The sequence below is a fragment of the Mercenaria mercenaria genome, chromosome 11, assembly GCF_021730395.1.
Source record: "Mercenaria mercenaria strain notata chromosome 11, MADL_Memer_1, whole genome shotgun sequence".
Lineage (NCBI taxonomy): Eukaryota > Metazoa > Mollusca > Bivalvia > Venerida > Veneridae > Mercenaria > Mercenaria mercenaria.
Window position 1 is genome coordinate 64392008 of NC_069371.1, and position 52866 is coordinate 64444873.

At 36.9% G+C, this 52866-nt stretch overlaps 3 protein-coding genes across 3 annotated transcripts; all 3 read right to left on the bottom strand.

Annotated features, from left to right (window-relative positions):
• Positions 1-2838: 2838 nt before the first annotated feature.
• Positions 2839-11121, bottom strand: LOC123532828 (tubulin alpha-1A chain-like). The gene is made up of 5 exons (XM_045314412.2): positions 10964-11121; positions 6278-6500; positions 4809-5638; positions 4071-4234; positions 2839-3281 (listed from the first exon to the last, which is right to left on the bottom strand). Exons 1-5 carry the CDS (start codon positions 10964-10966, stop codon positions 3146-3148), a joined length of 1356 nt encoding a protein of 451 aa, XP_045170347.1. The 5' UTR covers positions 10967-11121; the 3' UTR covers positions 2839-3145.
• An 11826-nt stretch (positions 11122-22947) lies between these two features.
• Positions 22948-35316, bottom strand: LOC123532831 (tubulin alpha-1A chain). Its single transcript, XM_045314414.2, has 5 exons — positions 35159-35316; positions 28475-28697; positions 26577-27406; positions 24437-24600; positions 22948-23419 (listed from the first exon to the last, which is right to left on the bottom strand). Exons 1-5 carry the CDS (start codon positions 35159-35161, stop codon positions 23284-23286), a joined length of 1356 nt encoding a protein of 451 aa, XP_045170349.1. The 5' UTR covers positions 35162-35316; the 3' UTR covers positions 22948-23283.
• Positions 35317-40752: 5436 nt separating this feature from the next.
• LOC123532830 (tubulin alpha-1 chain-like) lies at positions 40753-44568 on the bottom strand. Its single transcript, XM_045314413.2, has 4 exons — positions 44410-44568; positions 42921-43143; positions 41614-42607; positions 40753-41090 (listed from the first exon to the last, which is right to left on the bottom strand). Exons 1-4 carry the CDS (start codon positions 44410-44412, stop codon positions 40955-40957), a joined length of 1356 nt encoding a protein of 451 aa, XP_045170348.1. The 5' UTR covers positions 44413-44568; the 3' UTR covers positions 40753-40954.
• Between the last annotated feature and the right edge of the window lie 8298 nt (positions 44569-52866).

Genomic DNA, 52866 nt, shown 5'->3' on the forward strand with positions numbered 1-52866 from the left:
TTTTTTTATTATTTGACCTACTGACCTAGTTATTGACGGCACGTGACCCAGTTTCGAACCTGACCTAGACATCATCAAGGTGAACATTCTGACCAATTTTCATGAAGATCCATTCAAAAGTATGACCTCTAGAGAGGTCACAAAGTTTTTCTATTTTTAGACCTATTGACCTAGTTTTTGACCGCAGCTGACCCAGTTTCGAACCTGACCTAGACATCATCAAGATGAACATTCAGACCAACTTTCATACAGATCCCATGAAAAATATGGCCACTAGAGAGGTCACAAGGTTTTTCTATTATTTGACCTACTGACCTAGTTTTTAATGGCACGTGACCCAGTTTCGAACTTGACCTAGATATCATCAAGGTGAACATTCAGACCAAATTTCATACAGATCCCATGAAAAATATGGCCTCTAGAGAGGTCACAAGGTTTTTCTATTATTTGACCTACTGACCTAGTTTTTGAAGGCATGTAACCCAGTTTCGAACTTGACCTAGATATCATCAAGGTGAACATTCTGACCAATTTTCATGAAGATCTTGTGAAAAATATGGCCTTTAGAGAGGTCACAAGGTTTTTCTATTTTTAGACCTACTGACCTAGTTTTTGACCACACGTGACCCAGTTTCGAACTTGACCTAGATATCATAAAGATGAACATTCTGACCAACTTTCATAAAGATCCCATGAAAAATGTGACCTCTAGAGGTCACAAGCAAAAGTTTACGCACGGACGGACGACGGACGCTGCGCGATCACAAAAGCTCACACTGTCATTTTGTGACATGTGAGCTAAAAACAAGAAAGTACGTCAGTAGGTCAAGGTCACAGTCAAGTGACCCCTAATCGCTTAGGGTCATCAGTTAATTATAATTAAACAGTCTAGGAAATACGATCTGATAATATTTGAAGTATTTATTCCTATACAACTCGTATAACAAGTGACCCCCGGAGGGGGGCCTCTTTCCACCCCAGGGGCACAATTTGAACAATCTTCATAGAGGACCATTAGATGTCACATGCCAGACAGTAAGGCTCTATGCCATGCGGTTTTGGAAAAGAAGATTTTGAAAGTTTTTCTGCATGGTATTCAATTCTTTGAACAATTTTGAAAGGGGGCCACCTAAGGATCATTCTTGTGAAGTTTGGTGTAATTCTGCCCAGTGGTTTTCAACAATGTTTTTTTAGAAAATGTTGACCGACGGACAACCGACTACTGACATTGAGCAGTCACAAAAGCTCACCATGAGCCTTTGGCTCTGGTGAGCCAACAAGAGTTGCCCACAAGACAGCCAATGACTATTCGAATTATTGTCGAGAAGCAAGAATATTACCCTAAATGTTAAAATATCTATAGTTTCAATCCAGTATCTGCATTAAAGTTTTGGAGATAGGAACTTTCATGCAAAACTTTAACCGAAAGTTTTTCAAAAGGGGACATAATTTGACCAAAATGCATGTCAGAGTTATGGGACTTGATGCAATCAATTAGTTTTATAACCCCATGACACGTGAAGCTTCAATTTAATATCTGCATTTGGTCCGCAGATAGCAACTTGCATGCAAAACTTTTACCAGAATTTTCCAAGTCCCAAAAGGTGGCATAATTTGCCCAAAGTACATGTCAAGAGTTATGGGACTTGACCCAGTGAGGTTGGTAATGGACATAGAAAAAGGAAAAATAAGTTTCAAAGCTATACACCTTTAAATGATAGCCCCATTTACTTGCATGCAAAACTTTAACCAAGGTGCGACACCGACACCAGATGAGTAGCATAGCTAGACTATAGAATAGCTAAAAATACAGAACAGAAATGACACAAAGTACATTAATGTAATGAATTTTGCAAACGCACGAAAAACAGGGATGCATTCCAGGCCTGGAATTCAGGCAGAAATCAAAGCCTGAAAATCTACATTCTCAAGCCTGAAATCCCCATTTTCAATAGAGTTGTATTATAAAGGGAAATTCTGGCAACCAAAAGCCTGAAAGTGAAATCGGGACCGGTCCTAAAAATCCCAGGCCTGGCATTCACAAGTGCACATCCTTTGAACTGGCTTGTGTTCAGATACGTCGTTTGAAGGAAGTCACGGGTACTAAACAGTGCCTGTGGTATTGCCGAGGAATGAAGGCACTTTGGGAGATCGACAAGCGATTTTTGTCACTGCATGGAGCAATTTTTCAAAAATCTGGGAATGTAGCGGGGTGTAGATGTATCTTATGTACATATCCATGCTAAATTTTGTGGTAAATGATCAATTTCCAAGAAATGCAAGGACAAGTAAGTTGGGAATGATACGTGAATTTTTTCACATCAGTGACTGTTCAGACTAGTTTCTTTTAGCTGATCTCGCTTGATTTGTAAGCATTGGCAAAGTACCTGCGGTACCCGAAGCAAAGTGCTTTTATTCCTCGTTGGCACAGGTTTGTCTGCAGGCACTGTTTAGTACCCGTGGAAGTGCAGTCTGACGAGATCATAACAGCTCACCCCAAGCACTGTGTTCATGTGACCTAGATATATCTTTTCTTGGCGAGATACCTATGTTTGTAAAGATCTTCTTCCCACAAACATGAAATTTTGTATTTTTACAATTCTAGGATTTGTGAAAGATAGAAAGTGGCTATCAATTGAATAGATATAAATTATCATTAAATCTGGCATGTTACCAACAACATATTACTTCTTTTTTTTTTAAATCAGTACATGTCCAAGTGTAATCTTAAATGGGGAGAGCAAAACTATCCAAGTCATATCTTGTATATACATTTTTGGGTACCAGCAACCTGAGACACATGTCCTTCATATCTAGAACAATATAAACAATTCTTCAGCAATTTAGAAAGAAATTTATTGGTCCACAATGAATAGTAAACAAAGAGTACAATGTTTAACAGAAGCGAAAATAAAGATGAACACAGGGTAGAAATCACAATACTTTGCTGTCTTTTATCCGGTAGTAATTTAGCTGTTGAAATTTGATTTACCATTTTCAGTTACAGAAAGTTTTACAGGATTTTAACACTTGTTGACATATTAGTTCTTTTTCTTGGTTTCTATCAAACAAAAGCAGAGTAACAAATAATAACAAATGTTGAGATTCATGTTTGTTTATCCAAAGTTCTGTCAGCATGATGTATCTAATATTCCTCGCCTTCCTCCTCACCCTCGCCCTCTACAGAATCCACTCCTACTTCTTCGTAATCCTTCTCGAGGGCAGCAAGATCTTCACGAGCCTCGGAGAATTCTCCTTCCTCCATACCCTCTCCAACGTACCTGAAATATTTATCAGCTCATTTAGTCAAATACTACATAGGGCCTTCAGATTAACAAATTTAAGTGCAAAAACTTAAGATTATCAACACAGAGACCGTGACCAAATTTAAATCATATACTGACCAGACAATACAAGGTCTGGCCACAAATGACTGGCGGGAGATTCAGTCAAAAATCCAAAGCCAGAAAATTTACTTTTCAAAGCCTGAAATATCCGGTCATCCCTGGCCTGAAATGACCCAATCGTGGGTTTGAATACTAAATAGTCTATCACAAGGCAAACAAATCAGGTATCCTGGATTCTGTACCAGCACTCACCTGTTCTTTACAAGTACCCAACAAATGCCCAACATGAACCTAAACAGAGGGTGAAATTAATGTTCAAACATATCATCTATGAAAAAATTATTGTTGAAAGCACACACATGAGGATGCTACAGACCAGTTTGGTGTATTCTGAGCAGTAGTTCCAGGAGGTTTAAGTAAAAATATTGAAGCAGGATGACCCACCTACTGCAATGAGCTCAGCTTAAAGATGTTTAGAAATCATCAAATTTCTATTTTTTTATATTACAGTCTGTAACAGAAGTTCGGACCAATGTTCGTTTTGGTTTGGTTTTTTAAATTGTACCAAAAACTGAGGTTGTACGACCGATTTACAGTACGTGGAAAATGGCCTGAAGGTACCAATATATAACCAAAAACTATTTTTTACCTTCAACCAGTTGAATGGATTCTGACCCTCATTTGGCACAAACTTAGTGACCCCTTTAAAATATTTAGACTTACCAGTGGACAAAAGCTCTCTTGGCATACATCAGATCAAACTTGTGGTCGAGACGAGCCCAAGCCTCGGCGATGGCAGTGGTGTTGCTCAACATGCACACGGCACGCTGGACCTTGGCAAGATCTCCACCTGGCACAACTGTTGGTGGCTGGTAGTTGATTCCGACCTGGAGTATATCAATAACAAGTGCTAAAATAAAACTTCATATACATCAAAAAATTGTAAGAACATGAGATACATTAAAATCTTTTATGTCGCCATTTGTAAGTCTATAGGCTATTTAATTAACTGTTTTAACAGAGGTAGACTTGAACACATACTTTATGAATGTACATGTTACAATACTTGTGCCCAATGTCTGACAAGTACTAATTGTATGCCAAAATAACTGGATAATCAAGAAACTGAAGGTTATACTTTTCATCATTATTTCCAAAATGAAACTAAGACTGCACACACAGCTCTTAAAGCCCTGCTCCCGTCCTACCTTTTAACCTTGAATTGTCATTGAAAAAGCATGGAAATCCTGACATCGAACAGTGACGCCTGTCAAAATAGAGTCAAACTTATTTAGAATTCTATATGAAAAATGTGTGTTTTTTGTGCTAAAGTGTGACACGTGGCCGATAACTTTTACCTATTGTAATCATGGGTTGCATACACACAAAAGAATTTGAATAGCCACGGAGCAGGGCTTTAAAGACTTTTGACACTAAAATTATGTGGGATCAACTAATTACCTTGAACCCAGTTGGACACCAGTCAACAAACTGGATGGTTCTCTTGGTTTTGATGGTGGCAATGGCAGCGTTGACGTCCTTTGGAACAACATCACCACGGTACAACATGCAGCAAGCCATGTACTTGCCGTGACGTGGGTCACATTTCACCATCTGGTTGGCGGGTTCAAAACAGGCATTGGTGATCTCGGCAACAGTAAGCTGCTCATGATAGGCCTTCTCAGCAGAGATGACTGGAGCGTAGGTAGCCAGAGGGAAGTGGATACGTGGGTAAGGTACCAAGTTGGTCTGGAATTCAGTCAAGTCTACATTGAGGGCACCATCAAATCTCAGAGAGGCAGTGATAGAGGAGACAATCTGGCCAATCAGTCTGTTCAAGTTGGTGTAGGTGGGTCTCTCGATATCCAGGTTGCGGCGACAGATGTCATAGATAGCCTCATTGTCAACCATAAAGGCACAGTCAGAGTGCTCCAAGGTGGTGTGTGTGGTCAAGATGGAGTTGTATGGTTCAACAACGGCAGTGGCTACCTGCGGGGCTGGGTAGATGGAGAATTCCAGCTTGGATTTCTTTCCGTAGTCAACAGACAGACGTTCCATCAAAAGGGAGGTAAATCCAGAGCCAGTGCCACCACCGAAGGAGTGGAAGATCAGGAATCCTTGAAGTCCTGTACACTGGTCAGCTAGTTTGCGGATTCTGTCCAAGACCAGGTCTACAATTTCTTTTCCGATGGTGTAGTGACCACGAGCATAGTTGTTGGCGGCATCTTCTTTGCCGGTAATGAGTTGTTCAGGGTGGAACAGTTGACGGTATGTTCCTGTGCGTACCTCATCTAGAAAGAACGATAACATTTTTAGAGTGCATTTTAAAATATGCATGTTACTTCAGTCCAACATTGATTTAGCAAGTGTCAATTTTACACTCAATTCTGGATATAACTGCTCATCCATAAACAAACCGGAGCCATTTCATGCATGATTACTTAAAAACAAGAGCTGTCACTAATGCCCCCGCAGCACCTTGACCTTTGACCTGGTGACACCAGTCAATAGGGGTTGTGTACTCAGTAAGTACTATCAGCATGTGAAGTTTGCAGGTCCTGGGTGCAGTGGTTCGCGAGTAAAGTGCCTTCATGCAAAAAGTTAACATTGGCCCCTGTGACCTTGACCTTTGACCCCAAAGTCAGTAGGGGTCGTGTACTCAATAAGTACTATCAGCATGTGAAGTTTCCAAGGTGCAGTGGTTCGCGAGCAAAGTACCTTCATGCAAAAAGTTAACATTGTGACGAACTAACGAACGGATGGACAGTTGAAAACTAATATGCCTCCCTTAGGGGGGCATAAAAATTATAAGAGCTCAAAACTGATCTTCCATGACTTAGACTTTTTTACACATAAAACGAAACTTTCTGCTTACTTTATTATCATAAAAATTCCTTTAATTTCCATTTATTAAATTCAAATATGCATACCAACAACAGTGGGCTCTAGATCCACAAAGACCGCCCTGGGCACATGTTTTCCAGCACCAGTCTCACTGAAGAAGGTGTTGAAGGAGTCATCACCACCTCCGATAGTCTTGTCACTGGGCATCTGACCATCAGGCTGGATCCCATGCTCCAAACAGTACAGTTCCCAGCAGGCATTGCCCATCTGGACTCCAGCTTGACCAACATGGATAGAGATACATTCACGCTGTAAAGAAACAATTAAACTACTATCACTTTGTCTGATGGGCTTAAAACCATTTTTCAAAGGTGTTTTCGTTTTACGCAATGCAAATCAGTTAAAACCTAATCAGTGTTCTTGGGTTCCATTACAGGAAGAATTAAACTACTAATTCATTTTCTTTGAATTGGAATGCATCCAAGTCTGTTAACTATCCCCTATACCCTTAAGCACTGCATTTACTGAATAAAGTTGCTTACAACATCTCTGCAAAACTGACCTGGAAGAGGAACTACTTCAGATAATCTGTCTTCTGTTAACTTGCAGTCTATCATTTGTGCTTAATACACAAGACCTTAATCTCAAACAAAGTCCTAGCTTTCACTGGGCAAGACCAAACAGCCACATGACTACCAAAGTCAACAAGAGCTGTCAGAGGACAGCAATGCTCAACTACTCAACAGCCTTGTCAATTGAATGTATGCAAGTGGAACAAGACCTCTGCAAAGTGGGGCAATATACTTCCAAAGGGTAATAGAGGAGGGGTTGCAGGGCCGGACTGCATTGTAGACTGTTGCAGTCTGCATATATTCAAAGTTTCAAGTAGATACCTTAAATAGTTTTCAAGTTAGGCTCTGGGCATGAATTAAGATGGACAGATTTTACCTTGCTGTGACCTTGACCTTTGGCCTACCACACTGGTTCATATGCACTTTGCATATCACCACATCATAACCTACCTACATCTAAAGTTTAAAGCCAATACCTTGAATAGTGAACAAGTTATGCTCCAGACACTAAATAAAACGGACAAATTTGAGAGCTCAATTTGTGACCTTGACCTTTGACCTACAGACCCTGATCACGTGCTCTGCACATCGTCTCATCGCCACCTACCTAAAAGCCAAGTTTGAAGTCAATACTTTGCGCCATGGTTATTTAGTTATACTCTGGACATCAATTATGATGGCCAATTTAGATCTTTTAGCTCAATTTGTAGAGATAGTACCTAAGTTTTTCAAATCATAGGTTTGAAGTTAAAAAGCTTTGAAATGAAGACAAATGTCCATATATTTCTCAAAAACAGAAATATAGACAATATTTTAACCAGAAGAGCGGACTTATGAGCATTTAATATTTTCATGTTAACGAAAATTTTGTGATCAAGGAAATGTCACTCTTCTTGAGCATGGAGAGCATAAACATCAAAGGGACATAATATAGTCAATATTTTCTAATTGGGTGCATTTGATTTAACATTCAACTTCGATCTGGATTGCTAAATAATGATCCATGATACTGTGTGCTAAAAATTTAGAACATCTGGAACAGTCTATTAACAGCAAAACTATGCTTTAGCAGAATCTAAATAGTTAAGCTCTAACTGGGACTCGAACCCAGGACCTCTCACACCTAAGGCAGACACTCTACCACTTCCCTATAACAGCAGTAGCTAATAGCTATGCAGTTTAATTGCTGGATTACATTGCGTGAACTGGAACAATAATCGGTGAACTCCGGATTATCGGCGTACTCGCTTTGTTACCTTACGGCAATTTTTGTGTAAAGAAAAAATATAATCTAAAGCTGCCAACGTCATAATCGGTCAAATCTGCCCAAATTTCTCTGACGTGTTGTTCAGAGTACGAACTTACTAACTGGTAGTACCAGTGAAATATTACTTACACTGAATCTTTTATATGTGCCCTTTTTGCAGCTGTCGAACGGCAAAGACGGTGAGTTTTGTCCAAATATAAGTAATTATTTTACCAGTTTTGAGAGGATTTCAATTGATGAGAAATTACAGTTACAAACTAAATACCTTTCTGCAACACATGGAGTCATTAGCATTCACTGTCAATCAGTATTATGACTAAGATCGACTGTCATTCATTCATTTCAAAGTTTCATATAGACAGAGTCCGTTGTTTACATTTTTATCGTAACCGGTGCACTTGTAAAAATCACTTTAGTTTGAAAAATCAAAGTATGCGAAGAGCTATGGTACGGTCTCTACAATTTGTGACCTTTGACCTACAGAGCCAGTTCAAGTGCTCTGCACATCACCTCATTGCCAACCACCTATATGCCAAGTTTACAGTCAATACCTTGAATAGTTACAAAAGTTTTTAGACACAAATTACAACGGACAAGACTAGCCGCACACCAGTTGTCACATAATATATCATGTTTTTCTGAAACAAGTGCATAAAAGGGGAACAATTTTGTAAAAATGCAAAACAGTTATGGAACCTGTACTACAATGTATGCCACTCCATCGCAGTGAACAAGCGTCCATTCCTATTAGTGGATACTGGGATACGAGCTTACATACAAAAACTTAACCCAATCCGGGGCATGAACGCTGCCGCATAGGCAAGTCCAATAGCTCTACCTATTCTTTGAAACAGTCAAGCTGAAAGTAAGTACTGAAGAGGGTATTCTATCATTTCTCAGAACAATAACAGTGCAACTCCCTTGCAGCTTTATTACGTCTTGGCATTATTTCAGGCTCAATGCCAGGAAATAACCATTACTCAGGAGACTGTGATTTCAATAGAAGTGTATTCCATTCCAGAAAGTCATCAAGTATTGATTTATCTGCAAAACTTGACTACAATGAAACAAAGTGCTATAAATACTTCTTTGAATGAAATCGATGGAAGCAGTGAGGTAATCATAAAAACATTTTGTTGCATTGTGTTGCTGCTGGCAATTATACAAAGTTCCCCTTTTCACATTTCATTCGAGAGCCAGTAAATAGTGTGCTTTATGGTATAGAGGAAGTCCTAAATAAAAGACCTGATGTGAGTAATATAACTTTATGTGTTCATTGTAACTAATATTTTCATTTTTTTGTTTTCCATAATACAGTTATCAAAAATACACTATAAAGCATTTAAAAGCAGATGTTCTTTATAAACTTCAGGTTCAGGCCTTCTATTTTCTCTACTATAGTATTCATAAACTCTATTTATACTGCCACTACTAGAGTGGTGGAACCTATGCTCGCGGTATTTTGTACATATATAATCTTTTTAAGAAGCAAGAAAAAATTATGAATTCGTTTTGCCTATGCAAAAACTTAAAGTTATCCTCCTTTTAGCGAAACATATTGCTGATGTGCGTCATCACGTGACTTAGTCGTCTCGTGTGCTATCGACACGGCATACGTAAAAAGGTGAAAATTCGCCCTGAAGGGAACCTATGCTGGCGTTATGTAATATCGATTAAACTAAGGACGAAAAAAAAATTCAGCAGGCTAAAATGAACAAACAAGCATATGCGAATATAATATTTAGAACATTACCATTTATTATGTGAAAAACAAAATAAATGGGGATAAAATTTAGTATGTGCCTCTATGTGTATATTTCCCTTACAGAAATGGAGTCACTATTAGAACAAAGCTTAAAAACGTATAATAATGTTGTTTAAAAACAGAATGTTCAAGTATTAAAGATTCAAACAACGACAGTGATTAACTCGCTAATGTTTTCTACACTTCTTTTGTGTGTAGGAAATTTACTCCTCCCTACATCTCAGGAAGAACCATTTGGACTTTGTCAAAATACTAAGATCTTTTCATGGTTCGAAAGGCACTCGTAGTGTAGCCAGGCGCCAAATTCATCACTTCTTGCTCTTAAATGTATCTTATATCTGAATGTAATGCATGATTTATAAAAAAAAACTAACTTTAGTTGAGTGATTTTGACATATTTGTGTGAGATTTGTGCGACGGATACAGATTGCGTAAAATGTATCGGCTGCTGTATACGTCACGTGAGCGGCACGCGCGGCTATCGCTACGTTTGTTGTAAAGGCATTTCACCACTGGTCGGTGTTGAATATAGCATGATGAAATATTTTTATCAGTGCTTCTGCAGCGAGCATATTTATCGAAATACCGCGAGCATAGGAATACCGCGAGCATAGGTTCCACCACTCTAGACTATACTGTCACGCCCTCTTTCCATATAGATTTTTTACAAGTAATAAATAAATGGTGCTGCTGACAACTAAATATATGCAGCCGTAAGACAGTCCATTCAATGACAATGTTATCAACTTTTTTTTCAGAAACAGAAATGCGGCCACTCCGTTTATTTTATTTTTTAAAGCCGCAAACTGACACAGTACACATACTACGCCCCTGACGGAAAAAATATCGGGAGCGGCCGCCAGACTATGACTCAGCGAAACATATTTAATAATTCAGTACACACACCTGTTGTTTCTTATTTGCCAAGACTTAGTAAAAATTTTCAACATCAACGATGAAATTTTCATGTCATTGCTTTCACCTTAAATTTCTAAACGAAACTGAAACACGTGTTCATGAATATCGAGTTTTATGGCGGCACTTTCATCTCCGCACATAATTTTAATTGACAATACAGACTGTACAGTACCGTTTTATTACAAAAATAGAAACATACATAGCAACAAAAATAATCTATCTAAAATAGTAAGATGAAAATTTGACTTACCATTTTGAACACTTGACTTTTATTCCACGTAGAACAGAAAATCAGAAACTCACAATCGACTTGATGTGTCTAGATGAGCAATTCTGTGCGATGTCTGGCCGCCCGCCGGTATTTATACTCCCGTTTCACCCGCCTGCATAACTAATTGGCAAATGAAGTTTCTGATTGGCTAGCATCTTTACGTACGCTTCTAAACATAGAACAATATTTTAAATTCATTGGACGATCGATATAATTTTACGCACCGGCGTAGCTCTATGGTAACTATTATTATTCATAGAAGTAATTTGATTTTTTACCACTTTTCCCATTAGTACTATGGCACTTAAATTCTGTCTTTCATGTAAATATTCCTATTTACTAAAACGTACTTAGTCCTGTTTGTATTTATCTATCTACAGACCCAGATAAGGGCCAGTCCGAGGGGACACGTGCCCCCGCCCCCCCTCCCCCAAACACACACACACACCCAGTCCTAGTATTGTACTCATCAAAGTTGCACATAACTGTTTTGACAAAAGAGTAATATTTTCTCAAAATCTAGACACAAAAAAATGCACCAGAGGCCAATATTTCATACCTGTATTTTAAAAAAAAATCAATGGGGAGACCACCGTGACTCCGCTAATGAAGGGAGGGACTCCCTCCCATACCTACCCCTCTTGGTGCTATGAGCCTCACCGGTTATGCCATCGTTCTAGACTTCTGCCCCCCTCCGCCCCTGATCCAAATCCCGAACCGGGCCTGATCTATCTCTCTCTTCCCTTTACAGGCACGTAGACACTCGTGCGCGTCGTTAGTCGAAAATAAAAGAAAATCGGGAGTGCTTTAAAAGATAAAAACAGGGGCGAAGAGCAAGTTTATGATGAAATGTGTTGCAAACAGCGGTTTTGAACTGCTCAATGGTTTGAAAGAAGGGAATGTCAGGTAGAAGATTAGTCCATGTGAAAAAAAGTCAGTGGTTGCAAATGATTAACATGTAAGACAGCGGATGATAATGGCGTAACTGCCTTGTTATGGGGAGGAGATAATCTTCCATAGATATTGCAGCATTTATACATAAGACAGAGTCGGGAGTCAATGTGCCGGAGATCTAGCTTGCGCCATTTTAGACGTGATACTGGAGGTGCGGCCAAAGTTGGACATAGCCCGAAACGCGCTGCCCTTGTTTGGGCCGCTTCTATTTGGGTTTGTATGTATGGAAACCAGACTTCGGAGCTATGTTCCAACTATGGTCTGACGAGGGTCCGATATGCCTTTGACTTAAGGGGGTTTGGAGCTGACCTTTATATTCCTGCGGAATAAAGCTAGAAAATTTTATGACCTGTTTATGTGTGCGCCCCACGAGAGATCGTTTGAGATATCCGCGCCAGGTGACAGATTCTAGTAGTGGATTATGCACACTTGAAGGGACTGAATTCCATATCTCAGCCCAACTCCTACTTTTCTAGTGTTTGAAGAACGTTTTGGAGGGCATTTGATTGTCTGACAGAGGTAATTTTACGTGACAAGTATATTGCAGTGTAATCTGCAAATAGATGCACTTTAAACTGTATATTTTGTGGTAGTTCATTTATGTATGCAAGGAAGAACAGGGGCACAACCACTGACCCCTGCGGAACTCCAGAAGAGACAGGTTCGAGATCTGAGCTTGTACCGACGGTTTAGAAATCGTATACACCGAGTCTCAACGTAAGCGGTGACCGGTGCACGGCATAATGCGTGCGAGGGCTGTTTTTACCAGTCAAGGTAATGTTTTCCGGCGCAGTTTTTTCATTTTCAAAGCTTTGTTATGGGGAATTGGCCGAGGATGACCTACAATGAAGGCGCCTTGATGGTAGATGTATTGAAATTTTCATATCATTTGTATTTTTTTCTAACCGTGATTCAGGAAATACAAATGTATTCAATAAAAAACACGTATTTGTCTACCGCCCCGTAATTTTCTGGTTGTAAATGGATAAATTATTGTTAAAATGTCTCGTATTTCCAGCATACCTGTACCAACTTTAACAGATCTGTCACCGTTGTATGCAGTTTCAAAAATACTTAGCCCGACAAAAACGGCCGTCGTCAAAGATGTTTTCTTAGTCCGAGTCGGTAGTACACCAAAATATAAAAGCATATGTACGAGCGGGTGGAATTTATGAAAAACGTTATTTTCGACTTTTCAGGATCCGACAGCGGACATTTCTTTATTTTGCACAGTCATTTTAACGTATTTAGCAGGTTCTTTTATGACCGAATAGTAATGTATTCCTTCGCGAACGCCTGACAATTGTTAATTCTAGATATTCACTTACAGTTCCACAGATAGCCCTAAAAGGCTATTAGGTTTAATATGTGTAAATATTGTTATGGCACACGATAGCTTGTTGAATAAACTATCTTTTAGGAGGGAAGTTTTATAAGACCTCGTCGAAGGAGCTATAAAATAATATATTTTATTCTTCTTTGCCTCGTCTAATTATTTGCTTTGGATAGCATTTTATTACATGTAGATTCTATGTGTATAAAAAATGTAATTGTAGATATTTTGGAATAAATATGTTTAAACTAACTATCTTTGAACAGTCGAGGATTAACAGAGAATCAAATAACTTTCTCACCAACCGTTTGTTCGAAGACTCGGTTTTATTGAATATGTTCGTCTGATCTCTGATGTCTAAAATAATCTGACGCCCCAAGTCCCGGGTTGAAAAGAACGCATCGTTTTGGCGAAAAAGAAGTTATATATATGACCCAAAATCAAATAAATACACTGAAGTCCTACATCTGAGAAGTGTGTGCAGTTTAAGTAGATCTATGCACATATGCAGTCTTATTTACAGACTTTGAGAACCGTCCTGGCTAGATCTAGATCTAATAGATTCTATTTGATTGTGCAATTTAAATTTCATTTAGCCTACTGTAGTAAAATGATTTCAACTAGAGTAACATTGCCTAAATCCGACACATTCCAAATACCAACACCACTACGCTTTTTCATAATTACTTAATTTCTGAGCTAATTCACTTCAAACAGTGGTTGCTTTTTCATACTGTAACTGTATGTCAAATAACTGCATTTTTCTGAAATCTACAGAGCTATTTCAGTTTTCTCAAAAAATGTTGTTTTAATTATTCTTCCTGATATCAACACTTTAATGGCCAGATGAAATATTTTAAAAGTCTACGATAAAACAAAGTACAATTATAAAAACTTAGTTTTTAATAACAAAACAAATACCATACGTACTTTAAATGGCATCCAGCTCAGCAATACCGCTGGAGGAAAACATGATTCTTTCAAGCTTAGATAATGGTAATGAAATATACAGCAGTGGTTACAAATGCAGCTGGCTTTTATAGTGCTTTGGGTGTTTTAATTATAGCAAAAACAATGTAATATGTAAGTTCTGTCAATATAGTGTACAATTTGTGCCTTATTTATGTATCTAGAAACAAAAATACAGGTGTATTTGCTTTATTAAAGGACATATAGGAAGAACTGCCCATGGTCCGGTTTATACTTATTATTTTGCTGAACATTGACAACCAGAACATATACATTATAGTAATAGTTGCAAGACACATTTGATATTATATTAAAAAACTAATGCAAGCTATCAATTAACTTGCTAGTAAATACGTAATTAACATTATCTTAAAGGTGTCGATAATAGGAGAGGGGGTGTCGATATTAGACAAATTGAAAATTTCAAAGAACTTTACTACATTCGTTAAGATAATTCCCAATGGTCAATGTGCAAAGATAATGAAGTTGCACATCAATATTTTAACCAATGAAATCCGGTTTTGTAAACAGATTTTCAACTGCAAAATAGATTGCTCTTCCATCAACTATATTAATATTGGTTCATGCTTAAGGTGTCGATAATAGGGCAAGTTACGGTACTCTAGCCACAGGAGTCTGAAATTCTATCAATAAGACCATAGAAGTCTATCTTTACAAAAAATACCTCTATATGTATAAAATAAACATGGGCTATGTTTTATAAAGATAGACTTCTATGGTCAAGTACTGATAGAATTTCAGACTCCTGTGCTCTAGACTACAGTAGGCTATGTTTTATAGAAAGTGTCCGAGAAAAGAGGGACCTATTTTAAATGTTTATAATGTTATCAAATTTTGGTATACATACATGTATTAAACGTTATTTTATTAGAAAGTACATCAGGAAAATGATGACGTGACGTCAACCTTAATTGACAGGGTCACCCATGAACGAATGCCAGTCTCAGTGTTCAAGATTCGGCGATTTTTTCCCTCCTTTATAAAGTACCCCTAAAAGGACCTTTTCCCAATTGAAAAATGCAATCTTTTTTCCCAATTATCATCCCGGCAAAAATTCCCCAAATGACCAAATTAAGTTTGCATTTTGATGATTGCAAAAGGAAAACTTGGTTATATACATTGACATTCACCATGATTTAACCATTTAAACAGTTTGTTTGATGCTATTTACATGGAATTAAAGGAAGAAGCATTCTAAATGATGTTATTAATTAACTATAAAAATTCCCAATCTGAGTGAAAATCCCGCTATTTTTCCCAATTTATCCGGTACCGGACCTTTTCCCAAAAGGGCAAAAAAAAAAAAAAAATCACTGAGATTAAACTTCCTATGTTGAGAAATAGCTTCTAGATCTAACTAAGTAATTTTCCAGAGGGGGGTCTATATCATCATCAGTTAAATTTAATCACAAAGCTACGATTGGTTACAGACGTCCCTGTGAAGTTAAAATCTTCAGGTCCAAGACAAAGACAATTTGAATAACTGAATGCAATGTTTGAATGGAAAAATATCTGATAATATTTTTTTCATGGCCATGTAAAGAAAGTAGTTGAAAACATAGCTTCTGCGGGGTAAAAACCCTTGTCTAGGGAGTAGTTATATTAGTATAATTTTTTTCATAAATATGGCTCTAGGACTCAAAAATAAGTCATTAAACTTTATCCTCTCATGTGGCGGACCCCTTTGGTCCAAGATAAAAGAAACGGGAAACGTCTGCTTTGCTACAAACGACGTAATCATATAAAGAGAGATAACTCGCAAGTGTTTACCAGGAACGTACATGACCATTATACACTTATTGCCTATTGAATGGCGTTCCGCTCAACAGTTAAAACTATTGACAATGGCTTTTATTGACAGGCATGCCATTCAATAGTGTTTAATTACATTTTTCACTTTCTGATTTTAGACTTATTAGCCCAGTAAGCGCATCTGTTGAAAAGAAACCACTATGGACTGACGATATGTATATAGGCTATCTAAATGTGTGATGTAGATCTAATGGAGATACCAAAGTCAAACCTCGTTAGATGTGCAACTTTGTTCATTTAGAAAACCGAAACGGACATTCAAGAAATCGGACACCGTAATGCGTTGCAATAATTGTACCCAATACAACGCACATTGCGTTGAAATCATTTTTGGTTGATTATCTTATATATATGCCTGCAATGAAAATTCACCGATTATGAAGAAACAGTTGTTGCTTGACATGTCATACTTGCGATTTAATGCAAATGTGCTGCTCATGTTTCGCTTTATAAAATTTTACCATTTTTGATGGAAATTCTTAAAAATGGCAGTCCATCGTCAAACTGTAGGCTACAGAAGTGTTTACATTATTAATTAATGACAAAAATTTCATTGAACAAGTGTTTGTGGTTGGAAGAGTACATCTCACTGGTTGTTTTCAGTCAAACGTGAAAAAATACAGGAAAACTCATTAGATGACAGCGTATTAAAATGTAGTCACCCGGCCATATTTATCCACCATTCTGCGACGAAGCCTTCACCGCTGCGGGCCGCCACGTGACCGACTGGTTAAGCTCGCCGGTTTCGAATATCTTGCCTTTTATCTGTATATGTTCGAAACTAAGCTTAGTGTGTAAACTTTTTGTCAGGAATCCATCCAACTGGATTTTCGAAGGTCAGATGATCACATGTCCGCCCTTGCACAAAACAATGCTACGAGAGGCACCTGGGTCTTCCTCCACCATCAAATGCTGGGAAAGTCGCCGCATGGTATAAATTGTGTGGGTGTAAACCGGACAAAAACAAAATAACATTGTCAAAAATACCCTGTTTGATACTTGGGCCAAAGTGTTCCCAGAGACTTGAATTCCTTTCCAGTTAGGGGTCATGTTTAAAGGCAAGTCTTGTTCGGATTCTGTTGCATCTTTGCTCATAGGCCTACCATAAAGTCCCATTCAGAAGATTCATTTTCGTGCTTCTGTTTATTATATTCTAATGCTTCCAACATTATACTTTTTGGACTAGCCCTTCTTTTTTTATACACTTTAATCAAATTCGGCGTCGTCACGGCAACTGTGCGTTGCTTTTTTTTTCAGCAGCGAATATGTCCCGCTCCCGCAACTAGATTACATGTATCGCTTTTTGTAGAGCGACAGAAACGCCCGCTTTTTATTTTACTGGGCGTGATAGAACTTTTCGTTTGAACCTAGAATACAAAATATTAAGACTACAAATTGCATGAACTAGAACGGAGTCCATACGACATACTTGCCACCTATTACTTTGAGGAAGAATTATTTTGAAAAGAGACATACGTCCCACATAGTTAAAGCTACAATTATTTATAAGCTGACTCAGAAGTACATATATATGATATTGCGATCATCTATAAATCAAATTAAGATTTTAAACAACACCTATCGTAGACGATGTTACGTAATGCATCCATGATAAAACTTGTTCTGTATATATCTGCAATAAAATTGATTATAAAACGAGAGCTCGTAGAACACGAAATGCCAACTTTGCATTCAGTAATTGCACAAGGATCAGAAATTATTTGGTAACTGTGCACTGGACGTTTAACGTACTGACCTCAAATCAATAATTATGGGTCATTTACCAGTCATAAGTGACCTCCGTATAAAATGTGATCTTAAAATATTCTCTAGTTATTTGGCAAAAAAGTTCTACTGTTCTGGGTCAACGTGACCTTGACCTAAAAATCAATAGGAGTCATCTGCTGGTCATGATCAATCTCCCTATTAAGTTTCGTGATCCTAGACTCAAGCGTTCTCAAGTTATCATCTGCAAACGGTTTAACTGTTCCGGGTCACTGTGACCTTGACCTTTGACCTATTAATCTCAAAATCAATTGGGGTCATCTGCTGGTCATGGCCAACCTCCCTATCAACTTTCATGACCCTGGCCCAAGTGTTCTTGAGTTATCATCAGGAAACTGTTAAACTGTTCTGGGTCACTGTGACATTGACCTTTGACCTACTGGCCTCAAAATTAATAGGGGTCATCTGCTGGTCATGGCCAACTTTTAAAGTGCCATGATCCTAGGCCCAAGCGTCTTTGAGATATCATCCAGAAACCGTTTTACTGCTCCGGGTCACTGTGATCTTCGACCTACAGACCTCAAAATCAATAGGGGCCATCTGCTGGTCATAACTAACCTCATTATCAACTTTCATGACACTAGGCCCAATAAAGTGCTCTCGAGTTACCATCCGGAAACCGTTTAACTGTTCCGGGTCACTGTGACCTTGACCTTTGACCTCCTGACTTCAAAATCAATAGGGTTCATCTGCTGGTATCAACTTTCATGAACATAGGCCCAAGCGTTCTTGAGTATCCATCCGGAAACTGACTGGTCTACGGACCAACCGACATATGCAAAACATTATCCCTCCTTCGAAGGGGGGTATAATAATTGTAAATTCGTGAAAGCGCTTAAGTTCATTCGAATACGTGAAACAAGAGGGCCATGGTGGCCCTAGATCGCTCACCTGGGTTTCAGAGCTGAAGCAGGTTAGCTAGAGTATGAAACTCTGGAAGAGGACCACAATATGCTCCAGATGCCGGATAAGAGGCAGTAGAAGTCGATAACATAAATTAGTGTGACAGATGACAAATAGTTCAAACACTATAATGCGTCTTTGGATGGCAACTATACACACGGGCAATTGAGCAGGCTGAGTGTTTTGGAAGATCTCTTTATAATGGTTATCTGCGCCCAGCAGTTCATAAGAGAACAAGTCCCCCGCCATTGTTATGGATAGTGACAGAGTTTATGGTATTGGGTGGAACAATTAAGCAATCGAGTTGTGACCTTGACCTTAAGCTGGCATGAGTGAATTCAGAATTCTGCACATTGTCCTGATAAGGGGAATATCATAGCCAAGTCATTAAAATTCTTCAAGGGGTTTAGGAGATACAGAGTAGACATAAAATGGAAGGTTCAAACCTTTGACCTTCAGTTGTGACCTTGTCCTTGAGCCAACATGGCTGACTTTAGGAGATAGAGCGGACACAACATGGAAGGCTCAAACATTTGACCCAAAGTGCTCACTATTGAGTTTTGCACATCGTCTTGATGGGGTGATCATTTGACCCAAGTTTCATGGAAATCCTTCAAGGGGTTTAGAAGTTGAGAGCGGAAACACAATGGAAGGCTCAAACCTTTGACCTTGACTTCTGACCTTGACCTTAAGCCGACATGGCTGAGTCATAAGTTCTGCACATCGTATTGATAAGTTGATCATTTGACCAATGTTTCATGATTATCCTTCAGTGGGTTTAGGAGATACATAGCGGACACAAAATTGAAGGCTCAAACCTTTGACCTCGAGTTGTGACCTTGACCTTGAGCCAACATGGCCGACTCATAAGTTCTGCACATCTTGATGAGATAATCATTTGACCCAAGTTTCATGACTATCCTTGAAGGGGTTTATGAGATACAGAGACCATTCCAATAACCCCGCCACTCGTGGATTAAAAATGCTTAAGTGTGTTTGTGTATTTAGCACTAGTGGTCCCTTAAAGTGGATAGGGAGCTTCAATTTGAACAAGTTTGGAAGGGGACCTTGCAATGTGCTACAGGCCAAATTTGGTGAAGTCGTTTAAAGGTGTTTCTACTTTTAGCTCTAAAGGCCCCCAAAAAGAAGCAAGGTGTCCCCATTTGAATTTTAAAGCGAACCTTATAAAGGTTACAGAGCTCCATCCAGCAGTTCATAAGAATTTAGCAAAAGATATTTCTAGCTCCCCCATTTGAATGAAATTGGGAAAGTTTAACTGAAATTTTGGGCGATTTTCACCAGGTAAATATAATAGAGATTTTGACTGGCTGTCTAAGTCAAGAGGCCCAATTATTTGTAAATAAATGTTAATGATGTTCAAACTGTCGACCTATTAATACATGAAATTGAAGAATGAAGTACTCTGATTCGTTGGCAGAAAGATAAAAGGAATTTAAAAATTCCACTCTTTTGATGAAGGAGTCGAAGGTAAAGTTCATAATATTTATTCTTTCTTCTTTTTCTCAGAACAGAAATTTACAACTTTGTGGAGTGTTTGAAGTGTTTCAGTTCCTTTATTATGAAGGAAATTGTGTAAAAAATGGCAGTATGTTTCTTTGAAGAGTGATCTATAAAGTTTCCCATTCTTGAATTAGACCACTTCTAATTATCAATGACTCAAAAATAATTGATTTATTTGTAACTCTTTTTTTTCTGACAATTAAGATATTTGTAAAAAAAAACTTTTGTAGTTGACGGGACTGCTACTTAGCACACAAAATTTTGGCTTGTTTTGGGTACTTATGAGAAATTTGAATCTGTTTGAAGATAACAATAGAGTTTTACATATTTTGATATATTTATAGAATTTTGATATATTAACTCATATAAAGAAAACACCATTTTATAGCTTAATCTTTCTCCTTCATCTTGGTATGCTACATAGTATGCTTTTTTCTATGGAAATTGGAAGAAAACCATGTTAAGTAAGGCACTCCCTCACTCCTTAGTGTAACCTTTGATTTTTTCCCCACTTTTTAACTCTAGCGGCCGTTTAAAAGGTCCAAACATGCCCACTTCAACAAATTTTGGAGAGGGCTTTACAGTGAAGCTACAAGTTTGATGATGATCCAACAAGCGGTTCACCATAAGTCGTTCATAGGTTTTCCTATTTTTAGCTCTAGTGGACCGTACATGGGGCCAAGCGTCCCCATTTGAACAAAATTGGCAAGAGACCTAAAAATGATGCTACACATCAAGTTTCAAGAAGATCCATCCAGTGCTTCATGAGAAGTTATTTAAATGTAGTTCTATTTTTAGTGCACCCATTTGAACAACTGTGGTAGAAAACCATGTTTATGACACCAGACCAAGTTTGATGAAGATCCATCAAGCAGCTCTGAAGTTATCGTCCAGACACTGTTCAAATGTTTCTGGCTATATGACCTTGAACTTTGACCCAATAACCTCAAAATCAAAAGGGGTCATCTGCTGGTTATGATCAATCTCCTATCAATTTTCCTGATCCTAGGCCCAAGCCATTTTATTATTCCAGGTCACTGTGACCTTGACCTTTGACCTACTGATCTCAAAGTTAATACGGGTCATCTGTTGGTGATGACCAACCCCCCTATCAACTTTCATGATCCTTGGCCCAAGCAATCTTGAGTTATCATCCTCAAACCGTTTTAACCATTCCGGGTCACTGTGACCTTGATCTTTGACATACCGACCTAAAAATCAATTGGGATCATCTGCTGGTCATGACCAACCTCCCTATCAACTTTCATTATCCTAGGCCCAAGCATTCTTGAGTTATCATCCGGAAACTGTTTAAATGTTCAGGGTCACTGTGACCTTGACCTTTGACATACTGATCTCAAAATCGATAGGGGTCATCTGCTGGTCATGACCAACCTCCTTATCAACTTTCATGATCCTAGGACCAAAGTGTTCTTGAGTTATCATCCGGAAACTGTTGTAAACTTTTCAGGTTCACTGTGACCTTGACCTTTGATATACAGATCTCAAAATTAATAGGGATCATCTGCTGGTGATGACCAACCTTTCTATCAACTTTCATGATCCTAGGCCCAAGCGTTCTTGAGTTATCATCCGGAAACGGATTGGTCTACATTCCAACCGACTGACATCTGCAAAACAATATAACCCTCCTTCTTCGAAGGGGGGCATAATGAAAGGAGGGGAAAAAGCAGGATAATGGATCACGTGTGTTTGTTTGCGCAGTGGTAGTGGTGACAGGATAGTCAACATTAAGAAACTAAATTGATTTTTTTTCTTTTTTGGGTGGGGCATTGGCGATGTGGGTGGGTAATAACAGGGTGTAATGTATTTAGCTCTAGTGGTCTCTTAATGTTTTTGCAGTGACAGGGTACAATAGGGCAAGAAACTATAAATATATTTTCTTTTCTTTCTTTTTTTTTTGGTGCGGGGGGGGGGGGTGTAATGTAGATTGCTGCAGTCTGCACACCGTCTCATCATCACCTGACTGTATTCCAAGTTTCAAGTCAATATTTTTAATACTTTTTGAGTTATGCTCTGGACTCAAAATACCTACCGACCGGGTACATGCCATGTTTGAAGTCAATATTATACCTTGCATGGTTATTTAGTTATGCTCCGGACACAAAATAATGATAGTTTTGACCTTTTAACTAATTTCTGACCTTGATCTTTGACCTACAGAGCCAGTTCAAAGGCTCTGGCTTTGTTGAATCGTGTAATAAACAATAATCAGCACGGGTAGAATAAGGTGCGAAAATATCCGAAAGGTGTTGTTTACAGACTCAGTAGTGATACGTACAGTATCAGATAGGCGCAAAGAAGTGGATTATTTCATAAGTTTTGCTTTTTAATTGTTGTTTATGTTGTTTTGTTGTTGTTTTTTTTTAATCGGGAGATTGAGACTTCCGATCGGGGTGAACGGGTTTTACAACCAGAATCGGGAGAAACCCGATCGGATCGGGAGAGTTGGGATGTCTGACTTAGTCTCTGCATATTGTCTCATTGCCATCTACCTATACGCAAAGTTTAAAGTCAATACCTTTAATGTTTATACAGTTATGCTCTGGACACAAATTATGATAGACTGACAGACACACACGCCATTCCATAATACATCCCATTTCTTTTCAAAAAGGGCGTATAAAACAGGAAAAGTTGCAGATATCAGAAAATTATTGCTAATTTGCTATATTTCTTCAGAGAGTAATTTATTGGTCCACAATGGAAATTCAGTACCACTGAATAGTAAACAAGAAAACAAAATGTATATCAAAAGTGAAAATAGAGATGAACACAAAGTAGGAATGTCTTATCTTGGCTGAAAGTACCTCGATTTTTAATAATAAATTAGTAATATTGCACAGGACTTAACACTGGTCGATTAAAATCAGCAGTTTTTTGTCTTCCTTTTTTATTGGAGCAAACAGGAGAGTAACAACGGCAGTAAGAAATGTGGAGATTTGAGTAAAGTTATCAAAGTTCTTTCTGTATGATGTATTTAATATTCCTCGCCTTCCTCCTCGCCTTCAGCATCAACAGAATCCACGCCTACTTCCTCATAATCCTTCTCGAGGGCAGCAAGATCTTCACGAGCCTCGGAAAATTCTCCCTCCTCCATACCCTCTCCAACATACCTGAAACATTAATTGAATTGATTTAGCTATGTACTACATAGTTATCTTGATAAGGCCTAAAAAATTGTTTCCGGGATCCCAGCCTACCCTAGACTTTTGGCCCAACCCTTTTTTTTTCATCTTTTTAACATAAAGTTGCAAAACTGCACTTTTTATGCTTTAAACATGGTCAGTGATGTTAGAAATCAACTTACTCATGCTCTAAAGGCATAACCCCCTTATTTGTATTCATTTTTCAACACAAAAATATTTCCAAAAAGTCCCACTTGATAAAAAAAATGCCCCCAAAAATTTAAAATATTTACCAACCTATTTACCCTATTTTTTTTAGCATGTTACTGGAAACATTTTTTTTTGTTGTTAGACCTAAACAAATCAATAAATCAAATCAAATTCATAGGTTAAAAGTGTACTGCTGTTATTTGAAATTTACAAAGCCTGATAGAAATCCGGAAGGAAATCCAACATGTACAACTTCACATGCTGAATAATATTCCTACGATGTTTCCTGACCCTAGGTCAAATACTTTTTGAGATATGTGCGACACAAACTTTACTTAGGCCTTTTTATGCATATTTCTGACATAATCAAGGGCCATAACTCTAGTATGGCTGAGGGACATATCTAACAAAATCCCAGGTGTACAACTTCACATGGTGAATAATATTCCTGTAATGTTTCACAAGCCTTGTTCAAATACACACAATCTAACTCCCTTTTCCTGCATATTTTTGACTAGGTCAATGGCCAAAACTCTAGTCTGGCTGTGCGAGATCCAAACTAAAACCACCGGAGCACTACTTCCCATGCTGAGTAACAATCATGTGATGTCTGATTACTTTCTGTGATATGCATGCCAGGCATAAATTCGGACAGACAGAAAAGGGCACCTCTTAATTGCCACCCCACCCCCTGCACAAACCTCTACAACTACCGGTATTAACTTCTACCTTCAACAACCTGAGGGAATGGATTTCAAATGCACATATTTATGCTTTCCATGTATTTACACTTACCAGTGGACAAACGCTCTCTTCGCATACATCAGATCAAACTTGTGGTCAAGACGAGCCCAAGCCTCGGCGATGGCAGTGGTGTTGCTCAACATGCACACGGCACGCTGCACCTTGGCAAGATCTCCGCCTGGCACAACTGTTGGTGGCTGGTAGTTGATACCAACCTGGAATACATCAGAAACAACTGTTAAAACAAGACAATTATAACTAGAACTGTCACAGGAGTGACGAATACCCCCACAATACGGTCTTGTCACAGAAGAATGGCAACCATAAGAAAGACATGGCCACAAGAAGGTGCAATTTAAATCGAACTTGACCTGTATTTTATGATGTTACACCTGTGTACCAAAATTTATCTAAATCTGTCGAGCCTTCATGGGTTATTGTCCGGCAACCATGAATTTGACAAATTTTAAGTTGGAAAGGGGACATAACTACATATAAAATTGGTGGTTTTTAGCCAAAGTAGAACTTTACCTGTATTTTATGATGTTACACCTGTGTACCATATACATTTAAATCTGTCAAGAACTGTCACTGGAGTGTTTAATGACTCCAATGGTGGATGAATATTGCATAATAGCTCGAGTCTGTGTTAAAAAATATCAAATAATAAGAGAGGTACAGATCAAGTGTATTAAAACACTATATAAGTATAATTCTAAGCAAAAAGGGGACATAATTCAGGAAATATTGGTGCAAGAGATATGCAACTTGTGTCATATGATGTGGGTGATGATGTGGAACAACTACTTCAAGTTTGAAACAAATGCATTTAGTAATAACTGAGATATAGCGAAAATGCATTAAAATTAACCTTAAATTCTAAGTAAAAGGGGACATAATTCATGAAAAATTGGTGTCACATGATGTGGGTGATAAGGTGGAACATCTGTTTTAAGTTTGAATCAAATCCATAGCCCCCCAACATGTTTGTTGGGGGTATGATTATGTAAATAAGAAAATTTAATACACACAAAATGTTTGCATCTGTTTTAATCTGGAGGTAGACTGCTTCTGACCAAGTTCAGTATAAGTTTTTTTTTATTAGGCAGTCGCTTGCAGCTGCAAAGTGGAACAATTGGAGTAAATGCGAGAAAGCCATATATCAATGTTAACTTACAGACCAAGTCTGGTAATGATCATCAACAGCGATTTTTTAGCTCTATTTTTTTACAGCCAAACATAGGCTGTTTCTCCTAGCCAAAAAAAAAAAACCCCTGTATTTTCCCCTAAAACTGTTATACTTCCACTTAAGGTCATTATATTCCCCGTTGAATTAAAACTTGCATAATATGCATATTAAATGAGCCATGCCATGAGAAAACCAACATAGTGGGTTTGCGACCAGCATGGATCCAGACCAGCCTGCGCATCCGCGCAGTCTGATCAGGATCCATGCTGTTCGCTAACAGTTTCTCCAATTCCAATAGGCTTTAAAAGCGAACAGCATGGATCCTGACCAGACTGCGCGGATGCGCAGGCTGGTCTGGATCCATGCTGGTCGCAAACCCACTTTGTTGGTTTTCCCATGGCACGGCTCAAATAATATTACAAAAGTCTGTTTACATGTTTTTTTCAACCCCAGTTACCTCAAAGTTGTATCAAATTTTCAAGTCACACAACCGTTATTGGCCGATAACTATGCAATGCTAACTGTAGTTACTTCTCATCAGGTGCCATATTCGTAAGTACATTGGCATCAGTTCTTGCAAATGTGTGCTGTGCCAGTTATCATGAAATTCTAATGACTAGGTTTTAAATTTGAGTTTTCCCCCTTTTTAGCATTTATTGCGCTATATTTTCCCCGACAGAAAGCCACAGGTTGTTTTGAAAAATCCAAAACAAATCACTGATCAACTTCATATACAAGGTTTTTAAAAAGATTTTCCTTAAGCTCTGGTGACCCCTAGATGGAGCCAAGTTGAACCATCTGAGAAGTCAATGCCAGAATGCTAATGAAAAAGTTTGGTATTATAAATTTTGATAAATAGTTTCAGAGATGTTTCACCAAAAATCTTGACGCATGATGATATGTTAGACCACAGCTCACCATGAACAATGTTCAGATGAGTTAAGACAGTACTTATAGTCCTTTTGACATTGGAATTATGTGGTACTAGTATCAACTAATTACCTTGAACCCAGTTGGACACCAGTCAACAAACTGGATGGTTCTCTTGGTTTTGATGGTAGCGATGGCAGCGTTGACATCCTTTGGAACAACATCACCACGGTACAACATGCAGCAAGCCATGTACTTGCCGTGACGTGGGTCACATTTCACCATCTGGTTGGCGGGTTCAAAACAGGCATTGGTGACCTCTGCGACAGTAAGCTGCTCATGATAGGCCTTCTCAGCAGAGATGACTGGAGCGTAGGTAGCCAGAGGGAAGTGGATACGTGGGTAAGGTACCAAGTTAGTCTGGAATTCTGTCAAATCGACATTGAGGGCACCATCAAATCTCAGAGAGGCAGTGATGGAGGAGACAATCTGGCCAATCAGTCTGTTCAAGTTGGTGTAGGTGGGTCTCTCGATATCCAGGTTGCGGCGACAGATGTCATAGATAGCCTCATTGTCCACCATGAAAGCACAGTCTGAGTGCTCCAAGGTTGTGTGAGTGGTCAAGATGGAGTTGTATGGCTCAACAACGGCAGTGGCTACCTGTGGGGCTGGGTAGACAGAAAATTCCAGCTTGGATTTCTTTCCGTAGTCAACAGATAGACGTTCCATCAAAAGGGAGGTAAATCCAGAGCCAGTGCCACCACCGAAGGAGTGGAAGATCAGAAATCCTTGAAGTCCTGTACACTGGTCAGCTAGTTTGCGAATTCTGTCCAAGACCAGGTCTACAATTTCTTTTCCGATGGTGTAGTGACCACGAGCATAGTTGTTGGCAGCATCTTCTTTACCCGTAATGAGTTGTTCTGGGTGGAAAAGTTGACGGTATGTGCCAGTGCGTACCTCATCTAGAAATATCAAAATGAAAACTCCCTTTTTAAATGTTAAAAGCAGACCAATATAACAATTGCAACGCACATCAATTCAATAAAAAAATTGATTTAAATAAAAAGCGTATTCTGATAATAACTATTTAAACAGTAAACAAAGAAATGGGAGTATTTCACAGTGATCACCAAAATTAAATATTACACCTCAATAATTATTTTGATTTGTTGGGTTATGACACACCAACGATTACACGTAACAAGGCAATTTTCCACCATTCCATAGTGGAGGAGAAGAAGCTCCAGCAGGGTTCTGATGATATGCTGCGATGTTGCAGGAATCTTGCATAAAAATTACTAATGTTGTGCTAAAATTGATCTAGAAGCCTCATTTGTCGCATAATGAAAATGTAGGGGATGACCAGAACTGAGTACAAATAATTCTTTTTTCCACACTCGAAGCGTTTCCCGCAAAAAACGTTACTTTGATCCACCAGCGGAGAAACAATGAACAATTTTAAGCTACGTGTCTGTGTCTGCAGACAAGAAAAACATTCAATGTAATGATTAACAGCCTAGTACCTTGTGTGGCTTCATAAAAAAGCCCCACCACACAAACCCCGATGTTGTTAACCATTCTCCACCCACAGTCTCGGCAGGTGAAATTGAAAGTGAGTTCTCTGCTTAAAATCTGTCCACCATTCCACACAAAACTGAAAATATGTCACAAAATCAAAATGTCCCCACACTTTTCATACCAATGAGACATGTGTCCCCACCATTTTTGATCCTTGTAGACCAGTGCTCCAGGCATTATTTCAGTAACAAACGCCTTGATAAAACCAGTGTCGGATCTTCTATCGGCCAAGAGGGTAGCAATTAACAGGACTGTTAGAGAGTGACATTACAAGTACAATCTTGGTAGACTCGCTTGCAAAGTCATTAAGACTTGCACATTATTGTAGAGGCTTTTAAAATTAATACTAAACTTTGTCAACTTGAAGCACCTCTAACTTAACATTCAAATATTATATCATAATGTAGCAAAATGCCTCGGTCCTACTTTCATAAATTCAAATATATGCATACCAACAACAGTGGGCTCCAGATCTACAAATACTGCCCTGGGCACATGTTTGCCAGCACCAGTCTCACTGAAGAAGGTATTGAAGGAGTCATCACCACCTCCGATAGTCTTGTCACTGGGCATCTGTCCATCAGGCTGAATCCCGTGCTCCAAACAGTAAAGTTCCCAGCAGGCATTGCCCATCTGGCTCCCAGCTTGACCAACATGGATAGAGATACATTCACGCTGTAAAGAAACAAAAACAATACTGCCATCAGTTTTTCTGTTCAATCAGCTTTAAAAAAATTTCAAACAGCATTCCAGTTGTATCAACAGCAGCTGTCAATAGACATGCAGAGCACTTAAGACTACATCATATCTTAATTTAACATGGGCCATAACTTGGCAAGACTTACATACAAAATGAGTCAATTTTATTACAATTTATAAAAAAAATCAAATTTTACTGCAGCAACTTGCATGCAAAAACTTCAACCAAATTTTCTCAGTCAAGGTAGGGTCATAAACTGAATTCAATTCAACAATGAATATTCTTACACATATATTTCAGTACGTAAGTCTGATGACTGGGAAGTGTCGTGTGAAGTTTCAGTCCAACATACAGATGTTACCGTGGTACAACTTGATACTTAGTTGAATACAAATCTTTAAATCAATTTTAAAATACAGCTAGTGGGCCGATTTTAAAATACGAAGTTGACAGTGGGCCATAATTTGAATTAAATTCAACCAAGAGTAATCTAACTTGCTTTTTTTTCACTAGATCTGATCACTAGAATGTCTTGTGTAAAGTTTCAGTAAATACAGAATGTGGTATTATAAAATTTCTCATACAAGGTTATAAATGAATTTATCAATGGGCATGTCAACCACCTTATATGTTGGGTAGAAATTAAACGGTTACAGTCTCAAAAATAACAAATGAGTATTAAGGTCTTGTCATGTGACTTATCAGCCACAGTGTAAATTTTAAGGTATTCATTTTATGCTAATTGCAGTTAAGCTGCCATGACTCATTGTGTGCACATTAGGCCACATTTAAAAAGGTCTTTGTTTGCTGTCTCCCGACCCTACTTTTTAAAGTTGGGTAGGTAGGTAAGCAATTCTTTTTTTTTTGTGGGAGTATTTAATACTTACTAGTAGGTATATGATCGTTCCTTACAGAATATTTCTTCTGTAAAGATAAGACAAATCAGTGTATGTCATATAAAAGGATGAAATGAAATAATACAATTTAAACTTTTTACTTATTATTTTGCTTACTTGAAATATATGTGACACTTGTCATATCGCAACTTAAAAAACAAGAGCTGTCCGTAAGACACCCAAGCTCGACTATTCGAAATATTGTCCCAGAAGCAGGAAAATATTGCCCAAAAAGGTTAAATATCACAAGTTTTAAGTTCAAAAGGGGACATAATTTGACCAAAATGCATATCAGAGTTATGGGACTTGCTGCTATCAACTAGTTTTATAACCCCGAAGGCACATGTGAAGTTTCAATTCAATATCTGCATTAGTTATGGAGACAGTAACTTGCATGTAAACTTTAACTAGAATTTTCTAAGTCCAAAAGGGGGCATAATTTGTTCAAAATACATGTCAGAGTTATGGGACTTGACCCAGTGAGGTTATCTAGAAAAAGAAAAAATAAGTTTCAAATCTATATGCCTTTTAGTAATAGCTGTATGTACTTGCACGCAAAACTGTAACTAAGTCCAAAAGTGGGCATAATTTGGCCAAAATGAAGGTCAGAGTTATGGGACTTGGTGCTATCAAATAGTATTATAACCCCGAAGGCACATGTGAAGTTTCAATTCAATTTCTGCATTAGTTTTGGAGATAGTAACTTGTATGTAAAACTTTAACCAGAATTTTCTAAGTCCAAAAGGGGGCATAATTTGCTCAAAATACATGTCAGAGTTATGGAACTTGACCCAGTGAGGTTGGTAATTGACCTAGAAAAAGAAAAAAATAAGTTTCAAAGCTATATGCCTTTGAATGATAGTTGTAGTATGTACTTGCATGCAAAAACTTAACCAAGGTGTGACACCGACACCGACGCCAGGGTGAGTAGAATAGCTAGACTATTCTTTGAATAGTCGAGCTAAAAATCGACCAGCATTTTCAATAAAACTTTTTTTTTTGGGGGGGGGGGGGGGGGGGGGGGGCACAGCATTTTAAATGGGTAGGTAGGGAGACAGCAAACATTTTTTTTTTTAATTTCGGCCTTACAGTGTGGATATTTGCACCCCCTTTTGATTTAAAAAGTTTAAAATGATTTAAACAGTTCTGATTTATTCTATGACACAAATATCAACAATATAGCAAGCCACATGGTCTTTGCATGTAGTTCTTTAAAGAGTTACATTTGTACAGACCATTGAATATATAAACTTGAGAATTTTATTGTGAAATATATTCCTTTGTTAAAAATATATGTAGGGTTATGATACCTTTTAATACTTTCAATCGCTTGAAAATTTCTAAAAAGAAGGGGAATTAATGAATCTTTAGCACTGTATAATTTCGTATTTTCCTTATCCGCCCCAGCCTCCCCCTCCAATGTATCATAAGAAGTGAAATCATAAACAGAATTATGGCAATTTTATACTAGTCCATCAGTAGAAGTGAATGTTCCAGACAATATTCTGTAAACAGTATCATTATGGTACACTCAGCCGAATGTTTGATTTTAATACATAATTATAAATGTTTTATGCCTGTTTGAGGGAACCCAATAAGAGCATGATACATGTACTAGCAACTTTCCCATCACTTGGTATTGATTCAGGCTCCATGCCAGGAAATATGTATTACTCACAAGCCTTTGATATTTTCTACAGGAGTTCCATTGAACCAGTCTGCAAAACAGCTAACTTAAGCCATCAATAATTGATTTCAACCAGGACTTCAGACAAAGGAATCGATGAACACTGAGGTGATTAACCATGAAAATATTTAAATATTTTTATGTTTGATGTGTTGTGTTGCTGCTGACAATTGTACCAGTTGCCACGTTACATGAAAATTAGTATATATCCATTTCCAGCCGTATCAAGTGCTGCACGAGACAATTTTGTAAAAAGCACACAAGTCTGACCTCAATGACATCTGTTGTTGTTCTGTTAAAAAATGAACACTTGTTAAATTACTGTTATTTCTCAAGCAGGGGCGTAGCATTACTAATTTGTGCAATCAAAATTTCAGACATTTGTGAGAAAAGCTACATCCTCGCAACACCACAGTTGCTGTCATTACGAAAAATAGTCACTTATGACAGAATTTCAGTGATAAACTTGTCATTATATTTTTTTCACAACATATGATCTCCCTTTATTAATAATATCTCTGACCATGGCATCAGGCATTAAAACATCATTGAAAACTGACAGGTTTAGGTTGAAATTTGTGCAGGTCAACTGACAAAGATACAGAACAGTCAACTGTCCTTTGGGCGTCCTCTAACTCATTTGCTAACCAGTATTTTAAAACATACAGACCAATCATAACCCCTCAAAAGCCCAGTTTTACATTGTAAAAGATTTCCATAATCTTCTTAAAATCTTTTCATACCTAAAGACATAGGGCTTAAAAAAAATTGTTTGTTTCCGGTATCCCGACCTACCTTAAATTTTTGGCCCGACCCTAAATGTTTTTATGGCCTTTGAGAATATTTTTTTCAACTTTTTGACAAAAAGTTGAGAAACTACACTTGTTATGCTTTAAACATGGTCACTGATGTTAGAAAACAACTTCCTGATGCTCTAAAGGCATAACTCCCTTATTTGTATTCATTTTTTGACACAAAAATAATTTCCGAAAAGTTTCCCTTAATAAAACAAATATTAAAAAAAAAACAACAGCAGGACAGCGTGATAACTTTTGACTGTCGCCATTTCTGTTCATAGTGTGCAATCTACCTTTTTGACCAATCAGGGCGAGTTATTGTCAAACAAGAGGTCCCTGAAGGCCCTGTATCGCTCACTTGACCTGTTGATCTAAAGATCATCAAGATTAACATTCTGACCAATTTTCATTAAGATATGGTCATAAATGTGGCCTCTAAAGAGTTAACTAGCTTTTCCTTTGATTTGACCTGGTGACCTAGTTTTTGACCCCACATGACCCAGATTTTGAACCTGACTTAAAGATCATCAAGATTAACATTTTGACTAAGTTTCATGAAGATACAGTCAGAAATGTGGCCTCTAGAGTGTTTAGAAGCTTTTCATTTGATTTGACCTAGTGAATTAGTTTTTTACCCCACCTGACCCAGATTTGAATGTGACCTATAGATTATCAAGATTAACATTCTGACCAAGTTTCATTAAGATAGTCATAAATGTGGCCTCTAAAGAGTTAACTAGCTTTTCCTTTGATTTGACCTGGTGACCTAGTTTTCGATCCTACATGACCCAGATTCGAACTGGACCTTGAGATCATCAAGACTAACATCTGACTAAGTTTCATGAAGATGCAATGTACAGTCATAAATGTGGCCTCTAGAGTGTTAAGAAGCTTTTCATTTGATTTGACCTAGTGAACTAGTTTTTGACCCCACCTGACCCAGATTTGAAATTGACCTATAGATTATCAAGATTAACATTCTGACCAAGTTTCATTAAGATACAATCATAAATGTGGCCTCTACAGTGTTAACTAGCTTTTCCTTTCATTTGCCCTGGTGACCTAGTTTTTGACCCCAGATGACCCATCTTCAAATTGTTTTAAGATTTTATTGAGGGTAACATTTTGACTAAGTTTCATTAAGATTGGGCCAAAACTGTGACCTCTAGAGTGTTAACAAGCTTTTCCTTTGATCTGACCTGGTGACCTAGTTTTTGACCCCACCTGACCCAATTTCGAACTTGTTCAAGATTTTATAATTGAGGGTAACATTCTGACTAAGCTTCATTAAGATTGGGCCAAAATTGTGACCTCTAGAGTGTTAACAAGCTTTTCCTTTGATTTGACCCGGTGACCTAGTTTTTGACCCCAGATGACCTAATACCAAACTCTTCCAAGGTTTTATTAAGGGTAACATTCTGACCAAGTTTCATTAAGATTAGGCCAAAATTGTGACCTCTAGAGTGTTAACAAGCTTTTCCTTTGATTTGACCTGGTGACCTAGGTTTTGACCCCCAGATGACCAAATATCAAACTCTTCCAAGATTTTATTAAAGGGTAACATTCTGACTAAGCTTCATTAAGATTGGGCCAAAATTGTGACCTCTAGAGTGTTAACAAGCTTTTCCTTTGATCTGACCTGGTGACCTAGTTTTTGACCCCACCTGACCCAATTTCGAATTTGTCCAAGATTTTATAATTGAGGGTAACATTCTGACTAAGCTTCATTAAGACTGGGCCAAAATTGTGACCTCTAGAGTGTTAACAAGCTTTTCCTTTGATTTGACCCGGTGACCTAGTTTTTGACCCCAGATGACCTAATACCTCACTCTTCCAAGGTTTTATTAAGGGTAACATCCTGACCAAGTTTCATTAAGATTAGGCCAAAATTGTGACCTCTAGAGTGTTAACAAGCCTTTCCTTTGATCTGACCTGGTGACCTAGTTTTTGACTCTAGATGACCAAATATCAAACTCTTCCAAGAATTTATAAAAGGGTAACATTCTGACTAAGTTTCATTAAGATTGGGCCAAAATTGTGACCTCTAGAGTGTTAAAAAGCTTTTCCTCTGATTTGACCTGTTGACCTAGTTTTTGACCACGGATGAACCGATATTTAACTTGTCCAACATTTTATTTAGGGTAACATATTCTGACCAAGTTTCATTAAGATTGGGCCAAAAATGTGACCTCTAGAGTGTTAATAAGCTTTTCCTTTGATTTGACCTGGTGACCTTGTTTTTGACCCCAGATGACCCAATATCAAACTAATCCAAGATTTTATTGAGAGTAACATTCTGACCAAGTTTCATTAAGATTGGGCCAAAATTGTGACCTCTAGAGTGTTAACAGTCAAACTGTTGACGACACTGGGCGATATCACAAAAACTCACCTTTGAGCACTTTGTGCTCCGGTGAGCTAAAAAGTGTGGCTACTTGTTCCGGAAGACCAATGTCACTGAAGCAATAATTATCGAAGAAGAGCTCCACACGCTGAAGAGCATCGACATGACTGACTGCAATTCTGATTGGTCAGACATTGATTTCAAACAATGTCAGATAGAGTCCATAAAGAGAATTCTTTGAGAAAACAAACCTTGGTCAGTCACTTCCTATCGGTTTCTTTTTCACGAAGAATTAACTTCATAAACTCTATCTATAACGAGGGATGACAACTATAAAATATCATATTATAAAATAAGTCATTCCGAGTAAGGCTAGCTACGCACCTGATTGACCGTCAAACCATGACTCAGTGCACCGGTGCAATCATGAATCACACCTGTAATATTTTTTTCGTAGCTGTCTATACTTAGTCTCTTACTTAGTTACTACTGTCATCTTAATTCACACATCGTACTGCCCAACAATCAATTCTGATTATACTTCAATCCTTTTAGGTGGAAGTTAGAAATTTAATAGATCTACTGGATCCTCATAGATCTACATTTCCTAATATTTTTATGAAACGAAACTAAAAGTAAAACACGTGTCTTGTTCTTACATAATTTTAACAGAATTTTACTAGACACAAAATAAAACCAAAATTTGACTTACCATTCTGAACAGTTGACTTTCCTCCTGCGAAGAACACAGAAATCAAAGACTCACTAACGACTTGATGTGTCTGTATGAGCAATTCTGATTACTTCCGGCCACCCTCCGCTATTTATACTTCTGTTTCACCCCCTGCATAACTAATTGGCAAATGTAGCCACCGATTGGCTAGCATCTTTAAGTTTGCTTCTAAATATAGAACAATATTTAAATTCATTGGACCGATGAATTAGCGCACTGGCGTAGCACTATGCGCGGGGTAGGTAGAGATAATGACGTGTGAGCATGAGAATTTTGTCAAACTGTTGCTTTCTGTCCAATATTAAAAAGAGGGATGACAACTTTAAAATATCAGATCATAAAATAAGTCATCCCGATAAGCCAAATGAGTGATAGGGCTAATTAAAAAGTGCCAAAAAGAGCAAACAATGTAGGTGCAGAGGATCATAGGTGAGATCTCGAATATCCATTGTGGCATCGGCGCCTCATACCACTATTTCATTTCTGCTTTAATCAGACAGCAATTGGTATTAGGCATGTAAAATGATAAACCAATGGTGGCCGATTTCTGCCATTTTGTGTGTTCGTGTCGGTGAGGCGAAATGTCGAAGTAAAGAAAACACGAATGATTGAAATAATGCTTATTTGTTGTGTGTTCAGCAGTTTTCGACCTTTCGTGTTTTCTTATCTTCGAAATTTCGACCCGCCGACACGAACAAATATGCATTATTTCGACCTTTCCCTTTCATGTTTTCGTTACTTCGACATTTCGCCCCGCCGACACGAACTAGCGAAATGGCAGAAATCAGCTATACATAAACCAGCATTGTTTAAGATAATGTAAATGTGTGTTAAATAGACTCAGGTGGCAGGGGAGCGGTTTCGTAGTTTGGCCCCGTCGATTTTCTGTATAAACAGGACAGGGTAGATATAAAGGCATATCTGTCTTACTGGTTATTTATCATTATTAATTCTTTAATATATCTGGGGAATGAGGAACGGTTAATTATTCTACATGGCGGGTGTTTTAAAATTCCTAGCTCCGTACTTCCGGTTGAGGCTAAAACATAAACATCAGAACAAAAAGTCGGCCAGACGCTCGGCTGTCATCCATCCACTTTTTTTTCAAGTGAAAATTAGGGAAATAAAGTGGTGGTTGGGAGACACATTCCACACCACCTGGGTATGCATCTATGTTCGCACTATACATATATGCTACGAAATTGGATTTAAAAATATAAAATGGGTGAATGGCAGAGTTCAAAGTGAGGCCCGGTTAGGCTAATTTTGGTCTATAAAATTTGGGTGATTTGGCCAATTTTCACTACATCTGGCATGGAAAGCGACAGGTGCATAGGACCGGAGAGTCGTCTTTATGTAGTCTATAGTATCTGCAATGGTCCATAGTAGTTTCAAAGAAAAATAAGCAAAAACGAGATTTCTATGGATATTTCAACACTGGTACCCACACGTCAATGTGGAATTCGCAAATCTGCACTCCCCTGGCACCACAAGCTAAATTCCTTCTGTTTCTGCACGAAATTTCAATACCCAAACGAAATTTCAATAGCGTGGCTTAGAACGGTTTTGAAAGTTTCATATATATTGTTTTGATGGAAAAATTGTTTCTTAGGAGAAAAGTCCATAAAATACACAGTCATTTTTATTGCTGTCTTATGAAATTATTTTCAAAATTTCGAAAAAAAGACATTTAAATCCCTGTTTTTAAATTAACTTCTTACAGAAAAGGCCATCTGTAATAGAAACATTTTAAGTATAGTTATTTTGATGTGTATTATATAAAGTACAACTAAATTCAGGGTGTCCGATCCAAGTTCTGTATAACAGTATCAAATATTGATGCCTGGTTACTTACTTACCTCACGTAATTTTGGTATTATTTGAAAGTGTATTGTCTACTGAAAAAGAAAATGTAAATTACATGACTAAAATATGTTATAGAGTTTCTATTTTTCAATGATATTTCATTAAAAATCCAGTTATTACAGTGCAAGATTTATCATTTCGCGGTCAGATACTTTGTGACACGACTGTAGTGATTTTTGCATATTATTTATGGTCATCTTTTTTACTAATTCTTGTTTAGCAGACACAATTCTTTCAAATGATACCACACACACACACGCACACGCACACGCACACACACACACACACACACACGCGCGCGCGCGCGCGAAACTTGGCGTCACCAGGCATCGAAATGTTACATATTTGTGGATCGGATACCCGCGGTATGGTATCACTTAAACATTTCTTGTAGTGAAGGCATTTTCTAAATTTCGAAAGAATGGCATCGCTCTATGCTGTGAGTCTGTAATAATGATCATTCTTCTACGACCGCCATCGTTATTCTGGTGCCTTCATCTTTGCATCTCCTCCGAAATAGACACAAATGCGTATGTCGTTGGATAAAAATGACTGTAAAACACTTATTTTTTAACGAGCATGATGCATTTTTTTTGCATGCTTTGTCCGTTTTATTTCTTTTAGAATGAATCTTGAAGCAGAATTTGAAAAAAAAGAAAAAAAAAGAAAAAAAGAACAACTGTCAACCACCTGAGTCCATCCAGCATGCGCAGTCTGGTCAGGATCCACGCTGTTCGCTATCAATGCCTATTGCAATTAGAGAAACCGTTAGCGAACAGCATGGACCCTGACCAGACTGCGCGGTAGCGCAGGCTGGTCTGGATCCATGCTGGTCGCAAAGCCACTATGTTGGTCTTCCCATGGCGCGGCTCATATGGTGTCAGCATTACAATAAAACGCTCATTTTCTGTCCTAATTTAGGCTATATATAGAAAGAATAAGTAGAGCTATCGTACGTTCGAAACTTTAACGGGCGATTAAGCTAACGATTGATTAACTTTTAAGTTTATTTTTCGGCTTTTCAGAAGACTTAGAAAAAACAAAGTATGAGTTAAGAATTATGAATACTGAAAAATCTTTACAATAAAATCAAAATATCATACTAGTCAAAATATTTTGAATCAAAACTTAACCGGCGGTTAGTTTAACAGCCGGTTAAAGGGAATTCCTATAGTTTTTTTATGCGCAGAAAGATGCGCAGCTGACACTTTTTATTGAAAACTGAACTGAAGTCAACATTTGTTGAAACATGTTACAGACAATCTTAAATATGAGGAATCTTGAATGAAATAACATTTTTGATAAGTTATATCAGAAATCAAATTTTAATATTGATTTATGTTGTATTGACAAGTATCATGCCTGACAGGTATCTTGCTATTTTTGTGGTTGTGTTTTCACATCGCATTTTAGTACAAAGACAGTGTTGTTAATATAATGTAAGATAATTCACTTAGTACTGATAAGACAATATCACCTTTCAGATTATTTAGTATTCAATTATAGAAAGAATTAAAAAAATTTAAAACTATTTTTTAACTTTTAGCAGACATACATGTAATCAATTTGGCCGGGTTCGCGCCATTTCCGTCCGAACAGGTGTTTTATTCTAGCGGTCTTAACATAAAATTTAGCCTGATGACCAATACATTTTTAGCCGTTTTTATGCTCACAGTACCATTATCTATACACAAGAAAAACAGGAAAAAAATCTATAAAAGAGTTTTTTCAAAATTTAAAAAAATATTCTTCACTATGGGTATTTTTCATTGAAAAAAGTTCACAAAGTAAATATGAAACAATATTTTTTTTCCATTTTTACCCATTATTGTAAGGATAGAGTATTACAAATATGACTATGATATCAAATAAGTATATAATAAAATATGTAAAAAGAAAAAAAACCGTATTGTGCTCCCTGGATGTATATCTTGGTTGGTATTTATAAAAAAGCAGAAAATTATGAAAATGTTGAAAAATCGCTGGCAGTTTCAGCAACAGTGGGTGTGTTCAAAACATTTTTTCACAAAAACAAGCCTGGTGACCTATTGTTTTTATTTGTTCATTGTTTTCAGCACAAATTTTCCTATCATATATGTGAATTAAAAAAAAATATATGAAAGCAAACAAACTATAGGAATTCCCTTTAAAGTTTCGAACAACTGGGCCCTGAAGACATTCGTCGACATCGGCGTCCCGAGTTCGGTCAAAGTTGTAAAAGCTGACCAGTATCTCAGTACATAAATATTCATGGGGATTAATTTTCTCGGATTTCGTTATCAAATCAATCCGCGAGATTTAATCCCGACGAGCAAGTAAAATTCCCACTGTTTTTTTTTTTCTTAAAAGCTGGAATCCGCGAACTTATACCACCTGCGAAATATCTATTTTAGCAAAACCACAAAATTTCTTGCCCCCAATATTAAATGAATCTACAAGAAGGAAAAGATAGGGACTTTATAGGCTTGTTCATTGGATGCTCTGCTTCGCTTTTTAACAAAGTTAAGCCACTTTTTGTTTTAGTAATTTTTGGTTAAAGTTTTGAATATTAAAATTTGCATTTTCAAAAAGTTATAGCCCCTTTTCGACTTGAATTTGAATGCCTTAGCAATGTTACATGGGATACATCTTTGACTCCTCATTACGTGTCGGCAAAAGTGTTGCCCCTTTGTTCTAAAATAGGTCGTGATAAATCGAGCGCCTCTTGTTTATAGTTGTACGCATTTAACTTTATTTAATGACAAGCTTTTGTTACGGTATAATAAATATTTTTACGAACCCAGGCAGATTTTGAAGGTGCATGCAACAATAAATATAAACACACCATGCTAATGAAACGTTTAAAAACTATAGTCGTTAATGCAACAGCCATTAAGTCACTATTCTTTAGTGGGTACATAATTGACAGTGTCCTTTACTCAGTATTTTCACGTATAATTCTATCGCATATTTCACTCGTTTTCGTAGACTCTTCCACATCTGAACTTAATTAAAACTATAACCCATGAAGCTTTCTTGCCGTGTAAAACTAGCAATACTACTACTGATTTTGTCTTTCTCTTACACTTACCTACCTCATTTTTTTAAAATTAACTTAAGACTGTCATACAGTGTGGCCATTGCTTACGCATACAACTGTGCCCATCTCAAGGTGAAAATATTGTCCCATTATTACTCTCCACCTTTACGCGACTAGACCTTTAGGACATCAGGACTGTTAATGGTGACTTTAACGGACAAAGCGACAGAGTTTTAAGCCAAATGAACTACCAAGTTTAAACCTCGCGACGTTTGAGTTTGCCTTCCGCATCACACAAATATTCTGGACGTGTAAAAAATAGTCCCATATTTATTTTGTGTAATCTTGGTATTGTATGAGTGTGTGAGCTATTGATTTTAAACAACGGAAACAGGAACGGGTTTTATAATAATTTTGGATTTTATATGCACATTCGAAATATTCAGAATCAGTCCGCTCTAGGTTAGGGTTGAAATTGGCCCCATCCGGCTGGGACAAACTTAGTTTTACATAGAGTACATATTCATGTGTATCAGTTGAAATATCACTAAATAGGCACTGGCTAGCAGTTCTTTCAGAGCTTTGATTTATATTCTTCAGTTATCTTTGTAAAGTCAGATCGGGCATTTGTATCTATGCATTAACTTTAAGGGATAAAACAGTGGTTTAGTTTTTCGATTACGAAACGTTTCAAGATGTAATATTTTATTTGCATAAACTTAATCACATGGAATTTACTCGGAATAGAAGTTACTTAATGTTTATATACTTGTAAACATGTATCTTAGATAAATAATTTGACAAATAACTTTTTTTTTTCACGGTCGGTAGTAAAACAGTTTTCAACATTTATTAAGTGTGCACGAATGTCCCATGATGAAACAAACATGTCAATATTCTTCATTATCATCTTCAAGCTCTCCGTCTGCTGAATCAATTCCGACCTCCTCGTAATCCTTCTCGAGGACAGCAAGATCTTCTCGGGCCTCGGCAAACTCTCCCTCCTCCATACCCTCGCCTACATACCTAGAAATTAAAAAATACAGTACCACATTTAATGATAATATCAAGTGAGAGTCGTTCACATTTGTTTGGTAAAATATGAATTCATTTAAAATATTGTTGACACCGAGAGTCACAGTAACTACAACTGGAAAACATGACTTTCTGTACGAAACAATATTCTCAAAGGAGTAAAGCATCTGAACCCATTCCAAAAGGATGAAAAATACCATTCCACATGCTTAAAGTTTAGCTCGTATCATCTATATAAAACATAATTTTAATCCCAGTTTTAAGCAAACAGGACACTGTAGTCTGTAATGAGTTTAACTTAACTGACTGTCGTTAAACGTAATTTAGTAAGTATAGAAACGCAGTTATATGTATAACCAGGAGAAACCCAGTTTAAATCCACGGGTGCCACTAACCCAACCCGTAATGTAAAAAAAATATCTAGGCAAATACAATAGGCGTCGGAGCTTTTGTTAAAATCTAGCTAAGGTAAACTTGTAAAAGTCTAAATTCTATTTCTTATTTTGAGACGTACCAGTGGACAAAAGCTCTCTTGGCGTACATAAGATCAAACTTATGATCGAGTCGAGACCAGGCATCGGCTATTGCTGTGGTATTGCTCAACATGCAAACAGCACGTGGCACCTTTGCAAGGTCACCTCCGGGAACGACAGTCGGAGGCTGGTAATTGATGCCGATTTTGAATCCAGTTGGGCACCAGTCTACGAACTGGATGGCTCTCTTTGTTTTTATAGCGGCGATGGCAGCGTTCACATCCTTGGGAACCACGTCCCCTCTGTAAAGCATGCAACACGCCATGTATTTTCCTTGCCGAGGATCGCACTTTACCATTTGATTCGAAGTCTCGAAACAGTCATTAGCAATCTGAGCCACTGAAAGTTGTTCACTGTAAGCCTTTTCAGCCGAAATGATTGGAGAGTAAGTCGTCAATGGAAAATGAATTCTTGGAAAGGGAACCAAGTTTGTCTGAAACTCCGTCAGGTCGACATTAAGAGCGCCGTCAAACCTAAGAGAGGCCGTGATGGAGCTGACAATCTGTCCAATAAGTCGGTTCAAGTTTGTGTACGAGGGTCGTTCTACATCAAGTCTCTTGTTGCAGATGTCAAACAAAGCTTCATTATCTACCATGAATGCGCAGTCTGTGTGTTCTAACGTTGTATGAGTGGTAAGAACGGCGTTATACGGCTCTACGACGGCTGTAGCCACCTGTGGTGCTGGGTACACTGCAAACTCCAGCTTACATTTCTTTCCGTAGTCTACGCTAAGCCTCTCTAATAGAAGGGAAGTAAACCCAGATCCAGTGCCTCCACCAAAGCTGTGGAACACGAGAAAACCTTGGAGTCCCGTACATTGGTCCGTCATCTTGCGTAGCCGGTCCAACACGTCGTCAATAAGCTCCTTGCCGACGGTGAAATGGCCTCGGGCGTAATTGTTAGCAGCATCTTCCTTGCCGGTGATCAGCTGTTCGGGATGATATAGCTGTCGATAGGGACCGACACGGACCTCATCTGCAAAGTTAAAAGAAATTTGCACTGTTACAGTTGATATCAGATACAACATTATACGGGCACTTTAGCAAAGAATTTAGAAAAAAAAAATCTACGGTAAACGTATAAAGTAAGATTTTTTTCAGTCACAAGAGGATGAAAGCAAAAACATTTCTCAAATCTGGACGATTTTAATTAACGCAGTTAAGGTGTTTCTTATGTTAAATATATTTTTTTTTGTTTAAAAAACCTCACCATATTCTCGGGTTGTGGGGTAGGGGACGAGTTTACATAAATTGGTTAACAGTTCTGTTATTTCAGTGATGAGACTTACCCACGACTGTTGGTTCAAGGTCAACAAAGAGTGACCTCGGCACGTGTTTACCCGAGCCTGTCTCACTGAAGAACGTGTTAAATGAGTCATCTCCTCTACCGACCGTCTTATCACTGGGCATGCGCCCGTCAGGCTGAATCCCATGTTCCAGACAGTACAACTCCCAGCAGGCATTGCCCATCTGGACCCCGGCTTGTCCAACATGGATACTGATTACCTCACGCTAAAATGTAAATGTGTGTCTTTTATAAGAACCATGTCACAGGTAGCATGACAATATAGGGCCAATGTGGGCTATACCGTCGTAGCCGGGCAGTACGGTACCATTGGGAATTCATGAATAAAGATATGTAGATTTCATATTTGCATAATTAGAATTCGTAACTACTGACTTAAATGAAGCATTGTGAATGCAGGAATATATTTCATACACCTTCTAAAAGCTCTGCTAAATTTCAGCAGTATCGATGCATTACGGAATTACGACAATCATAATGATTGGTCTTTTCTAGTTCACATCACAAATTAATTTTGCTTTTCATTCCTGGTCATTTTAAAGATATTCTTAATATTTTGATCTTATAACAAACTTTGTCGAAATAAACAACAGCATGTCAATTTCTTCGCCACACGTACCCTGCTGTAACAGGGCAATTATAATCTGTAAGCAAGGTACAAATGTTCACCATTTATCTATTCTAATCTTGAACTTCTGATATTGTGAGTGATATGAAATATTAAACTCATATGTTATGCATATATAATAATCTATGTCGAATCTATGGTATGCAGAGGCACGTAAAGTAACCCATATCATGTTGATAACTTTTATATCAGTCATACTTTTGGTATTTGGCTATTTTTAAGGCATATAAATTATTTGATGCACATGTCGCCAAAGAAAAAAATATTCTCCATTTCTCTAACAAAATAATTTTTCATAACTAAGTTCATGTCAACATTTAAAGCTTGACCTCATAAAATGTTTATGTACTAATATACTAAATTCTAGTATATAGAATAAAGTGTGTATAGCCTCGAGTATATTTCAAATTAATATAGAAATAATATAGATATAAATCTAAAATAAATCAAATAGATATAAATCTAAAATTGAAATATGAATAGTTTAATAAAACATTGGTTTATAATAAGAATCCCGATGGAAAGCTATGAAACTGCACCGCTTCCGTGCACAGCAAAATTAGGTATGTCCAGCCTAGAATGGTATAAGATAGTACAATATTGTAGTAAGGTTCTTTTCCGTGTACTGTGTTGCCTACTAGACAAACGCACCTACAGACTACAGTATCATGAAAATGCCGGAAAAAAGCAGGACTAGAACAGAGCAGGAGGAGGTTTAATATTACAGTTTTAACCATGTATAAAATTCAAGTGTAATTATCTTAAGCCAACTTCAGGTGAATATACAAATTTTTTAACCTTATATAAATAAAATGTTGTTTAGCAAAATACTTTAGAAACTTACCATGATTTTCCTGTGGTATGCTGCTGTAAAAGTTCCTTTTATTAATTCTTCTCACATCAACTTGATGTGTGTCCGTGAGAGCTGAACTTTGATGTGAATTAACGCCTCTTTTTCATACAGTATTATAACTACATATATATGTTATCTATATTATCTATGTATGACATGTGACTCACTGAACGTGGTCAGTCATCTCTATACTTAAATGCTGACATAATTAAAGGTATAGTTTCAATAAGATTCATGTCTGCCTACCGATCTTAATCTTTTACAAGCACCTTCTTGGTAGGACTATATTTTATTTTTGGAATGCTCTCCTGTCCCCCCACTGTCACTGGCTTCCGAAACAGACGTGCGTGAATGTCTCAATATGCATTCTTTGTAACCCTTTAAATATTGGTAAACCGACACCGAAATTTTATTCTCTCGGGGCTAGCCTCTGCGTTAAATGAAAGTTTATTTTTTAAGAAAAGTGCGATTGAAGACGATATACTATAAGGCTATATATATAAACAGACTCAAACGACAGATTGGTGCCAGTCTAACACACTCTGTAGAGCCACACTAGTGGAATATTGTACGTAGGTTGTTGCTCCGGACGGGTTAACATGGCATGTCGGTTATGCTGTGTGCTACAAACCATATTTACATAATCTTTGTAATTTTGATAGAATTATTTCCCTTTAATCATTAATTATCAATTTGTTTAAGACGCTGAGCTTAGCTGGGCGAGATAATTAATAAGGTTCTTAATTACAAAGACAGCACTGTATCTGAGAAGGGAACACAAAAATGTGCTTAAATAAATACCTTTTCACTTTAATGAATGTTCATAATAATATATACAGACTGTACTCTTACAATTAAATGGATTTTAAACTTCATAAATATATTTTCGAAATTTTGGGTAGTGTAGTATAGTATGTGTTAGAATATATCTTAATACAAGATCTATGTGCGTTAAGACAAACAAAATGATTCTACATTTACAAGTTTTAAGAATTTGCCGCTTGTTAAGTGTTTAATCTCTTTTCAGCTATACTATCTCCATCAGAGCTTATGATAAACTATTTGACTAATTTATACTGGGCTCAGAAAAGAGCGCTGTTTGTGTCATGGAGGAATAGCGCTGTTTGTGTCATATACAGGCAGAACTGTGTTGCAAGTACATCCATTGCACGTCTAGGAATCGTCTGGGTAGCCATCATGAGGAGCGCATCCTCTTTGAAAGTATTATATCTTCCAGAGCTATTGCGCTACTTTTTCAGCGAATGGCTCTTGTTTGATTTCAGTCGAGTAAAACGTGAAGTAACAATTTGTGTCCACGGAATATGTTCCTTTCCGACTTGACGACAGACCGTTCGAGTCAACAGTATGTGTTTTCCTTAAATCTTGTTCTTTCTCCATGCGAGGGAGACATTTCTTGTGGAAAACGTATGGTCGTTCAAGACGGACAGATGACAGTTCGATTTTGGAGCTATTTATTTATTCATTATTTACGTCTCATTCATGTACAATATCACAGTTTAAAAATTCATTACAATACGCATAAAATCAATACATGACAGTTCAAATTTGAACTATAAGAGACTATCACATAAAATTTACAGTATCAATTTACATATAACATACAGTTATATATACATTAAAATAGTGCACCTTTAACAAACAAGAGCTGTTCGTAAGACAGCGTGCTCAACCTTTCTCAGTACTTGACCCTGAATTAGAGCTCTTATAAAACGGCTTTTACCAAAATAATCCAAGTTAAAAGGGACCTAACTCTGATAAAATTCAAATCAGAGTTAAGGGCATTGTTTATCCTGGAGAATAATTTGACTGTAATTAACTATTTTAATTTTCAAGACAAAAGCTATGACACTAACAGAGATATTTTGGCTTCATCAGAAAATATAACCAAAACAATAATAATTATAACTTAAAAAAGGGGGCTTGACTCGATGATTACTTGGATATTTTTGAAATTATGTTTGCACGTCGCAATTAGTACGCCATATCATCAAACTCCGGAAAAAGAAACACACATAAAACAAGCAAATATTTGGTAGTCACCAAAGTTGTACATGATAATCCTTAGAATCGAAAGAATGTATCTCAAACAGTGATTTGCTCCTGAATAAAATCATTGTTTGTCGCTAAGAGGCGTATTATTATGTCACTCGGGCTGCGCCCCCTTAATATAGTTCTTTCGTACATTAATTCTATTCAACGACAGGTCACTGTTTGGGACATACCAAGTCTCATACAAAAATGGATTTTGAAATATAGTGGCCTAATAATCATGCCACATTATCAAGTCTATACAGAATTCATCTATTAATTTTTTACATTGGTGTATGTTTACACTAAAGGTAAAGACAATTACTTTCATTTCAAGTGATTTTGTCTTCCGAAATTGGAAAGTTCATGTAGATTTTTTTATTTTTATATAATTGAATCCACCTCTCTGGTGGCATTGTGGAAAAATTCTGCCCGCTAGGCCATGCACAGATATTTATTTCTGAAGTTAAAATATGCAGGACAACTTTGCAAAATGATACTCGAAATCTACACATTATAGTCTACAGTTTGCGTTTCATTAAATCTTCAAAATTCATTTGTAGGAACATATTCTATCCCTTTTAAACTATTGTCTTAATATATCATTTGTTATGGGTTCCAAATAATGTTTTCAAATCCAAAATACTATACAATTTTTTTATAATACTAAAGTACTCAAAATTTTAAGATATTCTGAATTACTTCATGCTACAATTGTAAAAATTGGTCTCAAATCAAATTTTATTTTCCAATTTAGGTTTACATCAAGTAAACAACATAAGCATCATATTCTAAGTTATATAGTGAGTAATGGCGGCATGTCATATTAACAAATTTCTGTTCAATGGAGAACGACAAGCATATTATATATAGCAGTATGATAAATGTATGTATTACTACAGAACATATCAAATGGTGATATTATATGTGTTCTACCAATGTTGCAATAAATACATTAGCGTAAAAAGTTCTTTATAATTACATCGACAAATAAACTTAATTTGTTCAGTAAATTTAAATTTGTGCTAGAGAACAATTCTTCCAATTTGAAGAAGTTAGGATTAACATAATAATAACGTTTCAAATACCTTTTTCTTTCATAAACAATTTTTTGGCAAATAAAAAGATAGTGAAATTCATCTCCTACATCATTATTACAAAAGCTGGCTACCACTAAACACTGAATGAAAACTGTGCGGGAAAGATGTTGCAAAATCTTAGATATTTTGGGTTCTCCATGTCAAACTAAGGCGAGCATAGGGTATTGTTGTGATGAATCATCTTGGTTAACATGTGAAGGTAGTGTAAGGATATTACAGACTATAGATGGTGAAAAAAATACACTGTGTTTGCTTCATTAGTGATACAAACGGCACATAATTCTCACTTGGAAAACTGAAATCGCAAAAATTAAAATCTTACAAAAAGTCAAATTCCGAGCACGTAATCCAATCAAACCACATAGGTAACGAGCAAAATTCATTGTTTATTCGAGAAATCTAGTTTTTTCAAATGTTAACCATGGTGTACGGTCGATATATTAAGATTAAAAAACAACTATGGTTTACGGTCGCGAACCTATATTTACGAGTTTACGAACATGAACCCCTGTTTACGACCGTGAGCCTAGGTTTATGATCGTGAACCATAGTTTACGGACGTGACATGGAATGGAAATTGTCCAGTAATAACATGAACCCAGCTTCACAGTCGAAAAACTAGGTTTAACGATGGATAAACTAGGGTTTTCGAACGTAAATGCATGTAAACCTATTCTTTCGAGCAAAAACATGGGATTACTTCGTAAACCATAGATCATGCTTGTAAGTGTAGGTTCACGTTGAACACCGAAGTTAAAGTTCAATCGAGAAACCTAGTTTATCGGATGTAAACATGGGTTCAAGAGAGTAAACTATAGTTTACGCCGGTTATCCTGTGTGTTCGCTCGAAAATTTATGTTAGTATTCGATTATCCTAGTTTTTCGACCAAGAATGTAATTATATTGATTTGATTGCCGAGAACCATTGTTTACGGACGTGAACCTATGTTTATGACCATGAACTTGGGTTTACGAGCGTTAACCATAGTTTACGAACGTGAACCTAGGTTTACTAGGATTAACAATCGATAAACTAAGTTTTTCGAACTATGATTTTTGGTCATTATCCTATGTTCACGAGCGTGAACCTATGTTAACGGTCGTAAACACATGTTCACGGTCGTAAACCTAAGTTCTCTATCGTTAAGATATGTTCACGTTCGTAAACTTTGGTTTACACTCGTGAACCCTGATTTACTCCCGTACACTTAGAATAACGGCTGAAATTCAAAGTTCAGATGAAACACCTAATTGAAACCTGGGCGTGTTTTCGCTCGAAAATATTGGTAAGTATTAGAAAAACCTGGTTTTACGTTCGAAAAACCTAGTTTATCGATTGTTAATCCTAGGTTTTCGACCGTGAACCTGGGTTCACGTTATTATTGGACAATTGGCGTGCCATAACCGTTTATATATGTTTCTAAAGAAGCGATAATAAACATTGAGGGACATAATATCAGATAAAATATAAAGGTAACAAACACAACATCTGTATTTCGATATGCAATCCCCCACCACCACATACACATCATGTATGAATGTATGAACACTGACCAGATGGGGCGATTTTCTTGTCGGTATGAGGGAAATTTTAGGCTCGAATCCCGCTACAAACCGGACTGTTAATGATTATTGTCTAGACATGTTCCTTCCTTAATACGATGGTTAGGAAAGTTGACGTACCCGTAATAATGTACTCCTTTTTTTGAAGAGTATCCAATTCCTACCATGAGATTACTTTAACTAATTTTTAAGGAGGGCGTAGATTCAAGCCCCACTAGGACCAAACTTTGTTCATTATATACCTTTTTTCAAGTAAGATAAACTGCTTTTTTCATGTAGGTAGGTAGGTTTTACTTCTGCCCTGTGGTTCTTTATGAATGCAGAGAGCAAGGTCATATTTTTAAAGAGTTGGAGCTTAATTTCTGTCCGATTGAATCCTTTTACTCGAGGCTCCCCAGAAAAATTGTTTTCGACAATTTTATTTTGCGTTTTATAATTTTTACGCAATACTTTGAGGTTTCATTTAGAAAAATATTTGGTAAAATGAATTCTCTGCGATCGCTTTGCGCAGTGGCTATCACTTTGAAATTTGTCTCTGTTTCAGGTGGAGGGGAAAAAACAATATAATTTGTACAAAATTGACAAATAAAGAAAAACAATGAAACGGTAAAAGTCGTTTAAAGATGAATCACAGTGCGAAAATATGTTAACTTCAGAACTGTATCAAGTTAATGCAATTGTTAATCATACCAATACGGGTCCACTGCCTTAATATAACCTGAAAACAGTTGAAAACGTGTGTTTAAACAAAACTCGCTTACATCTACGCCCCAACCCTAAATTTGTCTCTGTTTCAGCTGGAGTAAAAGAAAACATGATTTATACAAAATTAACAAATAAAAAAAACAACAACAACGACACGGTAGAAGTCGTTTAAAGATGAACCACAGTGCGAAAATATGTTACCTTCAGGACTGTATCAAGTTAATGCAATTGTTAAACATTACCAATACGGGTCCACTATCTTAATATAACCTGAAAACAGTTGAAAATGTGTATTTAAACAAAACTCGCTTACATCTACGCTCCCACCCTTTAAGCAACTTGGTGATAAAGTACTTTTTACATTATATCTTTCAGTATATTCATCAGAATGTTTAAAACAAATTTAGTATAAAAATAGCCCTAAAAACAGCTGTTAATCAAGTAATGTCATGGTCAGCTTTTAACGAGAATTTGCAAGAATTCTCTCCCTTAATTATTGACAGTGGTAAAGCAATTCCCTTCAAACTGAATTGCCTCCCTTACATTAGCTAAAGTCGTGTCATTCATGACCTAAGTCAAGTCTTTGTCATGAATTTTATCTAATATTTTGCTTTAGGTATTACACGGAAATTAAGCTCGCATGTTACTCCATAGAAAGCAACAAAACATGTAGCCAGTTTTTGATATAAATTATGTCTTTTTATACATTCATATAGAAGTATTATTCATGTAAAGATATAAAACATTTCTGTAAAGAAAACATTATGTTAGCTTATGGCATTGCGAAATTAGTGTTGACATGTAACAGAAAATGAAAACATTTAAATAAATTTCTTCCTTTTGAAACTTTGAATTCCGCCAAACATTGAAATCCGAAAATTATTTCATAAACGAGCTTTCCCACAAACACATGTATACACAATAGTTTTCCTCGAGAAAAACGAAAATTGTGTGAAGATACATGTATTCCCATTTTGACTGATTGTTCTTGTCCACATAACGGTACTTTTGTTTAACTTTCATGTCTAGAAGTTTACTCTTTAATACGTGATAAAATAAAGTAATAAACTAAGCAATACTGTATCTGACAGGCAATGGGAAAGAAACACCCGAGCAATTTAACAAACTTAAAAAAAAAGCATACATGTTACTAAAACACGCACACGCATGTTATTAACTGGTCTTGATCCAAGGTTTTTCATAGAAATCATAGAAAGAAAGAATTTATTGAATTATGAATCAAGTTTCTGACTTTTTCTGATCAGCATTGGTGAATGTGTATCATAAAGATCCTAACTCATTTTTTTAAACAATTAGCTCTGATTCATCCTGTCTACTTATTTATAGTGTCGAAGTTACTTGATTATACATAAACCAAATATGCCATTCAGATATGTGTTTGTACATACTATACAATTCAATCATGAAATCAAATTTATCGTGTAAACTCAAGCCTTTAGCTGTAAAGGTGGCTGTTTTTCTTGCTTTCCACGAACAAAACCGTGACAAAAATGTAGGTCGTACTAAAGAGATAATAATCCTACAGTGCAAACTCATGGAAAGCATATTTTTTTTCAAACTTGGATTTCATTTCTAAAATAGACAAGATATTGCGCGTCTGTTAATTTCACCCTTTCTTTGCACATCGTGGAAACCATGCTGTGTGTTTTGTTTAAATAAATGTACACATTCTCTGCCCCCGCCCCCTCTCACCAGCTTTCAATGAGCTCCTTACTTGCAAATTACACTATTTCATTAGAAAACTATTCTTTGAAGTAGTGTTTCTCCTGTCGTCGAATGTTTCAATATTCCAAAGATACTAAGCTTTCAGTCGGAAATTATCTAATTCATGTTGATTCGTATTGTTCTCATAAACAGTTTGGTGGAAAAATCAAAGCTCTGTTCTATTCTGATCTTTTCATTATTTTTCTTTTTTTTTTCTTTTTCTTGGACTAATTAGACAATTATGAACGTTATGAATTCAAAAGACTATATTGAATCGTACATCAGTTGTTGGTATATGCAGTTCCGTAAATTAACACGTTTTCAGTTACATCAGTACTTTAAGAAATCCACAAGTTTTTTATTTCTTGATACACTTTGAAGTAAAATGGAAGCAAGAAGCCTTTACCCTATTACACTTAAAATTATATTATTGTATTGTTTAGAAAGTCAAGAATACCTACATATGTGATAATAAATTGTCATGCTTTGGAAAATATGATTTATTTGCCTCTAAAGTAAAAGAAATTGAAAAGTTATTTGTTTTTCACTATATGTTCTATATAAGCGACGGTGATACTTTTAAAACAAAACTGGAAGCAAGAAGATGTTCAGTTAGAATAAATATTTTCACATTGAATTAAAGAGAAGAAATTGAAGTTTTCTGTCATATCTGGTAAAATATTCACAAACGAAAAGACAAATTTGAAATTAATCATTAAAAATAAATTTCCTATATAATCTTTTGCTCAACGTAGTATCAATAGAGAAACCACTATCGATTATCGCATAATTTTCAAGGGGGACAACCTACTATGATAAGCCATTCAAATATAATAAAAGCTGGGGATGTATAGTTTCTATAGTAAATGTAAACATTATTTCTGTAGCAACTTATAGCATGTACGCTGTTTAGGTATATAACACGTAGAATGTGGTCATTTGTTTGTTCTCGCGTTACTGTGGCAATTCCACGCAGCGATTACGTCCCGTAGTATCCATAGAAAATGATCTAAAAGATTAGATTCTTAAAGCCCGAAATATAAGACCTGACATAATTTATATCACTATAATTAGTTCATTTTAATTGATATTTCATATTTCTTGTCAGGTCGTCGAATAATGTGCAGTATAACTCATATCGACAATTTGTTTCTCGGAACCAGCGTTTGTTTAATTAGCTTTTATAGACCGGGGTTATAATCTATAACGAAGCGTTTAACAGTGTTGAGTTACGAAAAAGTTCCATTCATACGGACATTTCATTCATAGGGGCGAATTAATTTACAATCATTATGTAATAGTTTCT

Coding starts and splice junctions, on each gene's coding strand:
- LOC123532830 (XM_045314413.2), bottom strand. Junction 42,608..42,920: donor CCTTGAACCAACAGTCGTGG/GTAAGTCTCATC, acceptor TTAACTTTGCAG/ATGAGGTCCGTGTCGGTCCC. Junction 41,091..41,613: donor AAGAGAGCTTTTGTCCACTG/GTACGTCTCAAA, acceptor TTTAATTTCTAG/GTATGTAGGCGAGGGTATGG.
- LOC123532831 (XM_045314414.2), bottom strand. Junction 27,407..28,474: donor TCTGGAGCCCACTGTTGTTG/GTATGCATATAT, acceptor TGATATTTCTAG/ATGAGGTACGCACTGGCACA. Junction 24,601..26,576: donor GGTGTCCAACTGGGTTCAAG/GTAATTAGTTGA, acceptor GATGTATTCCAG/GTTGGTATCAACTACCAGCC.
- LOC123532828 (XM_045314412.2), bottom strand. Junction 5,639..6,277: donor TCTAGAGCCCACTGTTGTTG/GTATGCATATTT, acceptor CGTTCTTTCTAG/ATGAGGTACGCACAGGAACA. Junction 3,282..4,070: donor AAGAGAGCTTTTGTCCACTG/GTAAGTCTAAAT, acceptor TAAATATTTCAG/GTACGTTGGAGAGGGTATGG.